Source organism: Talpa occidentalis, unplaced genomic scaffold (genome assembly GCF_014898055.3).
Source record: "Talpa occidentalis isolate TD23 unplaced genomic scaffold, MPIMG_talOcc4v2.1 talOcc4.12, whole genome shotgun sequence".
In the NCBI taxonomy this organism is placed as follows: Eukaryota; Metazoa; Chordata; class Mammalia; order Eulipotyphla; family Talpidae; genus Talpa; species Talpa occidentalis.
The window spans coordinates 81,668,640-81,739,734 of record NW_023601212.1 but is presented as its reverse complement, the minus strand read 5'-3'; the positions used below and the strand labels follow the sequence as shown (position 1 = coordinate 81,739,734).

The following is a 71,095-nucleotide window of genomic DNA, read 5'->3' as shown; positions in this document are numbered from 1 at the left end:
TGGACTTACACAGCTTCCAAGTCACTGCAGGGCCCAGAATCAGGTAAGACTCCAGTTGGCCATTGTTTATGGAGCTTGGACAGGGCACTAGGGGTAGAGGGGTGAATGCAACAGATGTGGTCCCTGATATCAAGAAACATTCAGGATGGCAATTAACAATATCTTGCAAGCACACACCTTCTGGTGCTTAATAAGTACTTTGAGCTACCTTGCCATGTCCACTGTCTACCTCCAACATCCAACATCACCATCATCCCTTGCCTTCAAAGTTGTCCCCCAGAGTCTGTGCTGCATGTCACCCTCAGACCAAAAACTTTCCAGCAGCTTCTCTTCCATGCCCAGGACCCTCCACTCTTTATGATGTCATGTCATGGCCCTTCTCTCCCAGTCCCATCCAACACTCTCGCCCCACTTGACTGACCTGGAGTCCAGTCCTGCACCTGCACGGAGGCCCCTCTCTGATATGGCTATCAAGCTCTGAAAGGTGGCAAGTCCAGAGATGTGTCTACCTGTAAAATACACACAGGTTTTAAAGAATTAAAATGAAGAAGAAAGAATATACATTTTCTTGACAGTTTTTATATTGGTCACATGTCAAAAGTATATTCTGAGTAGAGTAGGTGAAATACAATACATTATTAAAATTAACATTTACCTATTTCTTTTGATGTTCTTTAATGTGGCTGCTAGACAATTTAGGAATGCATCTGTGACCCACCTTTCTGGCCAACACCTCTCCATTAAACAGCACTGTCCTGGATAATCTCCAGCCTTGCCTTCCTCATCTTTGTGTTTGCTGCTCTCTCTGCCAGGATCCATGGCCCCCTGATGCTTCATTCAGTTGGTGCTTTGTACCATTTGGGCCTTGGATTAAGACTGAGATGGGCTTCCCTGACTGCCCATCCAGAACCCTCTCCTCTGTGCAAACTGCACTGTCTCTACCAGCACGAGTTCCTTCCCTGCCATTAGTCACACAGTGTAATACCCTTTATCTCTCGACTCTGTTCTCCAACAGTACTTACTCTGTGCCAAACACCATCATAGTCTTTCACATGTATTCAATTCCTAAAACCTCACTGTTACCCTAGGAGGTAGATGTCTCCCCACTTTACAGATGGGAAAACTAGCAATTCCAACCCAAGGGTCTGGCCTCAGAGCCAACTTTTCTGACCCTATGAGTGCAGGGACCATGTTTACCTTGTGTTCCCACTTGGCATGTGTCAGTGCCAAACAAGTATTTGTTAATAGTCCACATGTCCATCAATAGATAAATGGATAAGCAACTCCTGCAGTGGAATACTATTCAGCCATAACAAGGAATAAAGTACTGACACATGCTAAGTAAAAGAATCCAGACACAAGAGGCCACATATTAGGGGACTCACTGATAAGAAATCTTTGACTAGGAGACACAGACAGAGCAGATTAATGGTTGTCAGGAGCTATGGGAGATAGGGAATGGGGAGTGACTGCTAATTGGTAGAGGTTTCTTTGAGGGGGGTAATGAAAATGTTCTGAAATTAGGTAGTGGTGAGGGTTACAGAACCTCTTAAACATACTAAAATGAACTGAAATTGTATACTTTGAAATAGTAATTTTTGTGGTATGTGAATTATCTCAAATTTGTGTGTGTGTTGATTGAATGAATCAGCACAGAGGTGAACATGAAAACTCAGGATTCACCACCTGTCTCAAGGAGCCCTCCAGAAATGCTTAACACAGTTGCAGCATAAAGTTGCTCCTGAGTCATTCATTCATCAAATATTTCTCTTGCATCTGCAAGTATGTGGGGCATTTTGCCAGGTGTCATGTTGCCACAATGAATAAGACAGATGGGGTCCCTGACCTCTGGGGTCCTGCAGGGAAGACAGGCAGTTCTGCAGTTGCTTCCCAGCAACTGGAGGAGTGTGACCTGGGCAGGGCTTCTTAACCTGGAGCCCACAGGCCCCACAAGGATCCGTGGATAGAATTCAGGTGGCCCATGAACCGAATGTAAGAAAATACATCTTTGTATTAACTGTCATCAAAGTTTAGCATTTCCTTCAATTATGAATGCAGTGAGGAGTCACTGTAGTATTAACATCACTTTTAACTATGTCACCAACAGAAATCACCAATATTTTCATATCTCCTGGCAGTTTTTACAGAAAACTCAAAATTATGTCAAAATCAGGGTAGTTGTTAGACTCCAGTGCTGGATATTATTTGATGCATTAATAAAGAGGTGCACATATCAGAATATTGCATTTTTTTAATTATTTGAGAAAATTAAGAAGTGCTGCTCCCCAGAGAAGGGCTTCTTATACTGGGGAAGACATCACAAGTGGTTCTTACAAAGGAGAGAGGAGGTAGAGGACTGACAAATGAAGGCTCACGTGGCCACCAGAGACCAGAAGTGATTCTCCCTCTCTTGGAATGGCCATGGGGCAGGATGAAGTCCGTTGTGTCCAGACCTCATTGGACCCCAAAGAAAATGAGTTGTCATGTGTTGGATGGAAGGCAAGATAATCAGAGTGTTCTGGGGTCCTGGGAAAGGACAGCTTCTTCAAAAGGAAATGATTCTTCCGACCAGCTTTGGCTTGTAGGGTTGGCCTTAAGATGGAGAAGCTCAAAGTAACTTTCTGAAATATATAGTCGGGCTCGGTGAGCCATTCTCAACTCACTCCAGTGGAAGAGGGGAGCACACCGTGTCAGGAGAATGATGAAGTGGATCTTCATTTCTGTTGCAGAAACAGGCAAAGGAAGGCACATTAAGAATGGCATGTCAGCCGTAACTGTGAGTTTCCTGGTTTTATTGGTCTGTGTCATAACCTTAACGTTACTTAAATGTAGCTTGGTGGTGTTTTTTATTACGGTTTCTCCCTCTTTTCCCCATGGCTGCTAATATTTTGTGTCACAGCTCCCCTCTCTCTCGTCACCCATTATCCATTACTGTCACTGCCCTGCCAGGATGTCCTTGGAGGGGACTTTTAATGGAGCTGTCCTGGTTAAAGAAATTCAATGTGATTGAACTGCAGCAAAGAATCAAAATCCAAATATCTAAAAAGGATGAATAATAACTAGGTATTAAAGCATATTGGTTATTTATTACTGGCAGAAGGCAGGAAAACATTAGCATGTAAAAAGCTGTAAATTAATCACGGCTGGTGATAGGAAACCTGAAAAAGTCACCTCTGTCTTTGTTAACTCTGTTTTGTTATTCTTGGTGTGTTCCCGAGTCCCCAGTTGTGTCCTTTCATGATAGATTTTCTTCCCAGCTGGCTATCTACAGGCATGAAGGAGGAGAGATTAGAACAAAAAATGGTTAATCTCACATCACCTGGTGTTTTAAAGAAGGTAGCAGGGGATGAGTGTCTGTGAACTGACCTAGATTCAAATCTGGCCATTCTACTCAGACTGTGACCTGAGACAAGCCACTTGACCTCTTCCGAAGCTGGATCTCCAGTCTGCCAGTGCAGATGATTCTCAGACCTTCCACACAGAGTTGTAAGAATTCACTGAGATACCACCTTTTTGTGAATCTCATTGCTAATCCCATGGCTAACGGCAGCTGTTGGTGCCTGTCAAAGGAGCAAAAGGCCTCATTACCCAAAATGCTATCTCTAGGCCAACATCTCATTAAAATGCAGATGCCCAGGCCCCACTGTGATCTCCTGCATTGGAGCCTGCATTCAACCAGACCCCCAGGAGAAACATATCGATGTTAATGTTTGAAAAGCGCCGACACAAAGTGTTCTTGCACATATAGGGAGTTTATTTCATGAATTGGAGAAAGGATGTTCTGTGTTACGATAAAACCAGGGAGCAAATTCATTCACATCAAAAGAATTTATTGAATATTTGAACTGAAAGGGACCCTGCAAGTCCGTGAATCCTACTCTCTTTATAGAGGAGAAAATTGAGATCCTGGGAGGTTAAACTTTTGCCAGAAGTCACAGCATTGCTATTCTGGTTAAGTGTTGTTGCATAAAAATCACCCCAAAACATAGTGACTTAAAATAAGAATGATAATCACGTCGCCTGTGAATCCACAATTTGGGCAGAGCTTGGATGGAAAAGCGCATCTCTGCTCCATGAGACATCAGCTAGGGGCTCCCTGAGGCTGCGGGACCCACAGTAAGATGGCACGCGCATATTGCTGTCGGCTGGGGTTCCTTTCCGTGTGGCCTCTGCAGGGTTCCATGTTCATGGCCATGTGACCAGAGAGTGTCTCAGACAAAGGCAATGGAAGCTGCTGGTTTCCTAAGGCCTGGATCTGACACTGACATGGTGTCCTCCACCTTCCTGTGTAAACCAAGTAGTTGCAGAGCCCAGATTCAGTGGGGTGGAGGGGGGAACATAGGCCCCACCTATCTGTGGGGAAAGGGACAGAGTTTGGGGAGGGGGTGGGATCACGTTGTGAAACTACCACAGTAGCCTTTAAGAGAAGTGAAATTTAAACATGAATTTTCTAGCACAGAACTCTTTCTACAATTCCAAGTGTTAACTTCCTTCCTGATCTTCCCTCAGAGAAAATTAGGCCCTGTCAGCTTGATCCCCAAAGAAATTTTTTTAAACCCTCTCTTTCACTTTATGGTGTGAACTGAGAGCTCAGGGCCTAAGCCATCATCCTCATCCTGGAGAGAGACCCTAGAGGCTTTTGTGCAGATGTCTCAGCTCTGGGAAGCTTGCTCCTCACAGCACAGAGTGTGGCACAGCTGTCCCCCCACATGCCCCCAGGCCTAATTGTCTCAAGCCTGCCCCTCAGTTAGCATAGCCTGCAGGAGAAGTGGCCCCAGGCTTCACTCACCTGCTCACCCCAGCAGGTGAGCAGAGGTGGCTCTGCTCACCTGTAACACCAGCCTCCCACGTGCACTGGGATGCTCAGGGCTTCCTGACTTTCTTCTCCCTGAGAAATGGCTGTGTCCATCCTCTGAGACTCTAGGATTTGGGGAGTGGAACTTTCTATTTGTTTGGTCTGAAGCCAGCTCGTTACAACAACTGTGTGTCTGAAATGGGGCTGGAAATCTGAGTCACCTTTCCAGAGCTCTGGCCACCATTCCAGAGTGTTGGCTTCATTTGGGTTCCCCCAAAAGCAGTCTGTGATATGAGGATTTGAATGAGGATCACTCCCTAGGGAAGTGGAACAGGGAGGGAGGCAGCTAATCAATGCAGGGTGTGTGGTTTCATCAGTCCCCACTGTGGACAGTGGGGACTCAAGGCGGTAGCAAAGTCCTGGGAAGTGACAGCCAAAGTCTAGCCTTTTGCTCTGGGTCAGAACTGCCTTTGCCCTTTCGCCATGATGGAGTTAGTCATTTGCTTTCTCCATAGAGGAATTAACCTTTAGCAGGATGAATAATTGAACCTCAGCCAGGGGAACCTCCTGCAGGTGTAGCAGCACAGGTGGTTCTCAATAAATCTATCCCTTAACCACTATACCAGCCGGCCTCCTCCCTGTTCTCCATACTGGTGACCTCTCCATGCTACCCCACCTAATGCTCAGAGTCCTGATGTCTCTTTAATCTTATCCAAATACGGGAGTCTAAGGCCCCAAGGAGCCCCATGCCCCCACTGTATCATGGAGATGATCAGCCTGTGCAGATAACTTTCCCATCACCCTTGAATTCTTCAGGTGCTTTTGTCAAAAGCTAGCGGCTATATTGCAGTAGGTCTGTTTCTAGACTCCATAGTCTGTTAATCTGCATGCCACAAATTTTGACATTTTTATTTTATTTCTATGCAATTCAAAATGTTTTCAAATTTTCCTTTTAGTGTTTTCTTTAATCAGTGGGTCATACAGGATTGTGTCATTTAATTTCTAAATATCTAGGACTTTTTCGGGTACTTTTAATGATTGATTTCTAATTTAATTCCCTTTTGTCAAAGAACACATTTTATATAATTTTAATCCATTATACCCAACATAAGTTCTTGATGGATGCTCCATGCACACTTGAAAAGCAGCTGTATTCTACAGGAATCTGTAGTTGTTGGCTGTGATGTTTTGTAGTATCCATTAGCTAAAGTTGGATGACAGTGTTCTTCAAATTTTTATATTCTTGATTTTTATCTATTAGTTCTAACAATTGCTGAGAAAGGAGTGCTGAAATCTACAACTATAATTGGGGATTTGGCTAATCCATGTTTTGGTTTTATCAGTCTTTGCCTCCTGTGTTTTGAAGCCCTATAATTAAAGCATACATATTTAGGATTATTATATCTTCTTTATGAATTGACTCTATTATCATTATAAAACATCCCTCTTTATCTCTGAAAATACTCCTTTTCTTGAAGTCGACACTTCTATTATTAGTATAGCCATTCCAGATTTTATGAATAGAGTTTCCACATTTTTACATTTGCTTTATCTGTCTCTTTATATTTAAAGTGTGTGTCTTAAAAGCAGCGTAGTATTTAATCACTTTTAATTCACTCTGATAATTTCTGTCTTTTAATTGTTTAATCCATTTACTTTTACCATGTAAGTGTCTGTTCTTTGTTTCATTTTCCCTCCTTTCCTGCCTTTCTTTGGATTTGTGTGGGTCTTTTTTATTCTTCCATTTAGCTCCTCTGGTGACATGTTCCCCTACTTCTGTGATTTCTTTGTGTATGTGCAGGTGTTCTATGGTTTATAAAACACACCTTTAACTTCCCGTGGCCTACCTTGTCTTTACATTCTGTCATTCCACATACAGCATATAGCCCTTACAGTGGTCTTCCTGCATCGAACCCTCACTCATTCTTGGTTGTTGTCATATATTTTATTTCTACATTGATATAAGCTGTATAGTAGGTTGTTATTTTCACTTTAAGCCATTAATGATCTTTTAAAGAAATTACAAATAAAAAATTAATATTTATTCAAATATTTACCACATTTGGCATTCTTCAGTCCTTCATAAAGATCCAGGTTTCCATCTTCAGACTGAAGAAAACCCTTTAGTATTTTTTATACTCCAGATCTGCTGGTGAGTCCTTTCAGTTTTTAGTTTATCAAAAAAGAGACTTTTGAAGGTATTTCACTGGCTAAAGAACCCAAGTTGACTTTTAGTTTAAGTACTTAAAAGGTATAGTTCTGTTATCTCTTTTCTTGCATTTGTTTTCATGAGGAATGAACAGGGATTCTTATCACCATTCTATTGTATGTAATGTAACTTTTTTCTCTCTACTTTTAAGATTTCTCTTTATATTTAATTTTCAGTTATTGAAGGTATGCCTATGTATAATTTTGTGTTTGTTTTGCAAGCATTCATTGAGTCTTGCATCTGTGGGTTGATATTTTTCATCAAAATTTTTAAGTAATTTCTCTTGCAGAATTTCTCTTTTTCCTCTACTTCTGGGGCTCTGTTTATACTTGGTATTCCACAATTCACCAGTTCCCTGCTTATCCTTCAGCCTTTGTCCCTCTCTGTACTCAGCTGTCTCACTTCTGTTGCCCCATGTCAAGTTCACTGATTTCTTCTTCAGTGTCCAAATGGTTATTAAACCCATCTATTGAATTTGAGTTAATATATTCTATTTTTTAGTTTTAGAACTCCCATCTGATTATTAATATTTTTCCTTATTATGCATATGTTTTCTTTAAATCATTGACATGTTTATAATTGCTGTTTTTAAATCTTTATGTACAAATTCCCATACTCCTGTAATTGCTGGCTCTGTCTCTCTCTTTTTTTTTTTTTTTCAGAATGTTAAGGACTTTATTTTTTTAATATAATTTTTTTTATATTCCCCATACAATTGCAATCCCCTTATTTTGACCCCAATCCCTCCCCTCCCCAACCCCCACCCCACATCAAGTGTCTCTGGTTCATAGTTGTTTGTCAATTTTGATATTTTCTTTCTTATAGTTATTCTTTTTCCTGGTCCCTTATTCAAGTTTTCTAGATTCCTGCTATGAGTGAGACCATCCGGTATTTTTCTTTTTCTTTCTGGCTTATTTCACTGAGCATGATCCCTTCCAGCGCCATCCATGTTGCTGCAAATTGCATGTGTTTATCTTTTTTGAATGCCGAGTAATATTCCATGGTGTATATGTACCACATCTTCTTGATCCAGTCATCTATTTTTGGGCATTTGGGTTGTTTCCAAAGCTTAGCTATTGTAAACAGTGCTGCTATAAACATAGGCGTGCAGGTGCTCTTTGGAATTGATGTTTCTGTGTCCTTTGGGTAAATACCTAGGAGTGGAATTGCTGGATCATATGGAAGCTCTATGTTTAGTAGATCAAGAAATCTCCACACAGCTCTCCATAGTGGTTCTGTCTCTCTTGATTATGAGTCAAGTTTCTGGCTTACATACTGTCAAGTAAAAAAATTTTATTGAATTCTGGTTATCGTGGATGCCAAGTTTCTGGATTTTGTCATCTGTAAATTGTGATAAATTTTGATCTGGATTATAGTTAATTTATGTGTGAATAGGATGGATTCTTTTGCAACTTATTTTTAAGCTTTGTTAGGTACTTCTAAAGTGATCCTTATTCTGGAGTTAGAGCAGCCTTGCTCCCCAGGGATGGACTTCCTGGGTGTCTGAGCTCCCAGGAAACACAGAGTGAGATCATCTGGCTAGTCAGAACAGTGACATTTCTCAGTCCTGTGTGTCATCTGAAATTGCAGTTCACAGCCCCAGTAGTTGTTTTATGGTGAGTCCAGCATTCTAGAAATCCCAACTGTGACCCACAGAGAATTCCCTGTAGTGCCATGAGGAGCCAAAACATGTGTTCCTACTGTTCAAAAGCCAAGATGCCAGCAGAATGGCAATATGCTTCATTTTTTTTAAAGGCAAAAAAAAACCCTCAAAAACTCATCATGCCTTCTGCATAAACTTTTTTCTAGAATATAACCTTGCCTTGACTGTAGACTAAGTCTAAAGTTTTATGTGTGGCGCTCACTCACATGGCAAGTAGCCATGTGGGACTCCATGTACCTGCTACCATGTCCATGTACCTGTGTACATGTGCACAGCATGACCTCTGCAAGTGCAAAGGACTCATCCTCATGCCATCCACTCATGCTTGGATTTTAGACTCTGCACTGCAACAATACTTCTTGGGGTGCTGTTAGGACTGACCATATGGATCGGGTTTTTCCTGGCATGGAAATGAACAATCGTATTTTAACTTCAGTTTCTTAGGTAATGTTTGTAATAGCCCATTTCTTCTCAATCTAACATCAGGTCCTAGTGAGTTCTGGACATTGGAATTAACTAATGAGCTCATGCAAGGATAATGATGAATGCTCCCACTTACTGACCAGCTACCATATTCCAGACACATGCTTTAGAAATGTATTTAGTCATCACTAAATTTCTGCCTTCTGTGGGTGTTACTCCCTTTTTACAGATAAACTAGATTATTCATAGATTCCTATTTTACAGAGAAACCAAGGCCAAGGATAGTTTGAGGGACAGGGTGGGTGTGGATTTTGTGTTTCATGAATTGTGACTACCAGGAACTCCCCACTGATTCCCTTGCCTCCAGGCCAGAGCCTGCCTCTCTATCTCAAGTCTTTGGGGGGACCTAGCAACGGGCAAGGGGTGGCAAGGGTTAACAGGGCAGCGGGTTCTGTTTTATGTGGCACTTCTCTGCCCCTCTGCGTCTCCAGGCTGGCTTCCACGGCAGCTTCATTAGCAGCAAGCTGCTAATTAAATTTCATATTTATGATCAGAAAATAAAATCATTGGACCTTTTTGAAATAGGATTTTATGAGTTTTGGCTCTGGCAGCTGAGTCAGCAGGCAAGGGCCTGCGCTGATTAGAACTATGGTTTCAAGGCAGAGATAAATAAAACAAGTAACACCAAGTGGGAGGCTCAACCTGAAATCTTTGGGCAGGCCTGGTCCTGAGTGGCTGGCTGGGGCCTTGGGAGTACAGACCTTGGTCTGCTCTGGCGTGGCCTGAGGAGTCGCCTCCACCCCGGTCTGGACACGGGGCTTCTGCACCAAAGCCTCTGGCCCAAGTCAGTGTGCTCATCTCTGGGGTCAAATGGGGCTGTTTTTATTACAGAACCAGCTGTTCTGTGTTCTGTTTTCTTCTTTCCATGCTAGAAAAATCACTCTTCTAGAGGCCGAGGCGGGAGAAATGACATTACTCCATACCCAGTAGAGATGAGGGGACCAAGATCATGTGAGTGTTGAAATGAGCAGCTGTGATTTGAGAATGAGTGCAGCCCTACCCTGTGCCTCCATCAGGTGGGCACACGGGGCGGGGGGCCGGGGCATGGGGAGCCATGAACTGGCCCCTGTCCTCGAAGGGCAGACAAATGGGGGAGGCAAGCATGTGACCCAGGGCTTCACTGGAGAAGCAGCAGGATGAGGGTCCTAGGGAGGTGTATGACTCCAAGCCTAGGCTCTCTGGTCACAGTGGTGGTTGCCACGCAGGTCTGCTGGCGAATCTAAGGGAGATGTGATGCAGCAGGGCTTCCCCTGCACTTCCAGACAGGCTGAGAACAAGAAAGGAGAAAGCTCTCCAAAGTCCCTCCCCGGCCCAGAGTAGGCACTGCCTTTCCTCCTCAGAGCAACTCAGCAATTGTGCTCTAAACCCTGGAAGATGGGAGTATGACCCAGAGATGCCACAGACTCTTCTGTCCTCAGGAAGGAGACCTTCATGCTGGGCAGAGCAAGACAGAAGCCACCCCTGCGGGAGGATACACAGCCCCCAGGCCTGAGCACTCACCCTGAGCAGGCACTGGGCTCCTGTCCTCCCCAAGGCTGGCACTGTTGCTGCCCCCACCCAACCAGAGGCACCCCAAAAGACCTCCCTATGTCCTGCAGACCCACCCCTGCCTGCTGTACCCAGAGGCTCACCTGAATAACCCTGCCCGGGGCTCCCTGACCTTTGGTTCCTGATTGGATTTAGCTGATGGGAGTGCAAAGGGAGAGCAGAGGGCAGAGGTCAGCTGTTTAGTCCCATAGATGTTGGGGTGGCCTGACCCCTCTCCTGGAGGCCGAGCTTCTGTCCGACTGCCCTCTCCAAATGATAGAGGCTGCAATGCCCTCTCTCCAGCCCTTCCTTCCTGAGGGACTCCAGGGTTGCAACCCCAGGGAAGTACTGTCCCCTGCTGGCTTCCGGCCATCCTGTGCCAATTGTCCCTTCATTAAACTCTCCCCAGACCCAACTTCGCATCTGCTTGCTTCAGCCCCTGCATGAAACAGACTCACATCGTGCCCAAGGTCCCAACCTAGCTAGTCTGTGTGGCTGCTGTGTCCTGCCCTCTGCTGCCAGGTGTCTAGGGAAGAGGAGAACGCCTGGGTGAGGCAGGCAGGGAAAGCGTCACATGGGAAGAGGCAGTGATGAGCGTGGACCTTGAGGCTGAACAGGCGTTTAACAGTTGAAGAGGTTTCAGAGCGTGTTTGTTTCCTGAAGCTGCCATTACAAAGCACCACAAACTGCATGACCTAAAGCAACAGAAATGTACTCTCTCATAATTGTGAGGCCAGAAGTCTCTGATCACAGTGTCGAAAGCCCGTGCTCCCTCCCAAAGTTCTCAGGAGAGTCCCTCTTACCTCATCCAGCTTTGGGTGGTTCCTGGTGTTCTTGGCTTGTCTCACTCTATCTCTGCCTCCGTCGACACGTGGCCATCTTTGTAGTCACTGGAGTTAGGGCCCACCCTATGCTGTATGACCTCATCTTCAGTATATCTAGAAGGACCCTATTTCCAAATAAGGTCAATAAGCCTGAAGTCCTGGGGGTACCTGGTCCTGGTGATGTAAGAAGGGGGTTAACTGCGTGGCAGTAGAAGACCTGACATTTCACAATCTAAGGCCCCAAGTGTAGTCAAGACACTCGTGACATTACTCCAAAGGGAACAGAGAGGCGTGTGGCATGCAGTCCCCTCCTAGGCGTGTGCTCAGAAACACTGCTGACCCATGTCCACACGCAGACCTGTGCTAGGATATCCCAATTAAAAAGTTCAAGAACTCCCATCTGGGGTGAACAGATAGGCTGTGGGCCAGCCTCAGTGGCTCAGTAATAAAAGAAACAACTAGACAGTGAACAAAGAGCCTCGCAAAACAAGCCAGACCCTAACACTTAACTTTCTGTGCTGCTCCATTTTTCCAAGGGCAAAACTGACAGAAATCAGAATGGTGGTTGCCTCTGGGGATGAGGGACAGGATGGAAAGGACAATGAAGGAATTTTCCAGGGTGTTGGGTCTTCGTTACAGGGGGATCTTTTCAAATTCATCTAACAGTGTACCTGAAATGCGTACGGTTTACTGATCATGCTGCAGGGTTTTTTTAGAAAAGAAAAAAGAACAGAAATTCCTATCGATACAGGTTGGAAATAGAATCAGGCTGAAATGGTAGATTTGGACTCTGATGCATAGGGCCCTGAAACATGGGCTGAAGAAACTGTGTCCTGCTGTGCAGAAACAGCAGGGATGCCACAGCCCCTAAGAGAGGGAGGATAACCTTTTCAAACAGATGCAGGTAACTTAACCCGTCACCTTGACATTCACCCTTGACTCCCATCGCCTCCGTTTGCCTGTGAGGACACTGACCTCTGTAAGCCGAGTGAGCCTGTGCAGTCCCTGGCATCTATACTGCAGGGTCCCTCAGGAGACTGGGGGGAGCATCTTCCCTGGAATGTTCTAGGCCCCACACTTCCCACTGGCCAGCCTTGCTCCTTGGTATACTTCAGTCAAGAGGCCCATGGTCCCCTTGGATGAGTCTACACCTCCTCCTTGCCTCCCAGTGGCAAGCACATCCCAGTTCTCTGCAGCACCCCACCTCTCAGAGAGAGCACCCGTCTCTCCCAGCCTCCTCTTTCATGAAAAGTCACCCACAGGCTCTGCTCAGAACAAAAAAAAAAAAAAAAGGAAGTATAGCAGCCCACCCCAGCCGCCACCTCTGCCCTGCTAAAAATAGAGACAGCTTCTGAGTGGGGTGTCATGTGGGCTTCCGGGAAGGCCACCACTCTCTACAGCATCAGCGTTTTCTGGGGCCTGGCTGGCGGCACGCTGGAAGACAGGGAATTTGAGAGGACCCTGGAGAGACCCCCTAGACTGACCCAGGACAGAGCTAGTTTGCAAATATGTGAGTATGTTTTCCATCTAGCTGGTCCTTTTACTCCACAGCATGGGTGTACCAACTAGAAAGCAAGATCTTTATTTAGGGAGAATCTTCTGTGCAGGTTGGGGGCTGCTGCATTTACCACCATCCCCAGCATCCCTCTTGCTCCTCAGAGTTTCATGCATATTCCTTTCTTAATTTCTAAAAAAATCCCAGTGGAATCCCAAACAGTTGGTGTTGGAGCAATTACTTTGTGCTGTAGCTTTGATTGTGTGGAGCCTAGAATTGAGCCAGAGAAGACTTAGTAAAGGTCTAATGGTCAAATGTGAACCAGACCGCTCTCACTTTCCTGTGCTGGTTTTTTCAACTTTCTTCCGGCAGACTGTGGTGCAAAGGGCTGTGTGGGGTGAGTGCACAGAATGTGTTCTTGTTGCAGGACTGAGACAGCCATGGCCCAAGCTGGGTGGAGAGGAAGTGTGTGCAGGGTCTGTTTGCAGAAGCCAGGGTCCCTGCCTTTATCTGAAGCTCACAGCCCTGTAGACGTGGTCTCTGGAGTATCCGTGCCCCCATGGGGAGCATCTTTCATCAGTTCCTCCGAGGTCTGTTAAGATTCCAAGGATTCTGTTGCTGGAGTCCAGCAACTTACCCAAGGTCCAGCCCATGCCCACAAGCAAAATGGAACAAGAAACAGACACTGGAGAGCAGAAGAGGTGGGAGACCCTTCATCCAGAATCCAGTGCAGCCCCACATGGTGACAGGCTTGCCAAGGAAGCCCACCCCCTTCCCGGATCTCTTGAAGGCATCTGAGAAGGTTCCTCATTCCCTAATGAGATGCTGCAGGAAGTCGTTAAGTCCTGTGGGGTTTAAGAAACCTTGCAGCCCCCAGGGAACTTTTGCTTATTAGAGACTATAGTTTACTTTTAGGAGGTTAAACTGACATCATTGGCTTACAGATATAAGCTCGGTCTTAGAGACATCCTTGAAAATGAGACACAGTGATTAATCTGTGATGTCTCAGAGTCACCCCAGCAGGTAACATCCCTGGATGCAGAAATTATGAGTGGTCCCTGCTCCCACCGCCTGGGTCTGAACCCCTGGCTGCCCGGCCACGTGTTTGGATGAGGCTGAGCAGCCAGCCTCCCGCAACCTCAAGTCCATACTGATCGAAGGTGTCTGGGTGCGGTTTTGATGGGGCCTGATTTAATTATTGGTGATTGTCTCCTTTGCGCGTGCATTAAAAGGCCGATCTGGTTGACATCTGATTTATAAGTTTTTACTTATGCGGCACGTGCTGGCAATGATCTCTGAGCATAAAGATTCCCAAATTCCTTTCACTGTGACTGTCAGAGGCCCGGGAAAGTCTTTCCATCACATCTGTGTGGGAAGCACAAACAGCAGAAAACAAGGGTCGGGTTGCCGCGCCGGGGAGTAGAGAAAGTGAAAAGAAGCGCCCACAGCCTCCAACGCGGCAAATTCATGCAAAGACACTTTACACAACAAGCCATTAAAAGAGAGAGGGGCGCTGCAGAACCCTCGCTCCTGAAAGGAAAATCAGTGTCTTCTGAGATGTTTTGTGACATTCTGTCCCTGACTCCCCTTATCTCTCAGATACGTGGAAACTGTGAGTCTCATCTTCTAAGTTTCAAACTCGCTCATGGCTTTCAAACAGGCTGGCAGGTCAGCGGGAAATTACTCAGGCTCATGTGCCAATGGCTCAGGGTCTCAGGAGCGAGCGGGGAGGGTGAGGTGCTGGGACTCAAAGTCACAGCCCTCCCAGCCAGGCTGCTCTCTCTCACACCCTGCACCCAGTGTTTCCTGCACCCAGTGTTTCCCGCACCCGCGCCTCCCTTGACTGTCCTGCTTCATTTCTCTTTCCTTTTCTCAGCTGCGCACCTGTGGGCACCAAATAAGGCTCTTTGTTCTTGTTCCCTTTTCTCTGTCCGCATCCTCTCTGCAACCCTCACCCACTTCATCAGCTCCAACCCCTCCCCCCACTGCAACCTTAAGCTGGCCTTCCTGATCCCCAGGCTTCCAGAACCTCCTGTCAGAAAGGCACCAGAGGGTGTGAGTGGCCTCAAATCCCTCATCCACACTCACACACACCCAATTCCTCTCCCTGGGCCTCAATTTTCTAATCTCTTCATCAGGAGTTGATGACTTTCCCACAGCACTGTTGTGGGTTGTGGTAATGTTGTTTCAGGACCCAGCACCTCTCGGCTCAAGAAATTGTAGCTGTCTTTATTTATATGTATTTTATAAATTAAGGTGAAATTCATGTGACATTAAATTCACTATTTTAAAGTAAGTAATCCAATGGCATTCAGTGTATTCACAGCATTATGCAACCACCAGCTGTGTCTAGTTCTAAAGCATTTTCAACACCCCCAAATAAACCTCAGCTACATTAGTGGTCACCCTCGCCATGCTCTCCCCCACCCCACCCAGACCTAAGAGACCACGAACATGCTTTCTGTCTCCTGGGATTTACCTATTCTGGACATTTCCTATAAATGGAGTCATAGCCTCTTCTCTCACTGTGTACTGGTTTTTAAATTGTATTATCTTTTATTGAGGTTACCAGTTCACAACATGGTACATGACTCAGAGATCTAGTCCATCCCTCTTCCGCTGTCTTCAGTGTACTGTTTTCAGGCTCATCCACATTGTGGCATCACCAGGACCTCATCCTTTTCACAGCTGAACAGTAGTCCATGGTGTGTGTGAGATGTCTCTATCTCAGGGGTCACTGGGTTGAGAGGTCAGGCTGCCAGGGGTGAGAAGGGATGCTGGCAGAGCACAGTGGGAGAAGCGGAAACCATGCTCAGTGCCATAAGTGAACCCGAGAGTCCCGGCCTCTTGCCCACCCCCAGGGCATTTCCCTCTGTCCTGGAGACTGAACTCCCAGCTGCCCCATTGGGGGGCATGTTGGAGAAACAGTTCTGACCAGCCTTCCCGAGCTGTGTTTGGCTCTGCTCCTGAGTACATTATAACAATTAATTACAGCCAGCCTTGATTATCTCAAGTAATAGGGACCAGAATAACAGAGAGCTAATTGAAACGAGGGGCTGCGGGGGTGGTAAAAAGGAGGGGCCGTTCCATGAGAGCACTGTTTATTTTGTAGTTAATGATGAGTAAAGGGACCCTTTCTGGGCCTCACTCTTTTTCCGCCTCTCTCTCGCTCGCTCTCAGATGCCTACCATTTAATTGGACACACAAAACCTATTTTGCTCCCAACATAGTGACTGCTCAATTAATGCATTATAACGAACTTACTCCCTTGCCATCTCTTTGGCAGAGCGTTCCAGGATAGAAAATCCAACTGGTTTGAATTTCACTTCTGCGCCTGCCTAATCTCACATGGAAACGCTCATTGTTATAATAATAGTTACGGCTACTTACAATAGTTACGTCTATCATTAGAACAATAAGCACCGGATGTAGGCATCATGCTTTATTCTTCTAAAAATGCCTCCGATAAATGGTAATGTCACCACAAGATACATAGAAAAAGGGGAATGAGGCAAATCAGACATCTGGAACCTCTGCGAAACCAGGTCATCGGCTCCACAGGATCGGGAGTCGCTGTCACTATTCTAGCTTCCCTGTGAGTCCTTTCTTGAAGGAGCGGGTGTACTAACTAAATAGTGACACAGCGCCCTTATTTTCCTGCCCAGTTAAAAACTAAAACCACTGTTGTGTCCTGATGCTTTCCATCAGCGGCTGCGTGATTGTTCCTTTTCTCCTGGGAAGTATAGTCAAGGGCTAGAGTAATCCGTGATTTGGTAACAGATGACCTAAGCATGACCAGAGTGTGTGTGTGTGTGTGTGTGTGTGCGTGCGTGCGTGCGTGTGTGTGTCATGCTTTCCAGATCCTCTGCACTATAGCAATCTTCTCTCATTCTCATCTGCCTCCGCCTCACCGTCTGCTGTGGGTTTAGTTCCTGAGTCATTCTGTCCTTCTCTGATATTGGATGAGTGCCCGCTGCATGTCAGACACCGCAGCACATCAGGCACTGCGCCCCGGGTGTCCAGGAATGCACCTTCTGAAGGTCAGCTGGCGAAGTGACTGTATACTTCCTTTTACTTACACGATGAGGGAAGGGCATGTTAGACTTACTCCCAAAAGATGCTACCTGTCTTGGGTTATCCATTTTCAGAGGATTATGATTCCACATGCTGAACTGAACCCCAGCCCACCCATGGAGAGTGTGGGTGCTCCTTTATCATGCAGGAGGCCCTTCAGATTCTGGTAGTGCCCAGGGAAGGAGCACCTTGCAAAAACCGGTTGTTGCCCTTACACTGATTGTGAAGTTTGGGAGCACCAGCCCTCAAAGTCTCCCGACAGAATGGAGTAGCAGCTGGCTTCTCTGCATTTCACCCTGTTATGATGGTTTGTGATGACTCTGTCCCTGCAGGTCAGAAATTGGAGAGCTGTGTATCCTAGACTTCTAATCCATGACTGAATGAGAGCGCAAGATAGATTGGTGCTTGGATCTGAATTGCAAGCGCAGCAAAACAAGCTGGGTACAAATGAAGGGCATCCCATCCCGTCAGCAGACTGTCATGGTGAAAACCCTCCCAGCACACACAGAGATAAAGGTCTTACCCACTGAAGGGAGGAGACTATAACAAGGAAAAGAGCCAGCATTTATCCATTGGAAATCAATCAGTTTATAAATATTAAACACCTACCTAAGTAGGATACATGCTGGGCCACAGGGCTTCCAAGGAAATAGGAGGTGGGTCTCTGCCCAGAGAGGCATGAGCACGGGGGCTGACACAAGTAAACATTAACTACACCAGGTACGAGAGTTTCAAATCAGAAGCGCTGACAAAAGGTTAAGAGCAAATCTAAGCTTTTCTCTACATACTGTTTGGTGCAGAGTAATTATACAGGACACCTAGGTAGGGACTGCTTGTTGCAGTCTGGAGTTAGACGCTGGCTTCTGAAGGAGTGAACTAAGTGATATTGACTGGCACGCAGGTTGTTGCATGTGTGCAGCACCTACCATGTGTGCTGCAGCACCCCCAAGATGAGTGTGCTACTTGTCTGATTTTACAGAGCAATAAAAGGGGCTCAAAGAGGTCTAGCAAGTGGCAGAACTAGAGTCCAGATTCAACTCTTCAGGACCACCATGTTCCTGCCCCCTAGAACACAAGGAAGCTTCAGGTTTATCTCTTCATGCAAAAATGTTTCAGTTTGCTTTTCTTTTTGCTTGACTAGAGTAGAATTCCTAGGCTGCATTCCCTCTCCTTCCTCTCTTTCTGGGAGGGTGGGTGCAACGATGTCTCTTCCTACCAACCAGCACAACCTATGGTAACTTCTCAAGAAGAGGAACTACATTCCTCTTCTGTGTATACCCTGCAAGTGGAATTCCAGTCTCCCACCTTCTAAGGCTCCTACAGAAGGAATCTTCTGAGACTGTCTATTTTAACAGAGTCATTCTAACCCAGCCCTTTAAAACCACATCCCTTTTCCTTTCTTCTGCAGCTGGAAATTTGCCCAGTGAACTGATGTCTGAGAAAGTACAATTTTGACCTCAAGCCTTGAACACTTCAGGGTAAAATAAGGAAGTCTGAGGTCTAAATAAAACCCAGGTCTGCTGTTTCCTGCACTAGGGTTTCGAACAGAGCTTAAGGCCTTTCGAGAAAGAGGCACTGGGGCCCTGTGCACTCTGGGGCAGGTCAGGACAATGACCCTGGGAGAACTAGAAAGTTGGAGACAAAAACTCCCCTCCCTTCAACGCCACCCCTCTGCCCTGTTCCCATATAAGAAAACCTGAAGTCTGAGTTTTTCTAGATACCAACTTTCTGGTTGATTGAAATAGTTGGCAGAATTATTTTCAAACATGAGGAAATATGTTTAGAAGTGTTAACTGCATTTACCTGTTCCCGTGACGTTTCATAAAGCAGACAACCCCACAACTAGAAATGCATTTTAAATTGATCGCTATTATCGATTCTAAGTATATTTTTGATGTCTTTTGAATGCAGAGTGGAGAGGCCAGTGCTTCTGTAAGGGGCTGGTTTTGAGGCCTCAAAGGCAGCCCGTGACACAGCGGGGGGGGGGGGGGGCCTTTGGTCCCTAGAGATAACTTCATCTGAGCTGCAGAGGCCACCCTAAGACCCACTCTGGACACCCTTGTCAGCACTGTGCTGTGCCTCTGGTTTGCATTCTCTGAGCTCTGCTCACCTTGAGACTGTGGACCAGACCCTGCTGCTGCCCAGGCTTCCTTTCCTTCCTCTCTTCTTCGTCAGGCACCTGGCTCCACCTCTCACCTCCTTTTTCTTCTTCCTATGAGCCTGCAAGCTTTTCTTACCGTTGCTCCTTCAAGTTTCTCTTTCCTTGCCTCATTAACTCTGCTCTGAACATCCCTTGTGGCTTATCCTTGTCCTCATTTTGCCCTTTTTCTTCCCTTTTTCTTTTCTATCTTCCACATATAGTGATGCTTGTTGAATCAAATGAGTGAATGAATGTCTTTAAGTCTCTCTGAAGCACTCTCATTACCAAATTTGGCAGCCATTCCCCCATAGATGCCCAAAGGCCTCGGGCCTCTGCCTGGTTTGCCACTTTAACCTCGGCTCACGCTCCCTCTGGGTTCCAGTGCCAGCCAAGTAAAATGAGAAGATAAAAGGGCAAGATTTAAGGTCTGAATGTGGCTCCCATAGAACCTTCCAGTGCTTGTTCTTGGCTGCTGTCCGAGTGGAGCTCTTATTTGATGTCGCTCATGACCTTTTCTCTGAAATGCAAGGGCCCAGCCTTTTCACGAAGAAGATTCTCGGGAATGCTTGGTTCATTCCACACACACTCATCCACAGCCCCAAGACTCCCAGGAGCAGGATTCTGCTGCTTAATGCTCAAGTTCAGGGTCATGTCTTTCCCGTATCCAATTTCGTCTCTTCCAAACTGTCTCCTCAGTTCCCAAAATCAGAAAGTAACTCATGGTTTCCTCCCACCCTTTTCTGTGCTACAATTTAATTCCCCTATGATTTATGCACCAAAATGCATGTTCCATTTAAGGGTTGCTTTTGCACAGTGGTAACCCCAAGCCTCCAGGCCAGACCCTGGAAGGAGATGTGGTTTTTCACTCTGCAGATGTGTGGAGAGCAACCTGCAGGAAGTATGCTAGAGAGTCACAGATGGCAGCCTCACAGGTCCACTCTGGAGGCAGACATAGCAGGCGTGGAAATAAGTCATGACAATCAGGGCGAAAAGCACACAAATGCTGGTCTATGCACAGCATCCTGGTGGCAGGAGGAGGGCGTCAGCGCCCCACCTGGAGGGGAGGAGGGGAACAGAGCAACCAGCGAGGGCTGATCACATCACTCCCTCTCCCTAAGTTCTTCTAGGTTACTGATCCTGAATACAGTCCTGGGACAAGGTGATAAGGGACAGTTTCTATCATCAAACCTTTGGTTACTGGAGCATTCAATTCAACACTTCACTGAAAACCCCGTACATACTATATAGCTGGTGTGATTACAAACAGAGACTTGAAACTCCAAAATGTCTCCCAACTCATGAAACCAATAGCCAAGACATGGAAGACTTTGCCAAAGGAAAAGAATTTCAGCTGGTCCACAGCTGAAGCAAAGGGTTTATCTTTGAAATCGCAGAACATTCCTGAATAGGAACCAGCTGGTAGTCCTGGGTACTTAACTGTCCCTGTGGCAAAAAGCCTTTTGTTGACCAGGCTGTGAAGGCACCAGCAGGAGAGAAAAGTACTTCATTATTGGCAAGGCCAGTCCCGTAGCGAGCTGCCCTTCACAGTGACCCGAGAGGCTGACCTCACTCTGGGGTTTGGGTTTGGCAAAGCGGCCCAGCCATGGCTCACAGTGCTCATCGGAGCTGTCAGTTTGCTGTATGCACAGCTCTGGAATCCAGACGGAGCAAATGCTCATAAAGAGCCAGTGTGATAAATTGATACACATTTCAGAACAATTTAAACCTGTCATTCCTAATTGTGCTTTTTTTTCAAAAGCGTCTCTGCAGTGGTAGTAGAAAAATGAGAGCTGGGAGAAAAGCAGTATCTTTGGTAATGCAAGAGGTGTGTGCCCTTCCAAACTTCCTCACTGTGGTTCAAGTTGGAGGCCACTACAGTACAAGTTTGAACACAGGGGCGGGCAGAGGGGTTAGTGTTTGTCATGGCCATGGTCTCCGGCTTGCATAAGTGTGCCATTCCACCCCTGCCTGACTTTTTACTCATGCTTCCTCCTTTCCTGACAGACACCAGGTTGGGACATTTGTATTCACAGAAACCACTGACCTTTGGGCTGGTGTCGCTGGGGGGAGCAACTCAAGGCACTCCAATGTCCCCAGGAGGTGGTGGTGCCCCTGGCTGAGGGGCAGGGCATGCCGGGAATGATGGCGGAGGTTATGGGTGTCACGTGGATTGGGATAGGTTGTGCATGTGGAATAACAAGGCTAAATTAGGTTACAGCATGTCTGACACATGCTGGCGAAGTGACTAGGAATTGACTGAAAACCCAGAGGTCCAGCACAGGATTTGAGGCAGGACCAGAGTAGGCAAGTAAGATAAATCATCTTGCCTCTGCATTGTAAGCCAGGAAAGGCTAAGCAAACGGACATTGGTGTAGTCTGTTAGTTACCACTTCCTGGCAATGCCTTATCTCCTCGTGGCATTGCTAACCCCCCAGAGTCCCACTATTTGTTTCTGTCCCCTGCAGCACTTTATATGTGGCCAGTACTTAGTCTTTATTGATTGCTTGCTTACTCTGGTTTTGTAACTAGAAAAAAAAAAGAAACAGGAATGAACAGTTAGTTAAGACAGCTGCCCAGATTGCAGGACTCAGAAACATGTTGCTGGGATCATATGACTTTCTTGGAAGGCTTAGATTTTATTTGTCACGTGTACCTGTTAGGATGCATTTCAGCTACAATTAGTGGAAACAAAATCAGTTTTATACATGCTAAGGATTTTATTATTCTCATGAACCCAGAACCCAAATGTTAGCCATCCAGGGCTGCCACCAATGACCTAAGATTCTATAGTAGCCTATGCAGCCAAACTCAGAATTTGGCCTTTATCTTCATGCTGCTCTGCTCTGCAAGATAGCTGCTCTGCCTCTGAGCAGTGCATCCCCACTCCAGAGAAGAAGATAGAGACAAACAAAAGGCTATTCTCATCTGATTCTGCCCACTCTAAAGAGCCTCCCTCAATGACTTTCCCTTTCTACTTAGATCTCATTGGCTGAATTGTGTCACACAGCCACCGCTAGCTGCAAGGGATGCTGAAAATTAAGCTTTTATGTGGACACAGTAATGCTCCAAGCAAATTCGGAACTCTGTTAATAAGTGAGAGAGAATGGATATTGGGTTGGCAGCTGGCAGTGTCTGCCACTCCACTGTGAATTTAAAACGATAATTGCTGCTTTCAAAATATGTATCTGTGAAGCTCTACTGATTGCTGTACACATGTTAATTGATGGGAAATATTATCATCTCAATATTTCAGTTGAATGAGCTAAGACAGAGGTTAAAAAGTTAACTGGGATGCCAGGGAAGAATCTTGCAGGGAGAATTTTCTAGATGTTTCCCTAACTGCCCTTTTTTTAGGAATAAATGGGATGGGGTGGGAGGAGAGAGACACACATGAAGGGATGATTCTGGCTCTTTCTGTAAAGTTTTTAGTTCAGGGCTATAAGCACTGTAGATGGCTGGAGGGTGGGTGTATACGAGTGTCTCTTACAGGCAGTAGATCATCCTTTTAAATCATTTCCCCTTTTTTTTGCCAGAAGTCCTTTCAATTAAGTGGAGGTTTCATTGGAATAATTAAACCCTCCATCTCAAGCAGGCTAATCAATTAACTAGAGATGCATTTATCTCATGGACGGTTGGCCCTTCTAGTTCCAGAGGTTTTGCACTGGGAGAGCTGTTGGAGAGGAGATGTCTGTCCTGCAAAGACAGCTCATTCTAAAGACCATGGTACTCTGGATTTGAAGTCTTCTTCTTGACTTCATTCAAGATTTAGTTTTTAGTTATTCAGCCAACAAATATATGTTGAACATCTTCTAAGAGGAAAGCCCCATGCTGAGTTCTCAAGGGGTGGGGAAGGGGTGCAGAGATGAGACAGGCATGTGGCAAGTGACTGAACTTCTGTGATCCAGTGTCCTCATCTGTGGAATGGGACTGTAAGGGTGTCTGCCCCATGGGGTTGTTGCATTAAATGAGATTGCCCTCATGGAGAATGTAGCACAGTTTCTGCATTTAGCAGTGACCATGTACCTTTCCATAGGCAGCTATTGAAGGATCTGTGCCAGCAAAGTAAGGGAATAACACAAGAAAGAGGAAGCTATGGAGTCAAGGAAACAAGGAATTGAGTTGTTTAGATTAGATGCTTTGCTTAATAAATGTTAGTTGTCATCATTGCTAGTTTAATTAAGATCACATGACATGCTGAATTGGAGTCTGCTGCTCAGTGACTGGGGGACCCCACCCCATTATTGTACTCTCTGGTCCAACCTCCTCCTCATAAAATAGAACCGATGTTATTAAAAGCAGCTGTGCATATTAAGCAAGGTGACATCTGTGAAGTGAACTGTCTGCAATCATTGTGAAGGACAGACTAGGGAAAGTGCACAGAGAATGGGGATAAATGATTCTTTATCCTTAAATCTATTCTCTGTATTTCCAACTATTGACATTTTTTTCTTTCTCACATGTTACTCTGTTTTGTTTTATACAGATCATACATATGTAGTCTGATCATACATGTGGAGTCTGAAAAGTACAGCAGGCTTGTGGGGAAAAACATCAGTTCCCAACCTGGTCATCACCATCCCCAGTCCTGATCCCCAGAGGCCACCGCTTCTAACTCTTCTTCACTTATTTTCTCCGGTTATTTACCTTCTTATTTCTCAATGATATGTTCTCATTGCTCCATCATTTTGCTGCAGCATCTCTCCACTAGTTTCCAAAAATAGAGTACATATGTTTAGAGCCCATGCCTTTCTGAAAATATTATTATTTAATTTCACATTTAAGAGTTCACATAAAAATCTAGGTTAAAAACTATTTCTGCCAAAAATGGGAAGGCATTGCCTCATCATCTCCCAGCTTCAAGTGTTGTTAGTGAAAGATTTGGCTCCAAACTTACTTCCAGTTTTTTGCCTGTAACTTGGAAACTTTGAGGGTTTTTCTCTTTTCCCTAATGGCCTGAAATTTCAGAGTCATATTCTGAGAAGGTTATTTTCCATTGGTTGTACTGAGCACACGAAGGGCCCTTTAAATCTGAAGACTCACGTTCTTACTGTCATCTAATATTGTTTCTCTAAGAAGCTCACCCCTTGATTTCTATTATAACCCCAAAAGATATACAAGAAAGGGAACATAACCTTTGTAACCTCTATAATTTCTAGTTGTTGGATACTAGACTTTCCATATCCATCTTGCCCACCCCCCTGCCTTCATATATTCCTTCTCTAACTTTTTATTAACTTTTTAACTTTTGGGGAGAATTCCTCAACTTTATCTTCCAAACCTCTATTGATTATAAAACTCTGCTACCTTATTTTAATTGCCAAGGACATTTCTTGTTCTTTGAGTGTTCTGTTTTATGTCTGTTCTTTGATTGCACTGTTTTATTGCACTGTTTTGTGGATGTAGTGTCTTATCTCTTAATGGATTTTAATTATCAAATTGTTTTGGCAAATTTTCTGTTATTCTCAGCATTGTCTGCTTCCTGCAGGGTCCTTATATCAGTTTGTCTTTTCTGATATCTTCTTTCACATGAATACTTTCCTCAAACATCAAGTGATCCTTGGTTCTCTGTTTATCTTAAGTGAAAAATAGTACATACAAGTGCTGCCCGTCCATTGAGGGGCTTCACTGCATGGTGAACAGGCACTGACAGAGCTTGACTAGCCCTAGGGACGGGCACCTGCAGTGTTCAGACCTGTCATTCCTTTTTGGAGAGAGAAGCAACAGCTGTTCTTCTTCAGACTGAGCCAATATTTGTTACCTTAGAACTTTTTAGTTCTGAATTAAGCTTGTATGTTGAAATGATATTTCAGAGAGCTTTCACATGTACACTTTCTGGTTAGAGCCCTTTAGATAGCAAACTTTTAAAAAGAACAAGTCCAGTAGCTGTGTAGCAGTGAGTATGAGGGGGTGAGAATGTTGGTCCAGACCCTGCCTTCCACGCTGCTAGTTATATGAGCTTGGACCTCACCCAGGCAGAAGTTTCTTGAAGCAGTGTTGAAGGTGGAGGTGATGTTTCAACCAGTTGACTGTTACACCTGTAAGTCATCCTCTTAGGGTGCATATCCTGTACATTCTCCCTGACCTTGGGACCTATTTCTCCAGGCTGTAATCACTTTCTAAGGGCAGAAAGAGAAAGTGGAGCCTCGTTCCTCGTTGTCTTGTGCCTCTGTTTTCCCAGCCTATGTTGACTTGCTGCATAGTTATACAAATCTGTACTAACCTTTTTGCCTTTCCTATAATTATATCTTTCTTATGGTTAATTTTTGAAAAGGCTTTCCTTCTGATCATTAAAGAACACAGGTTCTCTCTCTTTTTTTAATGCTCCCCCAACCCAGCCCCCAGTGCTGGCAGTCCCCTCCCAGCTGCAGAGCAGGGGGTCCATGGGGAGGCCAAGGAGAGGGTGTCCTCCAGAGAAGCGTTCCGCTGCTACCTCCCCAGGGCCAGAGGCACTGACAGTTCACTCCGATCAGAGCTGACAGGGGCAGCTTTTGTCAGCCCTGGGAGATCTGGTGTCATCTGTGATTAATCCTCAAAACCAAAACCAAGCAAGTTCCTGATTAAACAGTGGCATCCTGAGTGGAGCAATTGGTCATGAGGCAGCTGCCTGAGCACCCACCAGAGGGGGCCCAATCTATGTCAATTCCCTGACCTTCCCCCATCTACCCTGTTCCCCTAAAACCCACAGCTACAGCTGGGCTCCTGGATTGGCTGCACCAGGCAGCCAATGGCCTTGTCAGTCACCGTAAGGAATGCCACCTTGGGGAAATTACAGAGTGTGTGCCCTGGCGTGTCCCAGCCCAAACTGGTGGCTGAGGACATAACTCACAGTGAAGGGTATTCTACTGGGCTCCGGAATGTGGTTGGGTGCTTTTGACCTAGTGAATGAGTAGTTGATTAGACTGTCTCCACTCTGCAAATGCTTCTATCAAAGACATCAACATCTTCCACGCTGGCCCAAGTACACCCCAAGGCCAGCACTGCCCTTCTGTCCATTCCCAGAGCTCTCAGGACCTGCAGTCATGACCGTCCAGGATGACCACAGTCTTAACCAAAAGCCCTTCTCCCCCAGCAACTCCTGACCACCGCATGCACCTGGAGACTTGCACGCCACAGGATTTGCAGCCCTTTTCTTCCAAGGCAGAGCATCACGTTGATGCTATAAATGTTCTTTCTCTTTCTGACCTTCACCCATCCACAAAGTCATGTCGTCTTCCTTTTACAGACCCCAGCCACTGCTGCTCCAGGTCCAGAGGAAGACCTGCTCCGGGCAACACCAGCCCCAGCCAGGAGGAGTAGAAGGCAGACCTCAATATCCGGAGAGCAGTTCCCCCAAGCACCAGCCACATGCCAGGTACCTCACACGTATCACTTCCTCCATATCAAGAAATATATAAAGGGCCTCCCCAGTGGCACAGCAGTTGAGCACTGGGTTGCAAAGCCGCCCGCAGCCTCTGCAGCGCCAGTTCGATCCCTGGCCACCGGGCGAGGGTCCCACATGACACGCAGACCTCTCCTGCCACCCACTGCTCCCCTCAGCAGTGTACTTCGGTCCTTCTGCCTGCTCTGCTCCCCGCTCTGGCTCTGGTGAATTCTCTCACCCTCCCGCGCTTCTGACTGTACCCAGTGCTTGTATAAATAAGTAAATTAAAATATTATTAAAAAAAAGAAATATATAAAGTGAGACCACAGACTCACTGGGGGAGTGGCGAGGGGAGAGGGAGGTGCAGGAAACAGCCCCAAAGGGAGCAGGAGTTTGTAGAGTCTGAGAGAAGCCAGCTCTGGGGATGCAGGGGTGCTGGGCCTTGGGGCCAGCAGTAGGCAGCCACCAGGGGTCAGAACAAAGATTTTGAAGCACAAGAGGGCCGCGTGACAGATGTTTCGAATGAGTGAAGGGAAGTGTGGCCGGCAGGCCCTCGGAGTTTGTCTGTGAGTGGGTGGGTGATCCCGGCTCTTTTGGAAGCTTGAACCTGCTTCTCCCACTGTTTGTAGGAAACCTGATGTGGTCCAGGGTTTGAGACGGGGAGCCAGGGCCTGCTGAGGGCTGGGTCAGCACTGACACAGGTCGAGCTGAGGTTGAGAGGAGGGAGGGCCCGGTGAGGGAGGCTATGAAAAGGCAGAGTGTCAGCATCTCAGGGGGTTTTCTTGGCAGATTATTTTCAAAGAAAATGCTTCCTCCCTCTGCCCAGCTCTTGACACCAGCACCGGCTTTGTCCCCAGTGTTGGGCCTGAGTCAGGACGACTTACAGTGCAGTGGTTGAGAAGGGAAATACACCCAAAATGGTGTCTGAGAGGGTCTTTTTCCTTCAAAGCTTATTACACTCTTCATAGTTTTTTTTCCCATGAAATTTTCAGACGTAAAAGTATATGTGTGTGCGTTTATGTGTGCATAGATGTGTTTATGAGACAATGAACATGTCCACAGCTGAGTGGTGACACAACTCCCAGCGCCACTGACATCTCCTGGGTGTCCCCCCAAGTCACAGCTGTCTGGCTTCCCTCCTGGGAGGGGACACCATGGGGACATTCATCATCCTTTGTCCCTCAGAGTCATTCCACTATGAATCCATAACAGTGCGTGCTTTGGACATGGTGCATATATTCATCTGTGACTTGCCTTTTCCGCGCACCATCACATCCCTGAAGTTGGGTGGTTGCATGTATTTCCTTTCATTTCCCCTGCCGGAGGGTGTGCCTTTCTTGAATATACAAATGAGCCGTCCTCGCTGCTGCATCAGGACAACTGTGTGGTCACCAGGTTTTGGGATACATGATGCCATTGGTGAACATTCTTGCCCGTGTCTCCCGGCACACCGGGTATAATCTCTGGGGCTCTGAAGAGGGAAGGCTGGGTCGGGTGGCAACTAGCTGAATCCATTGAAGTTTATTTCCACCACTAACACATGCCTGTAGGTGAGTCACTGCTCACCTTACCCTTCGACTCTCAAAGGAACAGATGGGCCAGGGTCATGGATCCTCACCACTCAGGTCTTGTTGCCATGTCAATGCTAATCCGTCACTCGATTGCTTGTGTTTACCTCCTCGTCTGCACAGCAAACAATTTATTGAATCAAATTCTTAAAATGTTGACTCTAAAAATAGTAAAGGCAAGTACATTTTCCCATCTGAAAGGGAGAGGCTGTGCTGACATGCTGCTAGCATGGGCACACAGCAGCGGGGGCACGTATGCTGCTCTGAGCCACTAATTCACCGAGGCCCAGGGCTGGTGGAAGTCAGGACATCAGTCCGTGAAGCAGCAGGTGCTCTGTGCAAAGACTGTTGTGTGGAATGGGACAGACTTCCCATTTTTAGTCACTTAAATCAGTGGTTGCTCTTATTAGCAAATTGATATTTTTTTTTATTCAAGCTTCTTTACATGTAGTAAATGCCCTCTTAAAATAGCTCAGATTAATGGGGAGCATTCTGAAGGCCTATAGCAAGGACCTGCGAGCACATGTCACCAAGCCTTATAGGATGGGAACTGAAGTTATGTACCCCAAAAGCTGACTCCCGCCACTTCTCACCACCCTTGGGTCTCCACTTTCTCCCTTGCCTGCATCCTCTGTGTCCTTCCACCTTCTCCGCCTCCATAATTACCACTACCTGTGTCTCTGCTTTTCCACAGCTGCTCCAGCCTCCAGGCTGCCCTCTAGCTGATTCCCTACAATCCATGGAGCCAGCCAGCTATCTCCAGACCCCATATGAAATCTCGGGGTGAAGGAATTTGATGGCTGCAGCTCAACCTGTGGATTGGCCCTCCTTGAGCAGGGTTTATTAGGTATAAACAAGATATCAAGGCTGGGGCATTTCTGACAGTCAAATGTTGGGTACTGGTGTATCTATGGCCCCAGACCTAGCTTTCATCTTTGTTAATTTTTCTCTTTTTTCCAACTATGCAAGTAATACATTGACACATGCTTATTATAAGTTCTCCTTGACCACTAACCTCTGAATTCATTCTTCTTCCTAGATAAAACTGTTGTAATCAAATACTTTCAAATCTCTGCCCTCCTGCCTCTCCCTTTCCTACCTTCTCTCTCCCTCATATCAGCCTCATATTTACTGGTGAAAATCTGGATGTTTTTCCTCCAAGATCAGAACAAGACACTAATATCCACTCTTGCCATTCTATCTAACATAATGCTGGAGGTTCTAGCCAGGGCAATTAAACTAGAAAAAGAAATAAAAAGCATCCATAAGGAAAAGATAGAAGTAAAACTAGCTCTAATCATAAATGACATTCTTACGTGTAGAAAATCATAAGGCATTCACTAACAAACTATTAGGATGAATAAATTACTTCAGTAACATTTTAGAATGAAAAATCAACATGCAAAAATCAATTGTATGTCTATATGCTAACAATGAACATTCCACAAATGAAATTAAGAAAAAGATTAATATTTACAGTGTTACCAAAAAGAATAAAATGTCAGGAATAAGTTTAGCAAAAGAGGTTTGAGATTTGCACATCAAAAACTGTAAAACATCGCTAAAAGAAATTAAAGATTAAATAAGCTGAGAGACCCATACTCGTGGTTTATGACACTTAATATTGTTCAATACTACTGTGTTCCAAATTGTTCTACATATTCAATGGATTCACTATTAAAATCTCAGCTACTTCTTTTCATGAAGATGCTGACATGTTGATCCTTAAATTCATATGGCATTGCAAAGAAACCCTGAGTAGCTGAAACAATTTCTAAAAGAAAGGGCAAGGCTGGAGGACTCATACCAGAATTTTCTACAAATCTACAATAATGAAGACAGTGTGGTGCTGGTATAAGGATGGACAGATGCATCAATGGAATAGAATTGAGAGTCCAGAAATAAGCACTTACTTTATGGTCAACTGATTTTTGACAAAGGTGTAAAGGCCATTCAATGAGGGAGGAATTATCTCTTCAATAAATTGTGTTGAGACAACTGAATGTTCACAAAGAACGTAGTTGGACCCTTATCTCACATTACACACAAAAAATTAACTTGAGATGCATCACAGGCCTAATGTAAGAGCCTAATGTATAAAACTTTTAGAAACAAAATAGAAGTAAACCTAGATAACCTTGAGGTAGGCAATGGTGCTTTAGTTACATATCAAAAAGCACAAGTGAAAAAATTTTTAAAAATTGGACTACCAGGGCCTCCCCGTTGGCGCAGCGGTTGAGCACTGGCCTGCAAAGCTGCCTGCAGCCTCTGCGGCGCTGGTTCGATCCCCGGCTGCTCCCTGGCCACTGGAGGAGGGTCCCGCATGGCGCGCAGACCTCTCCTGCCGCCCGCTGCTCCACTCAGCAGTGTACTTCGGTCCTTCTGCCTGCTCTGCTCCCCGCTCTGGCTCTGGTGAATTCTCTCACCCTCCCGCGCTTCTGACTGTACCCAGTGCTTGTATAAACAAATAAATAAATAAATAAATCTTTAAAAAAAAAATTGGACTACCAAAATTTGAAATTTTTGTGCTACAAATAATACCTTCAGTGAAGTGAAACATAACCAACAGAGTGGAATAAAATATTTTCAAATCATATCCCTTATCAGGGACTTGTATCCAGAACACATAAAGAATTACTACAAGTCAATAATAAAGACAAGCAGCCCAGTGTAAAAATGGTCAAAGGATTTTTTTATCTATTTATTATTTTATGTAATTCTTATATCATTTTTCATTTTTGCACAATGTATGCATTTTCATTTTGGTTGTATTCCCCATACAATTCCACCCCCCTTATTTTGACCCTAATCCCTCCTCTCTCCTCCCCCCCTCCCATAGTGTGTCTCTGGCTTATAGTTGCTCGTTGATTTTGATTTTTTCTTTATTATGGTTAGTCTTTTTCCTGGTCCATTATTTAAGTTTTCTAAATTCCTGCTATGAGTGAGATCATCCAGTATTTTTCTTTTTCTTTCTGGCTTATTTCGCTGAGTATGATCCCTTCCAGCTCCATCCATGTTGCTGCAAATTGCATGAGTTTGTCTTTTTTGATTGCTGGGTAATATTCCATTGTGTATATGTACCACATCTTCTTGATCCAGTCATCTAAAATGGTCAAAAGATTTGAATAGACATTTCTCAGTATACAATAACCAATATGCACATGAAAAGGTACCCAACATCATTAGTCACTTGGGAAATACCATCACAAGGTACCACTTCCCCCCCGACTCCTGGCACTCAGATGACTATAATGAAAAAAAAAAATGGACAATCACAAGTATCGGCAAGGACATGGATTCATCAAAACCCTTATACATAGCTGTAATGTAAAATAGTACGACCACTTTGGGAAATTGTCTGGCACTACCTCAAAATGTTCAGAGTTATGACAGGGCTCAGCAATTCCACTCCTCTATCTGTCCCTAACAGGTATCTCCAGTTTACCCATATCTACATACAGAAAACTTATACATGAATCTTTGTAGCATGGTTCATATTAATCTCAAAATAGAAACAACCCCAATATCCACCAGTAGACGGATAAACAAGATGTGGTTTATCCATACAAGGAAAAATTATTCACCATTAAAAAGAAATGATGTACTAATACATGCTACAACATGGATGAACATGAAGACATGCTAAGTGAAAGAAACCAGTCAAAAGACCACACGTTGTATGATTCTGTTTTTAGGAAATATCCAGAATAGACACATCAATAGAGGCAGAAAGCAGATTAGGATTTGCTTACAGCTGGAGGGGCAGGTATTGGAGGGAAATGGGGAGTGACAAATTAAAGGGTATGTAGAGGCTTTTGGGAGGTGATGAAAATATGATCAGATTAATTGTGGTGATAGTTGCACAATTTTGTGAACCTACTAAAAACCATTGAATTATATACATTTAGAAAGTAAATGATATGGTATATGCATATTTTAAAAATGAATCCAATCTATATGTATCAACCTAGATGAATCTCAGAAAATTAGAGAGTAAAAAACAGGTTGAAATAGGAAATGAGGACGCATACAGTATAATATGCGAAATTATAAAATAAAAAATTATAGTACATAGTTTTTTAGAAAGACAAATTCTTAGTAAGATATAAAAAGTTGGATGAAAAGGATATACTAAGACTGCAAAACTTTTCCCTCCTATAAATATTTATTTAAAGACTTATTTATTTATACACACAAGAACTGAGGTATAGGCCCGAGGTGCAGGGAGGTGGGTGAGAGGATTCACCAGAGACAGTGGGGAGCAGAACAGGCAGATCTACTGAAATACACTGCCGAGGGGAGCAGCGGGGAGTCAGGAGAGGTCTGCTGCGCTATGTGGGTCAGCTGCCTGGCCGGGGATCAAACTCATGCTGCAGTGCTGGTGATAGCTTGTTAGTGCTGTCTTTAACCCCTGCACCACAAGGCAGTCCGTAAATATTTTTTTTAATGTTTATGGCTTATCTGTCCATTGTTTAGTATGTAAGGAAATATATGTCTATATTCAAATACCTTAAATATAAGGTAAAATGCATATATACTTTTCTCTACCTTTTTATCACTAAACAATATATTCTAGAGCTCATTCCAAGGCAGTTTCCAGAGCATTCCAGTGAGGCCCTTTTATTAACCTGGCTGGGATTTATGTCTAAAAGGAGGCGGGCCAGAGATGGAGGACTACATGGAGACGCTGAAGGACGAAGAGGATGCCTTGTGGGAAAACGTGGAGTGCAACCGGCACATGCTGAGCCGCTACATCAACCCAGCCAAGCTCACCCCCTACCTGCGCCAGTGCAAGGTGATTGATGAACAGGACGAGGATGAAGTGCTCAACGCGCCCATGCTGCCCTCCAAGATCAACCGCGCAGGTGACCTGGGAGTCTCTGGGCGGGAGGGGAAGTGCTGCCTCTAGTGGCCGCTCTCGGGAATGCCCTTCAATGAACTGGACCCAAAGGAGTTTGAGTCCGAAATTTTTATACTGGGGTCCTCTCCTCTGCTCACCCCCTGGACCCCTTCACGTTGTCCATGTATAGAACTGAGGTGGTCCATGAACTTGAACAGGGAGGAAACTGCCTCTTTAATTTTAACCTAAACTGAGATTTAGCATTTCCTTCCATTGTGGATGTGGCTAGGCAACAACTCATAACATAGATTAGTAACACCCATCACTTTGTCAACAATGAAACTTGCAGGTTTCTTTATATCATTATGGTTGTTACAGAGCTCTCAAAAGAGCATTTGCAGTCATCTCTCCCATGAAATCACTACTAGACCCAATTGTCAAATGCATTGATAAAGAAGTACATTTATTACTGCATCACAAATTTAATATTTGATATTAAATTAATTTCATTTATTTAACATAATATATATGTTTTATTAATTTATTTAATATAAATATATTTTATTGATTTATTTAATACAATAAATGTATTTTATTATAATTTATTCCCATTGTAATCTGATGAATTTTATCTGTATACAACTATTATTCTGAGAAGGCATCCACAGGCTCCCAGGCTGCCTAGGGATCCATGACACTGTCACATACATGACAAGTAACAAGTGTGATTTGTGAGACTTGTTTTGCTTTTGCATGTGTATGCATGTATACAAACATACATGTGTTTTTGTATATTTGCCTTTGGATGTGGACATGAGGTCACAACATAAAAATACATTTCTTTCTGTGGCTCACAGTTTAAAAGGCTCAAAAATCACCATCCCACAGTGTGGCTGGTGATAAGTAGCACCTGTGCTGTGACTGTCCTTTGCATGCGTGTCAGAGATCACTAATCACAGCGGGCTTTCCTCCTGAGCTCAGATGTAACTCTAGACTCTTTCTCGACACTGTGCTCCTGGCAACTTTGCCAAACAAGCCGTAGACACAAGATGAAGCTCATTATTGTGTGTATCCTGGGGTAAAGGTAGTGCTTCAGCACCTCAAGGGAAGAAATATCTGAAAACAAAATGTCTAAGGAAGGACCAAGATATGTAACCATAAAAACTGAAAACTGTGGGAGATGTGGAGTGTAACAAGCACAAGCTGAGGGGCTACATCAGCCCAGCCAAGCACACCCCTTGATCACTTTAGATTGACCTTAATCATTTTAGGTTAAAGTTTTTTCCAGAGCAGATGATAATCCCAAAGGCGAACATGGAGCTATGCATCCTTTTATGACTGTTCCTTGCTTCCCACCCAAATATGTGCCTTCTGGCTTTAAATCCCAGAAAAACATATACTTTTCCATAACTGAAAGTGTACTACTAACCTCCTTCAAACGTAGGAGAGCTGATGCCTGTCTGGTTAATTTTAACCCTGGTCAGTTGGGAGGCTCTTTGAAACTGTTGGTTACCTGTGGCTGCAATACTACTTATCCTGGCTCCACCAGTTTCTTAGAGAAAGGAAACTAACACCACTGAATCCCTGCTGAGGGCCTGGCACTTTGGTTTACATTATCTCAACTCCAAGAGCCAACTCAGGAGTGACAGGATGTGGTGAGACTGTCTTCTTAGAGGTTATTGAAGGATATGAGTTCAGGATAAGATTGGGCATTCAGGCTGGCATCCAATCAAACAGGTATGCTTCTTCTCACTGATTGGTATGCTTCTTCTCACTGAGTGATTGGGCCCTTCTCTTAGGTCGGCTGTTGGACATTCTGCACACTAAGGGGCAGAGGGGTTATGTGGTCTTCTTGGAGAGCCTGGAATTTTACTATCCAGAACTGTACAAACTGGTGACTGGAAAGGAACCCACCCGGAGATTCTCCACCATTGTGGGTAAGTGGCTTTGCCAGCAGAGCATTCAGACTCTGGAAGGACGGTGTGTGGGCATGTGTGTGTCCAGTAGTGAGGCAGCGCTAAAGCTATCAATCTGTGGTGTTTGAGTGCCCTCTTTCTGCCTGATGATCAAAGTTAGGTGACAAAATGGAGAGGTTTATAGACTCTCCCTGTGAGCACTGAAGGGGTGGAACAGAAATTAATCCCCCCATGGAGCCTGTCCTTGCTTCGCCTGCTCTTGCCAGTATCCCATGAATCAGAGCCCTGGTCATCTTGTCTTCTTAATTTTCCTTCCTAATATTCTTCAGTCTTTTCTTCATCTGCACCCCTACCCCAGTCCAGACTCCTACAGCCCATCACCGCTCTGCATCCATTCCTGCTCTGTTCCAGTGTTTTCGCCTGCTTTCAGTGGCTTTTCATTGCTTCCATCTGAACACTCAAGTCCGTAGTGTACCCACAAAGACCTTACCTGGCCCGGCCCCTGCTGTCCCTCCAGCCTCACCTTTCTGCCTCTCCCTCTCTCGGGCCCCAGCCACTTTGGTCTTTCTTTGGTCCCTGAAATGTGCCAGGCTCCTCCCTCCTCTCTACAGAGTCTTGGCAATGTTGTTCCACCTTCCAAGAATGTGTTTTCTTGCTTCAATTTAATATTTCAGCTCAAGTATCTGGACCATCTCTGACCTCACCTCCTCCTCCCCACCCTGCTGCATCTGGTCCCCTGCTATACACTCTCATAGCTCCCAGACCTTTGCTTGTGAAATCTCTGCATCTGCTGTTTTATTCATGTGTGATCATTTGCTTTTTTTAATGTCTATCTCCCTTACCAGACCTTAAGCTCTGCCAGAACCAAGGCTGTTTTGCTCACCCTGAATCCCCAGTGCCTAACGGGTAGTAAGAGCTCAGTAAAATGTTGGCGAGTGAATGGGTGAAAGAATGACACCCAACCTTTGCCTGGAACCCCCTCAGCCCCCTCCCAGTTATCAGGCCTGACTGGGCTCCCCTCTCCACAGTGGAGGAGGGCCACGAGGGCCTCACTCACTTCCTGATGAACGAGGTCATCAAGCTGCAGCAGCAGATGAAGGCCAAGGACCTGCAGCGGTGCGAGCTGCTAGCCAAGTCCCGACAACTAGAAGATGAAAAGAAGCAGCTGACACTGACCAGGGTGGAGCTGCTGACCTTCCAGGAACGGTACTACAAGATGAAGGAGGAACGGGACAGCTACAACGACGAGCTGGTCAAGGTGAAGGACGACAACTATAACCTGGCCATGCGCTATGCCCAGCTCAGCGAGGAGAAGAACATGGCGGTCATGCGGAGCCGGGACCTACAGCTCGAGGTAAGGGGCCCACAGTGGGGCTACAGCCAGGTGGGGCAAAGGGAAGCCAGGGTCACTAGAGCTCCAGACCACCCACAGGCTCTTGCAGACACAAGCCACCAGAGTTTCACCCGTAGCGGGGGTGCAGAGGTCTAGATTCACCATACACATGTGCTCAGCTTTCGTGGGCTGTCCCACCACTGGCTCCAAGTCTACCATGCATATGTGCACACAGGTGTACATGGACCCAGCGACGCTTCTCTCTGCTCAGGAGCCAGGATCCACCTACCGTGTGCATGCATGTGTAGACATGTGCACACAGGCCCTGCCCCATGCAAGGAGGGGAGGATAATCATTGAGGAGACAGCACCAGGACACAACACCTGAGGTCCTCGAAACCAGGGCTCTGCCCTTCGTAGCCGTATCCACAAAGTCAGCGTGAACTCACCAGTGAACGATCCACCAGCTGATGTTTGACATCGTTAATGAGTTTATCTCCAACATGAAGAAAAGGCAGGGGATTTGCTGAGCTAATGTATTCCTTTTATTTACTGAGTGCCGCCATGCACCAGGCTCTTTTCCAGGGATACATAACTCACAACCTAGGTCCTGCTGGCATGGAGCTCACGTTCCAATCAGAAAGCAAACACATAAATAGCTGATAGTCATAAGTGCTATTAAGTGGGGGAAAGTTTGAGGATAGTGAGTGAGGGGTGTTATTTTAAATAAGATAATCAGGGGAAGGTCCCTGAGAATTGGACGCTTGATCAGAGACCTGCTGAAAGGGGAGGAGCCAGCCGTGTAGGCCTGAGGGGAGAGCAAAGAGCAAATGGAGAGGCCCCAAGCACGAGGCATGCTTAGTGTTTTGAGAAACAGCATGAGAGGCAGTGGGGCTGGCATGAAATGAGCAAGTGGCAAGGAAAGAAGTGGGAGAGATGGCTAGGGTCCAGATCATGGGGACACAGCAAGAACTTTGGAATTTATTCCAGTTGTGATGGGAAGCCACTAAAGGAGTGAGAGCTGAAGAGTGACAGCTGATTTATATCTAGAAGGATCACTCTGGCTGCTGGGTGGAAAATAAACTCTTGGAATATTTATTAAGCACCTGCCATGTATAAGGCACTGTGCTAAGCACTCTGGGGGACACAGGGATAAATAACCTGATTTCTGCTCAGGTCACTTGCTCTTAGTTGAAGCAGCCAGATCGGTAAACAGTTCACTAGTATCCAGGCAGATTGAGTCAGTGGCTTAGTGGAGAGTAGAGCATTTTTGTAACGTGCAGGTGCTTTTAAGTCCTGTATCTCTGAGTTCAAACCCCGGTTGTTGGCTTTACCACTTAGTTGGCTCTTGGTCTTGATTTCTTCATAAATGGTAATAATGAAAACAAGACCTACACCACAGGGTTGCTGAGATACTGCACAAGAAATCTTGGGCCTAGTGGCCATCCCAGTGAGCACCCCACAGGCTAGCACCCCATGGCCATGTGCCTGGGACTAGGGGTCTGAACCCAGCACTGGACACTGGCATTGCTTGTCCAAGATACTGAATTTTTTCTTTTTTTTTTTGCATGACCAAGAGAGGTTTCTGTGCTGTTTTATCTAGGATTTGAGAGTGTTAATTTGTGCTGCAGGGACTTATAACTTTCTCTCCTAGAATTTTATTCTGTATTATGTCTCCCTGGAGATGTATCAGCAGTAAGAAAGTGTGTCTAGAACTTGAAAGAGCATCTGGCCAGCTGAGTCCTTGGGTCGTTTCTCATCCCCAGGATGCTTCCGTGCTTGCCTCTTTCCTCCCTCCTTTAGGCCATAGGTATGCAGGCCTCTCCCTATCTCTGCCCCCTACCTGCCAGACCTCCTGAGACCAGCCTCCCCACAGGCCTAGAATTGAAAGAGGACACCCACCTATTTGGTGCCTCCCTCTCCTGCTGCCCTTGAAATGCCTCTTGTTTGGGGTATTTTACCAAGACCAGCCAGGCTTGGGAAGCAAAAGGCTTAATAACAAATCAGATCCCTGACTTCTCAGCCATCCCTTTGCTCCCTGCAATAACTGCCTGCAATAACAGTAGGGATCTCCCAGGGGATCCTCGAGTTCTGAGGATGAGTTTGAAACCCATTACAAAAGGGTATTGAAATGGATCACCTGCCTTGGGGAAATGCCAGTTTAGGAGTCTTATCTTAATCTATAGCTTTGTCCACCCCACAAGTTTCCTGAGGGAACTTTCTAAGGCACACTCAGCCTTTAGATCTATCCTAAACTGAGGAAGGAGGAACTCTTCATCAACAAGGAGGTGGTGGTTTGTTTAACTGGAGAAGGTTTCTTTGAGCCGCTCTCTGTCACCCATTGGAAGAAGGAGAGGGTGCAACAGGTGATGCTGGAAAATCAGCAGGCTCAGGCGAGGCTGTATGTTTCTGAGTGTGCCCTCCAACAATATCCTCCCTTTGGCGCTCTTGGGGTGTTTTAGATCGATCAGCTAAAGCATCGGTTGAATAAGATGGAAGAGGAGTGCAAGCTGGAGAGGAACCAGTCGCTGAAACTGAAGAACGACATCGAGAATCGGCCCAAGAAGGAACAAGTTCTGGAACTGGAGCGGGAGAATGAGATGCTGAAGACCAAAATCCAGGAGCTGCAGTCCATCATACAGGTGAGGGCCTGGGAGAGCGCGGGGAAGAAGAGGGATGAGGCTTCAGCCTGATGCCCAGGGCCCCCACTTTCTGACTGCCGAACCGCGGCATTTCATGCCATCCTAGGATACCTTAGTTTCTTCCTGTCCAAAGTGGGGACAACCACACCACCCGCTTCTCAGAGAAGGGACATTGTGTGAGATAATACTGCTGTCCACACAGATGTCAGTGTCCCAGGCACTGCGAGAAAAGTGCACTCAGGAAACCTACTTGCTTTTAAAGATTCCTGGAAAGTCGCCCCTCAACGCCATGTGATTTGTTAAAACTTCTGAGTGCCTCCCCGCATTTGTCAACACGGAAGCACCTGTGGGTATGGAGGAGAAAGTCGCTGAGGAAGAACATCCCAAAGTACATGGGCAGGAAAAGATAAAAAGGCACCCCTCCCCTTCCTCCGAGTTACCCCCTCTCCCAGGGCTGGCAGCCTGGTGTTGGGCTCTGATTTGGAGCAGAGGGTAAATCCCTGTCTAATCGGAGCAGATGAACTGATATTTCAGGGGCAGTGTCTGGAAGGCAGATCAGGCCTCTTTGTTGTTACCAGTGAAGTGTTTGGAGGAGCAGCAACTGTTTCTCTCAGTTCCGATAAGAGCTAGGACAGAACAATAGGCACCGGATGTTCCTGAGTAGAAGTGGGTTTTATGCTTCTTTCCAGGTGATAAAATTCTTAAATAATAAGCTGCTTAAAGACCCCAAGAGGCAGTGATTCCTGCCTCTGCCTTCCTGGCATAAATCAGTCTGTTGCCAGCTCTTTTGTCCCCCATCTTCCAAAACCACCTTGCTCCCTGCCCCTCCCCGACCCCTGCTCGGTTAAACCTGCCCATCTGCCCCATAGGCTGGGAAGCGCAGCCTACCGGACTCAGACAAGGCCATCCTGGACATCCTGGAACATGACCGCAAGGAGGCCCTGGAGGACCGGCAGGAGCTCGTCAACAAGATCTACAACCTGCAGGAGGAGGTCCGCCAGGCAGAGGAGCTACGGGACAAGGTGAGAGCCCCCAGGTGAAGGAGCAGCTTCCACACCAGGGAGGCCCTGTGGGCTGAGCTGCATTAGTGGGACCAACCCCACACTCTCTTCCAGGGAATAGGTCTACCCCTGGTATGAATCCACTAGGCATGCCAACATCAGCACCCATGTAGGTATTTATGAATCACTGAGTGTCGGCATAGCACCTGTCTTCCCTTGGGGCTCAAGGCCACGGGAGGACATGCCTGCACCATCCCCCATCACACTCCCTGGCTCAGAGTAGCCTCGCAGCCAATCTCAGTTGATTAACTCCCCTACTATTGTGATTCTTCCAGTCCGAAGGCTGCCCCCAAGAGGCACAGGTAATGTAGGGAGGGACAGGCCAGTTCCAGCCAGTCAGCCGTGCCATGCTGCCAGCCTGGCGCATATTGATCTCTGCCTGTCACTTACAGTACCTGGAGGAGAAGGAGGACCTGGAGCTGAAGTGCTCGACACTGGGGAAGGACTGTGAAATGTATAAGCACCGCATGAACACGGTCATGCTGCAGCTGGAGGAGGTGGAGCATGAGCGGGACCAGGTACGGGCCCCTGGGGCAGCTGGCCCTGTGAGACCCCGCATTGTACCACAGGGCCCACCCCCAAGCCATTTGGTTCAATCAGGATGTTGCAGCCAGTGCAGTGTCATTAGCTCTGCAGGAATTACTCAGGGGTCCATCTTTCCTATTTCCATTCCAAAGTTAAAATCCATCCCCAAAAGAATTTCAGAATTGTGAATTTCAGAATTCACAGGCATTTGAATATCATGGGGGCCTGAGCTGAACTCCAACAGCTCCTACAACACAGCATGGTCCTTCAGTGCCTGCTCTCCAGAGTAAGATGGCCACTTCAGGCCCTGTCACTCATTAGACATGTGACTACCACCTAGCTGCCACCCGTGGGAGCCCCAGGGCCCTCACCTGTAAGTGGGAATAATAATGACAAGGCCGCCTCACAGGTGCAGGGAGTAGGTTCCCAGAGATTCTGCACCAGTGCTCTTAGCACAGGGCCTGGCACCTCTCAAGGGCTGCGGCATGTGTTGTTGAGGAAGGCAGTGAGTGTCATAGCCCAGAGCTGGGGAGACACTGTGGCTGACACCCAGCTGGAGCCCACACTTGTCCCTGGATGCAGTTTGGTTTGGTCAGGTGAAGAACCAGGATCCTCTCTGTCCCCGGCAGGCCTTCCACTCCCGAGACGAAGCGCAGACCCAGTACTCACAATGCCTCATCGAAAAGGACAAGTACCGTAAACAGATCCGCGAGCTGGAGGAGAAGAATGATGAGATGAGAATCGAGAAGGTCCGGCGGGAAGCCTGCATTGTCAACTTGGAAAGCAAGCTCAGGCGCCTCTCCAAGGACAGCAGCAGCCTGGACCAGGTGAGTGTGGGCTGTACCCCCACTCTGGCAGCCAGGTGCCTCCCACCCCACTGAGCAGGCTCACCACTCTCCCTTGCGGCGAGTCTCCAGCCAGAAGCACACCATTTCTTACCACTTCCAGAATAACCCAGGTCCTGGAACTTTCTGTGCATCTGTGTCATAATGAGTACAAGCCACTCATCTTGAAGCTGGAAGATGCAGGCTAGATGCCTGACTTGGCCACTCACCAGTGAAGCCAACTCAGGGGGTCACTTCACCAAGCAGCTTCAGCTCCCTTTCATGGCTGGTCACTAGCCTCCCCCAGGTTCCTTTACACCCCCCTGGTGGTCACTGGGTTTAAGATGCCCTACTTCCTCTGTAGTCGCTAGTGCCTACAAGGAAACTCACTCATGGGCAGTGTCAAGTTCAGGTTACATGTCACAGCAGGGCCCAGCTCTCAGAAATGAATGGGCTCTGCCATTGTGTGTGTGGCTGAGGGGTTGAGTGCCTCAAGTGCAGGTCTGAGGACTGTAAATCCAGGAGCATGAGCTTCCAGCCCAGTGTTGTAAATTATAAGTACAAGGGGTGCTGTGGTTGCCCAGGACCGCTGTACCATCTGTCGGGTTTCTGGAAAGACTTCCTACAGGAGCGGTTCTTAATGCCTCGGGACTGCCACTTGGAATACTGCCCCCTGACTTCACCTGGCCAAATTCTGTCCACTGTCTGGTCCTGGCCAATGTGTCACTTACTGGGCTAGGCTTCCACTAGTCCCCATAATAAAAACCCCATGTGATGCCCTTCTTTCAACAGATTTTACTACAGTTGTCATTATGCAGAAACTCCATGAGGGCCCCTCAATTTGTCCAAGGTCCTTAGCAGGGTGTCAGGCTCAGGGTAGCACCTCAGGGTGCAGCTACCAAATATGTGAAGGGAAACTGTGATAGACCCTTGTTAGGTGAGGATTCTGATATTCCAGGCTGGGGGGCAGTGGCAAAGGCCTGGATGACCATTGCATGGCATGCTATTGGCAGACTGTAGAGTAGGAGGTGGGCACAGGCCGGACATGTGGCCAGAGAGGGTGGCAGGCTGTGGGTTTATAGGCTAAGGAGCTTGGTTGTTATTCTGGGACCTCCAAGGATTTTGTTTAGGTAAATAAGGAAGTAGATTTGGGTTTAAGGTAATGTAGCACACAGGTGTTGTATGGCTCAGGCACAGTCAACCGGAAATTACTTAATGCTCCTGCAACTCAGCTTCTGACAGTATTATATTCAGACAATATAAAGCAATTAGAACACTACCTGGCAGTGCTTTTGTCCTTGTTCAGTGACTCAGCATTTTTTATTTTATATGTGCAGCTAAGGCATGGGCTGGGCTGGAAACTGGGAGTGTGATGGTGTACATCAGATCTAAGGCTGAGACCAGCTAAGGCCAACCCCTTTGTTATTTATTGTGGAAGAAAACTAGTGTTTGCTCCAGTTCCCAGCAGGAGGGAGATGGGGGTGCAGGAGGCTGCAAGGAGCAGAGTTCAGCTAGGATATAAGCCTTGGGATCTGGGTGCACGCCAGTTGTGAAAGAAAATGGGTCATCCAGAGCTTCAGGCACGGTGGCCAAGAGATCGCTAACATCATGAGCTGAGCCTTTGGTGACTGGTGTCCTGTACTTCTCTTTGTCTCCAGAGTCTACCCAGGAACCTGCCAATAACCATCATCTCTCAGAATTTTGGAGATGCCAGCCCCAGGACCAACGGTCAGGAGGCTGATGATTCATCCACCTCAGAGGAGTCGCCGGAAGACAACAGATACTTTCTGTCCTACAACCCGCCCAAGCGCAGGATGAATCTGAAGGGCATCCAGGTACTTGGTTTGGTCAGGTGAAGAACCAGGGTCCTCTCTGTCCCCGGCAGGCCTTCCACTCCCGAGACCCAGTACTCACAGTGCCTCATCGAAAGGGGTGGAGGTGAGGAGCCCCCTGCAGGCAGATGAAGATGCAGCACAGACACACGTGGTCCTGGCACATTCCTTGACTTCTTTCAGCTCTATGAACAGAGATCCTGCCAGCTCATGCTTTTTATGTGTGTGTTTTTACCAGTTCTCTCATCTCTTATAAATGTAATAAAAGTGTAAAGTAGAGAGCGAGAGTGAATGAAATAAGCATAATTTCCAAATTCATTTGTGTATTCAACATATTAAGTATGGAGTACCTATCACATGTTTATTAATATTAATTGCTTGGGGTAGGCACCATTTGGGGAACTGGAGTTTCAGCAGGAATCTCATCTGCTTTGCTCAGTAGCTGGTGTAATCCATGGCACACGGCTAATGCTCAGTGAGGAATGAATGAATGAATGGAGCCATCTTAAATGAGAAGGGCATGACCACCAAGGCCTGACCATCCACTCCCCTCTGCCCTGCCTCTGTATGTGGAGCTAGAAGGCCCAGGGCAGCAAATCCCAGGCCCTTGGGAAACCTCTAGCAGCTCGTGATGAGGGCAGCTACTCCGTCCTTTGCTGAAAATGCCCCTGCTTCACATCCCGGGTTGTGCTCAGCCTCATATACTCCTCCACACACACTCCTTCCCACTGGGTTCTTGTACCATCTGAGCCACACTGCGCCGCCCCCCAGGGGAAGCTAGTCTGCACAGCAGTGCCCTAGCTGGGCCAAGGGGAGATGGACGTCCTGTGCTTTCCGATTCCAGAGACTCCGACTCAGGCAGCCGCGTGACGAGGGGCAGCCTGGGCACACCTCAATTTATTTTTTTCCTTAGCTCCAGTGACATGTGTCTGGGGCCTTGTTTGATTTGTGTCCTCTGTCTCCTTTCTCCCTCCCTCTCTTTCAGCTGCAGAGAGCCAAATCCCCCATCAGCCTGAAGCGAACATCAGATTTTCAAGGTTAGTGAGACGCCCGGATCCCTCTCCTGTCTGTCACTCTGACTCTCTGGGTCCATCTGTTTCTCCCATTGCAGCCATCAATCCTACGAGGTAAACCTGGGACAGACCTGGGGGGCCCCATGGTGGTGGGGTGTCCAGATAGTAATTAATGTTCATTGTCATGTCCAACCTCGGGAGCGTCACATCTGTGGTTTCCCTACCCCTGCTCCTCCCTGTGGATCTGATGGGGCTGCTGCTGTCTCAGCTGAACTTTGCATTTCTGCTCATGGCCTCTCTGCTGGAGGGCTGTGCCACCCACCTCCCACACTCATGGTCAGGCTGTCCCTGGGGTAGACGGCTGCTAGTTCACCCAGAAGTCCCTGGCTCCCCGAGACATACTGTCTTCAGAATTGCTGTCATTTGTCCTTGCCTCAACTCTGGGAGTAATAATTGACTAGCAAGGGTTTGCCCACGTGAATCAAGTGCCAGGTGCCACCGGTCCACTTGCAGAGCCCAGGCCGTGAGTAAAAAAAGTGGCTTTGGAAACCCAGGAGAGAGGTCAGAGGAAGGTCGTGGAAGGATCTGCCAAGAAAGGAGTGTTTAGGCTGGACTTGGGAAGGGGGGGAATTGGGCCAAGGTACATGATCTCCACGAGGGCACCTGGGGCAGAGCCGGGAGCAGAGCCGGGGTCAGGAGCCCACACTCTGCCATTCTGAGGCTGACAGGGTTGAGGACGTGGGCAACTTCACCCCTCCAAGGGGACAGGAGTGGGGATCAGGAGGTCCAGATCTGGGCTGTGGGCACTCCCTTTGAATCTGGTAGAGGGCAGAGAAGGGAACCAGAGAAGATGACGAGGTGTCGCTCCCGACAGAGGTACCCTCCCAACTCCCCATACCCAGAGAGAGTGGGGGCCCCTAGCCAAGTCTCAGAGACACATGACATTGACCTGCCTGGAGCCCTGGCCCTGGCTCAAGCAGGAATATGCTGGGGAGTAAGACCAGGTTCTCCCCACCTTTTAGGAGAATTGCAGGATGTCACCCAGAAAGGACAGCCCCCAAGTGCTCATAGCCACAGGGGCTCTCAATTCCCTTCTCCTTCTCTCTTTTCTACCTCACCACCATCCCCCCACCCTCTCTGCCTCTCCTGCCCCTTTCTTGTGGACAGCAAAGGGACATGAGGAAGACGGCATGGGCGGCAGCCCCAGCTCCTGCAGATCCCTGCCCATCACCAACTCATTCTCCAAGATGGTAAGCCATGGTCCTCCGCACCCCCCCCCCTTCTAGCTCAGAACCTGATTCCCAGGCCCCCAGCTTTGTCTGCCCCAGCACCCCCTGTACTCCCTAAGTGGGACCTATGAACAGTCACTGTTCGGGGCGGGGGTTGCAGCCCAGGTCCTGCTTATGTTTATTTAAAGATGTTTCCACGGCTTCATGATGTATTTACACCTTCTTGCCGCCTCCTTTCCCAATTTAACACTTGGTGGGAGGAAGAGATGGGCCTCCAAGGGGCTGTAGCGAATTGCACAGGCGGCTGAAAATTCTGCCGCAGCTTCTCAGCCCCTGGCAACTCCGGCAGCTTGGGGAGGCAGCGGCAGGCAGATGCAGCCTGTGAGCAGCTAAAGTCTCAAATGCCCCAGAGCAAAAGCTCAGCGATCCCTCCCCTAGCCCAGTGTCCCCCACACTTCAGCTCCAGCCCACCTGGGCCAAGCCTGGCAGAGTCCCAACCACAGACCTAGTGCCACTCCCCCCACCAAGCAGCAGAAGGCCTAGGATTAAAAATTCTAACCCCAGGGGATGCTCTGGGAAGCTTGTCAGCTCTGCTTCCAAAATCAGGCCCTCGGGGAGGCAGAAATTTGATAATGAATGATTTCTGTCTGAGTGAGGCTGGGGGTGGGTTGTGAAATCCAAGGTTCTTCTTTAAGGCAGCCCTTGCCAGGAGCCAGCAGGGCTCATTTTAAAGGGTCACCCTCCAGCAGCCATGCTATCTGGGGGAAAGCATCCATTGCCACCATCACCACCAGGTCCCTAGGACCACATGGCATCCAGGTGCTCAACCTTGATGGCCTGGATCAGCTCTGGGGCCACTGAACTCAGCCTGTGCAGGGTAAGGGACTGCTCCAGCTCCCAAGCCTCCATCATTCCTGCCTGCACCCTCCCTGCCTCTCCAGAGGCAGCGAGCAGATGTTCAAGCAGATGTGCACCAGGCTCTATGGCTGCAGCCGCCCCAGGCTGAGCACAAGCCTTCTCTGGCCAAGGTCGCCTCTGAACACCAGCTTGCTGCACCCACATTGCCTATGTCAGAGGCAGGAATGCATCTGGGTTAAATTTAGTTCCTGTATATATAATATTTATGCCCTTGGAGGCACAGGCAGGTAGACATCCAGCTCCTGTAACACCTCTGGGTGTGTGCTTGCAGCAGCCCCATCGGAGCCGCTCCAGCATTATGTCCATCACTGCTGAGCCCCCAGGAAACGACTCCATTGTCAGACGCTACAAGGAAGATGCCCCTCATCGCAGGTGAGTGACAGGTGACAGGCGGAAGGGGATGGCACCTCCACCTAGTACCTGTGTGGACCTCTGCAGCCCTGAAGCAAACTTGATAGGATGAAGGTGCCCAGTTTACAGGTAGGAGGCTGAGGCTTAGGGAAAGGATGTGACTTTCCCAGGGTCACCCAAGTAGGTACCAAATGATGAAAACTTTGCTGCCTCCAAATCAGTTCCCTCCATCCCCTGGGCACAAGGCTTAGCTTTTCCTGTCAGAGAGGGAGAGAGCCCATGAATGGTCTCCCCAAAACTGCTCCCCCTCCCCCTTCCTCACCTCTTGGAAATCATCAGTGTCCCCAACAAAGAAAATGCCTGGGCATCTAGATCTTTCCAATCAGCCAGATATTTGGCACATCACATTCAAAGTCAAGATGACTAGGTGGTTTCCACAAGGACCAAGAGTGAGGAGCTGGCTGGCAGGGCTAGATCCTCACCTCTGGTCCTGCCACGGACCTGAGCCATGCAGCATCACACTCACCAACTTGGGGAAGTGTCCCAGGCAGCTTTCTGAAGCCATACGTGGCAGCTGCACGGAGACTGCCTCCACCTCATTGCTCTGGTGAGGACCATACGTGGACAACTTAGAACTCTTGGAACACAGTGGTGCTGCACCCCCATCCAGTCCTCTGAAGGGGCACTGAGCTGTTTTCGGCACATTGCACATTTTAGTACCCATCCAAGTAGAAATGGACATTAAGTATCTGTCAAAGAAGAAGAGTAAGTGGGAAGTAGCAGGTGGAGCTGTCAGGGACCCTTCTCCTCATGTCCGCTCACATGGCTAATGCAGCCTCTCAAGTCTGCCAGGTCACTCCACCCTCCCAGCAGAGGGCCCAGCCCTCCTTCAGCCCCTTGTCCTTGACCTACCTGCTGAATTTCCTGTCAGCACCCACCCTACCCTCTCAGAACCAAGATGCCCAAGAAACTAGAACATTCCAGAAGCTTCCCCCTCCCTTGACCACCTGCACACACTCATGAGAGCTCCTATGCACACGTGCGCTCCCTCTGTTCCTCCCTTGTGTCTTGCAGCACAGTTGAAGAAGACAATGACAGCGGTGGGTTTGATGCCTTAGACCTCGATGGTAGGTACCCTGAAGATCTGAGAGGTGTTACAGGTGTGGCAGCTGCCTGCCAGTCAGCAATAACAAGGCCACTTCTCACACATCCCAGACACCCTGCCCCCAGGCAGATGGAGGCTTGCACATAGAGGTCCTCAGGAAACTTAAGGAATGGATTTTGAAAGTGCTGTCTGTGCACATGGAAGTTAGGTCTCCATCTCAGTGCACTGTCTGCAACCCGAAGGCACGCTGAGGAGCTTGTCCTTTGCAGGCAGGAGGGGCCATCCAGCTGCTAAGCAGGGAGTCAGACTCAGGTCTGAGTTTTTAAGAAAGAATGGCTCTCGTGATCTTAGTCCAGTGCCGTGGAAGTACTTGCTTGTGTCCCTGATCCAATTTAATCAACTCTCAAAACTCCTTTCAGAAATGCTATTGCTGTTCTCATTTTGCAGATGAAGACCGAGAGTCTTAGTGAGATTAAGGAATGGTAGGCTGGAGCAGGGACTAGAAGCAAGGACACATCTTAAGAAATTCATGGATTAAGCTGTTAACCAACCTGAACATCACTTGACTAGTGCTGGGAATGAGAGGGGAGACTGGGCTGAGGGGGGTGGCGATTAATGTTGTTCTTCATGCCCTGAAGTTAGAGGTGTGGACAGGCCTGCACTGGGGAGCCAGGATGTAGTACTTGGAGCGGGGATTATGGAGGAGGATATTCCCTTGGCCCAGAACATTCTGTGCAGAGAGCCAGCCTTGAATGCTCAGCTCCAGGGCAAGAGCATGTGTGGATGCCAGCCACTGCCCCTCACAGCCCAAAAGTTGGGTTCAGCCTAACACATGGCAAAGTCCCACAAATGTCAGGCCCGGTACTGGCTATGCAGGACACGAAGATCCATGTCGCCAGATCCTGTCTTGGCAGAGACTGTGGGTCAGTGGTGAAGACAGATAGGGATGTACAGGCCTGGGGAGCATCTGACTGGGTGGACAGAAGAGGGAGAAGGAAGGGTTTGAGTTTCGCTCCTGAAATGTCTCAGTGCCTTGGGATAATGTCCTACAGAGCCAGCAGCATGGAAACTGATTCAGAATCCCCTGGGTGGGGCTGCCAGCCCTCTCGTTCCAGGGTTCTCCCAGTCCTGCCTCCACCCCTGGCCAGCTCAGACTGCCAGTGGAGAAAATGAAAGATTAGTGACTCTCCTTAATTGGGGACCATCAGAAGCTATCAAGTGTTAAAGAGAGGTTAGCACCTAATAGAGGTTGGGTAATGAGAAGAATTGAAAGAGTTTTGGAAAGGGGAGAGCTGGGAAGAGAATTCTGGGCAGCAGTCCAAAGCATTTTGCAGTGTCGGGATAAATTCCCTTTGCAGAGCAGCCTTTGTTATCAGCCTGGAGCAGGGTTTGCAGATCCTGCATCCCAGCTGCCCGAGCCATGTGGAGTGAGTGGGCATCTCCCCCAGGGCCTCTGGGGTCCCACCAAGTTGGGGTGAGAGAGGGCATCTGTGTCATCCAGATTCTGCTCTTCCTGCCTGTTTCTGCTGATGACCAAGAAGGTCATGGGACCACTGGTGGTCTGAGACCTAAGGTGGCCCCAGGATGAAAACAGAACTAGCGACCAATCCCAAAACAGAACTAACGACTACTGATGGAGCCCCTCTACCTTAGCCTGTTCCCAACACACACACACACAAAAGGGGATTTTTCAAAACCAGTTTGCTGGCCAAGCCTGCTACTAAGAGGGGACCCACAGAGGGAAATTGCAAAAGCTGCCCCCTTCCCCTGGGGCCCCAGTAGATCAGTGACTGAGGCAGACACACTGTTAACTGGCCCTTCCCCAAGCTTTCACCCAAGGGGAGCACTTCTGGGGGGGCAGACAGGAGAAACAGGGGTCAGAGGGCTGATCTGCTTCCCTTGGTATCCAGGAGGTGCAGGGGCCGCTGCTGATGGGCCCCTTTCCTTTGCAGATGACAGTCACGAGCGCTACTCCTTCGGACCCCCCTCCATCCACTCCTCCTCCTCCTCCCACCAGTCTGAGGGCCTGGATGCCTATGACCTGGAGCAGGTCAACCTCATGTTTAGGAAGTTCTCGCTAGAAAGGTACCATGGTCATGTGGGAGGGGGAAGAGGGAGTGGAGGGCAGGGACAGGGTAAAAATCATTCGGCCCCAAAAGTCCCCAGAGGGGACAATCCATGACACCCCACAGGCTCCGAAAATCAGAGTTCTGGAATCCTAGCATCCCAGAGTCAGCAATCACTTCCCCTGACCTCAAAACAGGTCCAAAAGAGAAGGGGCTTACCTGGGGCTACACAGTATGGTGGAAACAAGGAAGCAGGACCCCCAGGTCCACCTGTGACACACTGAAACCCAGTGGGCTGTGCAATAGGGGTCTTCCTGGAGTTAGGCGAGAGCAGAGTAACTGACCTGGGTGCGGGTGGTCGGGTTTGAGTGGTCAGTCTGGGTGGCACAGCCTCCTGTCTGTTTCACAGCAAGAGCCATTTGCAAAGTGTCACCTAAGGTGGCAGCTAATGCAGCTCCCTCGGCATCTGATGACTCCAGGAGGCTATGCCCCCCAGATCCCTGCCCTCTGGCGTGTCCTGGTAGACCTGTCCTGTTGCAGCTGCCTAACTCCTGCTTTATTCCCCAACCCAGACCCTTCCGTCCATCTGTCACCTCTGGGGGGCACGTGCGGGGTCCCGGGCCCTCGGTGCAGCACATCACGCTGAGCGGCGACAGCCTCATCTCCCAGCTCACCCTTCTGGGAGGCAACGCACGCGGGAGTTTCGTCCACTCGGTCAAGCCAGGCTCCCTGGCCGAGAAGGCCGGCCTCCACGAGGGCCACCAGCTGCTGCTGGTGAGAGGCTGGGCTGGGGGAGGCGGCAGCACAGCCAAGTGGTCCAAGACTTTTCCTCTTTCCTCTGCACATCTGCTGACAGGATGACCCTGCACCTTGCATTAGGCTTCTGCCTCGCAGCCAGGAGGAGGGAGCTGGATGGTGGCTGGGCAGTCAGCGCACTCGCCACCAGTCCCTCCCTGGCCTTCCCCTCACCTCCTCGCTGTGTTTCCAGAGCCTGCGTGTGCACACACATGTGCACATACGCCAGCTCCAGGGGGTAGGCGGAGGCGAGCGCACCCGTTGAAGTGGGATGCTTTCTTCCCCTCGGCAGCGCTGAGCGGCCGTTGTTGGGGGAAAGATGCTTTTATCCCCTAGTGGAGCAGGCTCACCCCTGCAGCTCTGCCGGCCTGTGGAGTCTGAGAAGAACAATGTGTCTTTGATATCCAGCTAGAAGGCTGCATCAAAGGCGAGAGGCAGAGCGTCCCCTTGGATACGTGCACAAAGGAGGAGGCCCACTGGACCATCCAGAGGTGCAGCGGCCCCATCACACTGCACTACAAGGTCAATCAAGAAGGTGAGACCGCCAGACTCACCTGCCCTCGGCCAAGGCCAGCAGGGCAGCGGCCAGGGTAGGGCCCAGGGCTGCTGTTCTCTGCTGTTCTCCACTGTTCCGTGGGAGGAATAAGCCAGTCCTGGCCCTGTCGGGTGGATCTGATGTCAGATATGGGGCAGCAGCAGGGAAAGGCAAAGAAATATGCGCCCTCCCGGGGCTTGCCCAGCCGCAAGTGGACTGCTGGGTCCAGCAGGAGGAGGCAGGGCCCCAGCCAATGCCCACAGCCCTACCTGGCCCGCTCGCCCTTCTCCCTGCCAGATGGAAGTTTGCTGCTTCCCTCGGGCTTCCCGGACCCAGCAGCATGACTGTGGCTTTGGGGTGGCCACTCTGACACGGTAAGTTCCACCGAGCCAGGTCACAGGCCTTTCCAATGTAGGCTCAGCCTGTCCTCACCCTCCCTGCCTATCTGGCCCCCAGCAAATGGTCATCCTGCCTCCTCTTTCTGGGCCAGAACTCCTGGGCAGTGAGACCGAGCTTTCGCTTCCATGTCCTAAAGTCTGACTCCTCATTCTCACCCCTGGGTTTCTTCCTGCCTGTTCCTCTCCGCAGCTGGATCTTATTTTTAACCACCAGGGCTCATGAATGTTTCAACAGAGCATAAATAGCCACTTTCTCTCTAGTCGTTCCCCACTGCCGCCTGCTCGCCCGCACTCCTTCCGGCGGAGCTTGGTCGGTGCAGATGATAATGATGCTCTGTCCCTAAACACAGGACCCAGCCTCCTGCTCGCGGGCAGGCCCCTCCTCTCGCCCAGGCCTGGCTTTCCAGCCCAGCAGAAAACCTGTGGGCAGCGCCCCGCCCGCCTGCCAGCAGCATGACAGAACACAGCGTGCACATGACCCCCACACACCCCAGGTTGCGGGGCTGCATACCTGCAGATGGAACTCATGAAATTAAGGCTCCCTCTCCCAGGATGTGGCTAGTAGGGCCTCTCCTCTGAAGTGGCAGAGTGTGCAGAGAGCAGTCAGTGCTGTCTCCCACCAGACACACAAGACACACACAGATGTGGGACCATCCATGGCCCCAAGGACAGGAAGCAAGGCTGGAGGACAGGACAGCAGTTACCCTTTACGGTAGCCAGAGGGGCCAGGGCAGGATCCCCAGATGGTGGTTACCGGGCATATACCTTTGTGAAAATTTGTCAAGACAAATACTTAGGAAGGTATGTTGTTTCTTGGATGTGTGAACTAGGCCTCAATTAAAGAAAGAAAATTCAAGCACCGTGTAGTAGTGGGAAGATGGACATGATAGCAGAGCTCCAAGATTTGTTGCAACTGGGCACAGAATTAGCTCTAGTTTCTTAGCAGCCAAGACAAAAAGGGAAACCTCCTAAATGACACCGCTCTGCATTCATCCTGGAGGACCAAGGTTCCCCTAGGCAGAAATGCTAAGGGGAACGTGTCCCAGGGCTGCGGTACTGAGGGTGCCCCTCCAGAGCCGTCTCTGCAGAGGAGTCTGCTCACAGATCGGGGCTTCTGTTCCTCCCCACTCCACAGGGTACCGGAAGCTGCTGAAGGACATGGAGGAGGGCCTGATCACCTCGGGGGATTCATTCTACATCCGGCTCAACCTGAACATCTCCAGCCAGCTGGATGCCTGCTCCATGTCCCTGAAGTGTGACGATGTCGTGCACGTACGAGACACCATGTACCAGGACAGACATGAGTGGCTGTGTGCACGGGTCGACCCCTTCACGGACCATGACCTAGACATGGGCACCATACCCAGCTACAGCCGGTGAGGCGGGCGCCTGAGCAGGCCGAGGGGCCACTGGGGCACCGAGAAAGAACACCTGTCCTGTTGAATAGTCAGGTCCCCCCATTTCCTCCTCCTCCTTGAAGGCTTCCTTGCCTCCCAGGAATGTCCCTCTCTAAAACCCCATTGCTTCATTAAATCCCAGAGCACCCTCTCAGCTATCTCAAGACAGCTTGGGACTTGATTTTATGCTCTCTTGTCTTTAGCTGGTTCTTCCTTTTCTAAAACCTCCTCCCCGACATCATTACTAATTATTTAGCAGTAGCTGCCAAGAGTCGATCACACGCGGTAGACGCCCAGAGCTCTATAAAGGCTCCGCAGGCTCTGGTGCTGTCAGAGGCCAGCCGTGCAGGCATCAGTTGGTCCAGTTTATAGACAAGGAAACAGGCTCAGAGAAGCTAAAAGGGACTGCGCCACAGCATCACCGAGGGTCAGCACCAGAGGAAGACAAGAAGGGTGCCCCTGAGGCCCATTGCTCACACCTGCACAGGGTCCCTCGTGCACTCCCTTGTACCCCACAGACCTGAAACCCCATCCCTTCTCCCCTCCCCAGAGCCCAGCAGCTCCTGCTGGTCAAGCTGCAGCGCCTGATGCACAGGGGCAACCGGGAAGAGACCGACACTGGCCACCACACCCTGCGGGCACTCCGGGTGAGTCACCGGTGGTCAACTCCAAAGCGCCACCTGGGGTCTTTTTGGAGGGTAACAGGTGGAAACCACTTATGGGATGGTGGGTTAGAGAGAGCTTACTTCCTCAGGAAGGGGACGCCTCTCCAGAAGAGCCCCGCCCTCTGTGCCTTCCCCTCCTCTGGCTTCGATCCTGGGTTGCAGGCTTCCCCGCTGCTATCTCTCGTCCTCTGTTGGAACAAGTTCTTTCCCCAAGTCTCGGGGCTCCTCTTCCCTCCCAAGCTTGCCCCTCATCTGGAAGGATTTGATTCCACCACTGGCACTTAGGCCCCTTTCGCACAGAGGGTCTCGACCACACATCCCTACTTCTATGGCTTTGTTGCACTCACATGTCCTGCCATGCTAGCCTGGTCTGACTGATTGATAAACTGATTTCAGAACACTCTGCAGCCCGAAGAGCCACTTTCTACCAGTGACCCCCGGGTCAGTCCCCGCCTCTCTCGAGCAAGTTTCCTTTTTGGCCAGCTCCTTCAGGTAAAGCTCTCCGGAGTGCCTACTGACTTTTCAATCACATGTTACTGCAGCTCTGCCCTCTGCCTACTGAGAAGAGAAGGCTGTGTCAAAATAACACTGCTTTGTGTTTGTGTACCACTTGCAACTTTTCACAGTGCCTCTCATCTCCTGTCCCATTTTATCCTCACAGTGACAGGTCGGTAGACAGTCTCTGCACCTGTTGGAAGCAAATCCTGCTTTCGTAAAAGATTTGAGGAAACTTATGACTAGAAGAAATTTAAACAACTTGCTGTTAAAATATTAATAGAAAAATCAGAAACAGTGTATCAGCAGAGATAAACAAACATTGCAGATATCCAGGTCAGTTTGACCCCTCAGATTGAGCACTAAATTTATCTCTGAGCATCCCAGCAGCCAAGGAAAAAAGGGAAGCCCAGTAGAGTCTTTAAACCTTATCTGACCACAGAAACCTTTTAGCTATTTGGAACTAGAAAGAATTTTATCTTTGTACTTAATTCTAAAAGGATAGGGTTTTTTTGGCATGAATCATTATACAAGGAACATTAAATAGCACAGTGGGTAATATCTTGAGAAGTGATTTCACATAAATGCAAAAGCATTGTGTGTGGTCATGATCTCTCACCAGTTGACAAAAGGTAAGGAAGTAATACTGGCATGTAGCCTTATGAGCATGTCCCAGTGTAGGCGCTGTGCTGATTAGTCCCCCGCGGGAATAGTATGTCATTCCATTGCTCTGTCCTGATGTTGGAACTCAGGAAACCCAGGGAAATGGCTCAATGGTATGACCCTGAAACCCAGAACAGGTTGCAGAAAGACATTTACACGGGGGAAGGGATTCCTAGCGAAGACTAAGTTACTCCTGAAGGTGGGGTCTTGTGTGACTAGACGTCCCTGTTCAAGAGTCTAACACCTTGAGCATCTGGGAGACCCAGAGGCTGGTTGGCCACAGAGTCAGGCTGAAATCATGGATTTTCTCCCCTATGGAAGGAGGGCAGGCGAGACTCAAAGTAGTCCAGGGAATACAGTGGGAACCTGGGTTCTCGGCCCATCATTTGACATCCCCGGCTTGCAGAAGGGAACGCGAATGCCCCCTGCCCACCCCCCCAGGAGACTCAGGGAAGCCAAGACAGGTGGTATGGAGAGCAGAGTGGCTCAGGTGGACAACTGGGGACTGGACTTCAGCAGCTAGGCACTTTAGATTCTCAAGCATCAGCAGAGGCTGCTCCCCTGACCCCGCAAGTAGCAGGGGGGTTGCTGAAGGGAGAGCTCCTAACCAGCCTCCCAGTAGACTTCACACCCTCTTGGAGAAGAGAGAGCAGTTGATCATTCACTTACCTACTAATGACATTTCCCAAACAACTCAAGGCCTCACGTGACCTGCTAGGCACCTCCAGTTTTAACAGGGGACATGACTGAGCCAGACCCCCAGGAAAGAGCTGGGATTGAACAAGTCTTCAGCCCACCCAGTCTGGGTCAAGGTCTGGTTGGGAGCGAAGCAGGGAGAGCAGCCCCCTCCACCTGTTCGTTCCTCTAGTTCGTCAGCAGGTCTGAGAACAAGTACAAGCGGATGAACAGCAGTGAGCGTGTCCGCATTGTCTCGGGGAGCCCGCTGGGGAGCCTGGCCCGGTCCTCGCTGGACGCCACGAAGCTCCTGACTGAGAAGCAGGAAGGTACGGCTCTGAGTGCCACCCACAGGCCCGGTGGCCTCAGAGGTCTGGGAAGCTATGAGGTTCTGGAGAAGGGGCATGGGGATGTCTGCTCCCTCAAAAAGGAGGGTGCCACCTGAGGACAGCCTCCAGGGGGGGTCCAGCCTCATCTGGGAGGACCAGACAGCCTCCTGGGGTGGCATCCCCGCCAAACTTACCTATAACGAATACTCACGCTAGCTACTTTGAGCCCAGATGCCTTAGTTAATTGGAGCTGTTTGCTGTGAAGCGTTTACTTATTGATTCTCTCCCCACTGAGTGCCTCTAGCCATTTATCAAGCAGGCAAGAGGCTTATCCCCATGGAAGGGAGAGGAGTAACTATGGGCTACCCACTCTCCTCAAGTCCACCCTTCCCTCGGCCTAGTCTGCTCTTGTCCAGCTCTCCCTTCTGGGCTCCTCCTCCAAGCAGCCCTCCCTGACTACCCTGCTGCATGCCCCTTTCCTTGAGGACTCAACAGCATCTGAAGTAATTAGTCTGCTTCTTACCTGTGGCGTGTCTGCCTCCTCCCACCACGCCCTCCCTGCCATGGGAGCTCCAGGAGGCAGGGCCATGTCCTGCTTGTCTGCCATCACCCCTCACCCACGGTTATTTGGCGAATGCTCCTAGATGGCTGGCATGCTGCCTGGGCCCTGCGGCTTGCAGCCCACAGTTGTCTTCAAGAGCTAGCCCCCCAGAAAAGTTTTCAAGGCTGTGTGGGGTCAAAGAAGCTCAAGGTCAACCAGGGCCCTGGTGTTTCTCACCCCAGTGGGGCAGCTGGTGGTCTCACAGCCAGCCCTTTGCTGTCCCCTCCCAGAGCTGGACCCCGAGAATGAGCTTGGCAAGAACCTCAGCCTGATCCCCTATAGCCTGGTGCGCGCCTTCTACTGCGAGCGCCGCCGACCTGTTCTCTTCACGCCCACCATGCTGGCCAAGGCGCTGGTTCAGAAACTGCTCAACTCAGGGGGCGCCATGGAGTTCACCATGTGTAAGCCAGGTGAGTGCCCACAAGCTGCTCCAGGGAACCCACCCACTGCCCTGCCTCTATCCAGGAGGGAATGGCAGCACATCCTCCTGGCCTGCTGTGGACAGGAAGGGGGTTTGCCATTCACATTTCTATGGAACAGTGGCCCCCAGGAGACTTGCCAGGAGGCAGGGATAACAGGCCTTCCTTTCCTCATTTACTCTGAGAGTGACCTTGAAGGTTACAGGTAGACTCAAGTTGGGATCCTTCCTCCGAACCTTTATGTGGAAAGCAATCCACCCCATCTCTGGGGGCCTCTGCATCCTCTTTGGGGAGAAGCTAGGGGACAATGATAATACCACCATCCCAGAGTTCTGAGCCCAGGCCTGGCTGTGCACTAGAATCAGCCTTAGCATCGTTTGAATTTATGCTGAATGTCCAAGTCCACCCTGACCAACGGACTGTCCAGTGACCAGGAGTAATGTAATATAAAAGTTACCATTGTAACTAGTTAAGTGTACACTTCCGCGGCATTATGTACATTCACGTGTAACCATCACCATGTCCACCTTCAGGAACTTTCATCTAACAAAAACTGCATTTATTACACACTAGCCCGCCCCTCCTCCACAGCCCCTCCCCACCCCAGGTAACCACTATTCTACTTTCTGTCTCTATAAACTTGACTCTAGGAACCATAGCATGGGCTCCTGCAGAGCTTGCCCTTTGTGCCTGGCTTATTTCGCTTAGCATGATGTCCTCAAGATTCACCACATTGAAGTGTATTGCAGAATGTCCTTTTTATGACTGAATAGTATTCCATTGTGTGAATGGGCCACATTCTGGTTACCCATTTATCCACTGGTGGACATTTTTACCTGTTTCCACCTATTGGCAAGGGTGACTAATGCTGCTGTGAACCTGGGTGTGCACCTATCTGTGTCAGTCCCTGCTTCCACTTCTTTTGGGTGTAGACTCAGAAGTGGAATTGCTAGATCATAGGGTTATTCTGTGTTTTTTGTTGTTGTTTATTTTAAGCTGCTACCCCCTTTCCATAGCAGCTGTACCATTTTATGTTCCCACCAAGAGGACATCCACATTTCCCACATCCCACATCCCATTTCCCACATCCTCACCAACAGTTTCTGTATTGATCTTTTTCAATAATAGCCATCCTGAGAGAGTGTATGAAGGAGCAGTGTCAAGATTTTAAATCTACTTTTTTGCAGCACAATTACATACGGTGACAGGCCCCCAGTGCAGTCCAGTGAGTTGGGACAAAGCTTATACCCAGCGACCACAACTACAGCCAAGACACAACTCTGCATCCCTCCAAGTTACCCTGTGTCCCTCCCTCCACCCCTGCCCCAGGCATGTGTTTATCTGCTTTCCATCACACATTAGTTTGCATTTTCTCCAGTTTTCTATAAATGGAATCATGTGGCATGGCATCTTCTGTATCTGTCTCCTTTCCCCCAGCGTAATGTTTTTGAGCTCCTTCCACCCTGTGGCTCCTGATGCTAAGCAGGGTGCTGTTGGCGACGTGTCTATCAGAAATGGTTTACTCAGAGCTCCCTGGTGGCTATTCTGTGGGGCCACATCTGCACACCAGCTGTGCAAAGTATTCCCTACAGTCCGGGTCCCAGATCAGAGCCCCGTAAGCATGAGCCGCTGCTGCCGTAGCTTGCCTTTATCACAGGTGTGCTTGCTCACACTGTGATTCCTTGGTTGGCCAGTTCTGTCAGCAGCTGAGATTTCCAGGGATGCCCGACTGCACCCACCATGCCCACCTTCTGCAGTTTAGGCCCCTACAGCCCCACCCAGGAGGGCTGCAGTGGACAGCACGGCTGGTTGGAAGGATTAGTCATGTTCTCTGAGGTGGTCTACAGTTTAGGCCTTGCCCTGCCCCTCACCCCTCTGCTGTATCCTTTGGGACAAGTAAACCCTTGTGTCTCTTCACTTGCAAAACCAAGATAATGACAGCAACTTCCACAGAGGCCAGGGGCTCATGGAAGGGCAGAGAATGGCTTAGGGCTGCGCCCAGCATGGGCTTAGGATTCTCTTCTCCCTCCCCCCAGGTAAAGCAGACAGGGTGCAGGGGCCAACACCTCTCTGAGCACCCATCTCTTTTCTTGACATGGCTCTCCCAACCCTCCCAAGTCCAGCTGTTGGACTTAGAAACCTTTGGAGCTTGTGCAACTCTATGGCCTTCTACCAACTGACCCCTGGGAAGCAACACCCCTTCCAGGGAGGCTCCAGGAGAAGGGCTTCACCTCTGCCTCAGGTGCCAAGCACTTTCCGTCAGTCAGTAACTATAAGAAAGTGAAAATCAAAATCAACAAAAAACTATGAACCAGAGACACTCTATGGGAAGTAGGGGGTGGGAGGGGAGGGATTGGGGTCAAAATAAGGGGGTTGCAATTGTATGGGGAATATAAAAATAAAATTTATTTAAAAAATAAATAAATAAAATAAAAAATTTAAAAAATAAAAGGCTTAAAAAAAAAAAAAAGCTTGATTTGGGAATCCCATTTACCTCTGAATTGACATGCTCCCCCTGAGTGCACTCACAGCCAAGTGGCCCTGGTGCTGTCAGGACAGGCCTTCCAGGCTTTTCCCTTCCCCCAGGCCACCAGAGCTGCTCCCCTGCTAGCTCTCCCCCAGGTTCCTTCCAACTCACTTCCTCATGTACTCTTTTGAACCAGGGGGCTAGTGTGGGCTCCTCCAGGCCAGCCTGGACCTAAGCAGGTAATTCCAGTCATGCTTTTACTCTGTCTTCCTCTTTGGTAGAGAATCTGAGGCCCAGAGAGGTTCAAGACTTGTTCAGGGTCACCCAGCCAGCAGATGGGGCATCTGATACACACCTCCTCCAGGAAGCCTGCCTGCTTCCCTCCCTCCCCACACTTTGTTAATGCTGCCACAATCAGGAGCTCATCACTGTACTTCCTACATTGTTTTATAATTATCTGGCTCCCACATTCTTCTCCCAGCTAGGTCATAGTTTCTCAAGTACAACAGATATGTTTTTGTCTTGTTTTTTTTTTTTTTTTTTATTTTTAATACCTGACCCTTAGTGGGTTTCTGGTAATTGTTGAATTAAGTCAGCGGATAGGAGGATGGATAATGGCTAGATGGATGGGTGGATGGGCAGGTGGATGGGTGGAGGATGGATAGATGGATGGGTGGAGGATGGATGGATGGATAAACCGATCAATGGATGGCTGGGTTTGTGGATGAGTGGAGCGGGAAATTCTTCACGATGGGTGATTATGATGGGTATTGCACCACAGTGCCTGAGCTACTTTGTCCAAGGAAATGACTTACTGAAAGCCAAACCACAAGTTATTACTTGCCAGCTATTTTGTGGGCTGCCATGGGAGTAAGAAGTGTGACGTTTATCCTGACCTTTGGAAGACTCAGTCTAGTGGCGGAGACGAGATTCATTTACATGTGGCCAGAACCGGACCAGACACTGAGTTCTTCCCAGCCCAGAAGGGGGCAGGCAGGGCTTCAGTGGGACGATCCACCCAAGGCCACTCTGTACCACCCTCACAGCCTACCTCTCTCGGCAGATGTTGTCACGAGAGATGAGTTTCTCAGAAAGCAGAAGACAGAGGCCATCATCTACTCCCGAGAGAAGAACCCCAATACCTTTGAATGCATCGTTCCCGCCAACATCGAAGCTGTGGCAGCCAAGGTGAGGGAGGCTCCAGGAGCCTGAACAGGCCCTGACACCCAGCCCATTATCTCTGCGAGCCCACCTCAGCCATGGACAATGAAGGGTCTCACTTCCTGGTGGCCAAACCTTTTCCCTTTCTCTCTGCGTCTCCGCCTTACGCTTCTCCCCTCTCCATGCCCTCATTCTCTTGCTGTGATGTGCGTTTATAATGTGAGACCGCCTTCTATTTCTGATGGCTTCACGGTGCTGGTGTTCTAGTTCACATTGTTTAGGGATATGTGTGTGTCTGGCTGTGATAACAAGGGCCAGAGATAGCGAGCAAGCGTGTCAGACAGAGAGACAAGTGGGTGACAGGTACCGTGCTGTCCAAATGAGGGAAGTGGGGCACCATCAGAGGGCTATTGGCAGCCATGCAGGGAAGGCGTCTGCATACAATTTAGACTCTTGTGGAGCCAGGCATCCTCCCTAAGCACTGAGTTCTTTCTCATTCTAGGACTTTATGAAAGCAGAGTTCTCAGCCTGTGGCAGATGGGTGCTGCCCCAGAGGCTAAGTGGCCAGTTCACAGGGGGCAGTGTCCTTAGGGATGGCAGGATCAGGTGCCCAGCCAGGAACTCCTGCTGACGGTCACTCCTGCCCCCTCCCCACCTTGTCGCTTCCGCAGATAAAAGCATGGACAGAGTTATCAGTCTTGAACGGTGTGCTTGTTTTCAAAGCCGGAGACATAGCAGTTTAGAGAATCCTGACAGCTGGAATGGATAGAAAATGAGTGGGCAGGGTTGGAGCTGAGGTACTTTAGCTGAAAAGATGCCATCAATGAATCTGTGCTGTTAGAAGTCTGGGTCGTGCCTACCCCGGCAGGGAGGGGGTGCAGTGACCGGAAGGCTCAGGAGCTCATCATTTCTACCTCTGAACCCGGGTTGATTCCACCAGTAGGTTGGGTTAGTGGTGAAAATTCGCTGAGCTGCGTACTTAGGAGCTCATGCACCTCCACATTCTACATGTTCTATTTCAGTGCAAAGGTGGTGTCAGGCAGTACCCCAGGCTCAGGACGGACACACAGGTTCATTGTGGATTTGGGCAAATGGATAAAGGAATCTTGGAGCCCTTGGTATAGTTGACAGGGCTTTAATGCTGAAGCAGAGAACCAGGTACAGGCAGACCAGTGAGCAGGGAGGCATGAGGGAGGCAGGAGACCTGGGGGGTCGGCAGCAAGCAAGCCGCCTAGAGCCCACAATCTCCAAGCTTGTTCTCTCTCTGTCTCAGTCTCTGTCTCTGTCTCTCTCTCTCTCTCTCCCTCCCATAACCCTCCCCGAATAATGATCTTTGTGATGATCTCCTTACTTATAGGTACGTGTGCCCCATGCTCTCGTCTTCTTGGCCCCCGGTGTCTGTGCGTGCCTGGCGCTCACGCTCCCAAGCACTTTTTGCATTAACACATATCACATGCGGGTAACACACCTGGAAGGGAAGCAAGGCTACAGGTGGCGGCCATAGAATCTAGTGGCCGGAGGGCAAAAAAGAGCCCAAGCCCCTCTATTTTCCCTACAATGGTTAGTTTTTTTGTTTGTTTGATTGTTTGTTTTTAAAAAGCAAGACCAGAATTGCTCTTCAGAAACAACGCGCTCACAGTGCAGGGACTCGTGCTTGTAATGCGTGCAGGACACGCAGCCGCCTGGCTTGCCCCTGACCAAGCTCGCCTCCATAGGCCAAATAGAGGAGCAGGTGTTCTTGATTCCGACTTTGATTTTTATTAAAACTCATTTACAGCACCTGACTCACCTCAGGCTGGGTGCCTGGCCCCTGCCAGCACCCATCGCTGCACCCAGCACAGTGGAGCCAAGAGTCCAGATGGATAGGTGGGGGCCCAGCTGTCTCTTGGATCCAGGGTTCCCTTGGGTCATTCATACCCCGGCTCAATGAATCTGTGCTGTTAGGAGTCTAGGTCATGCCTGCCCCAGCAGGGAGGGGGTGCAGTGACCAGAAGACTGGAGCAGGCCGTTTCTACCTCTGGACTCGGGTGCTAATTTCACCAGTAGGTTCAGTTTGGGAACTGGTTGCACAAGAGACCCTTGCCCTCATCTCTGTGACAAGGATCCTGACCCTGAATCTGGAGCCACCCCAGGCACCCACATGGGCTGGAGGGGGCCTGCTGCTGACCACTGGCCCCTGTGCTTACAGAACAAGCATTGTCTGCTAGAGGCGGGAATCAACTGCACGAGAGACTTGATCAAGTCCAGGATCTACCCCATCGTGCTCTTCATCCGGGTGTCGGAGAAGAACATCAAGAGGTTCAGGTAGGGCTCCGAGATCCATCCTTTCCTTCCTGCCCTGACAGCCTCTGGGTTCTGGCCAACAAAGGCCTTGGTCGGCTTCTCCTCATCCCCCATTCACTGCAGTGAATCTTTCTTGTATGTCAGACTCTAAATACAGGGCCCGTTTCTGGTGGGGACAAGTACTGAGAGGGACAGTGGGGTGCTGAAGGATGTAAGCTGTCAGGGGAGCTGAAGTTGGAGCATGGGGGTGCGGTGGCAGGTGCTAGGGGAGAGGTGCTCTGGGTAGAGGGCCAGCTGGTACAGGCAGTGAGAAGGGCAGAGCCATGAGAGGTGACCTTGCAGTTTAGGGGAGTCCAGATCGCGTGGGGCCGTGTGGGCCACAGGAAGAGTGTGGTGGTTTATTCTGAGATGGGAGCCACTGGAGCTTTTGAGTGAAGGAGTGACCTAATCTAACGTGGGGGTGAGTGGCTCCCTCTGGCTGCTGTGCTGAGACGGTTGCTCTGATAACCTGGCAAGAGATAATGATTCTGGGACCCTGGTCCTGCCTAGAGGGTGATGAGGAGAGATTCAATTCTGGGCTCATGTCCAAGGTCGAGACTGTGTGATTTGTTGAAAGGTTGTCTATGGCGTTTGATAGAGAGGAAACCAGGTGCCACTGAATTTGGAGTCTGGCTCTGACATACGCTGACTCCTGCCTTCCTCGCACATGATAGCATGTGGGACTAGGAGAAATTGTGCTCCTCTTTTCTTTCACCAAATATTTACTGAGCATCTATTGAATGTCAGCCCTGGGGAACCTGTGAATGAGCAAATGAGACAGAAACACCCACCTCACCCCACATTTATTCTAACAGTTGCTGCCCAAAAAACAAATGCTGGTGAGGATGGGGAGAAACGACCCCTGATGCACTGCAAGTGGGAATGTAAATGGTGCAGGTGCTATGAAGATGGTATAGAGGTTCCCCCAAATATTAAACAGACCAAATGATGCAGCACCCCTCTTCTGGGTATATGCCCCAAAGAATTGAAAGAGATACTTGCAGATTCTTGTTTTCAGTGCACTATTCTGAGTAGCCAAAAAGAAAAAACAGCCCAAGGATCCACAGATAAACAAAATGCGGGCTCTATATCCAATGGAATATTACTCACCCTTTTAAAAGGAAGGAAATTCTGTCACATGCTACAGCATAGATAAACCTGGAGGATATACTGCTAAGTGAAATAAGTCAGTCACGGAGGGACGAGTATGTATTCTTGTGTGAGGTTCCTAGAGGAGTCAGATCCATTGAGACAGAAAATAGGATGGTGTGTGCTCGGGTCTAGGCAAGGAATAAGGAATTCATGTTCGTGGGCATAGAATTTTCAGTTTTGCAAGAAGAAAAAGTCCTGGAGATTGATTCCATGGTGATGTGATGTTCAACATTACTGAATGGTACACTTAAAATTGGTGAAGATGATAAATTTTATTTTATGTGTACTTTACCATAACTAAAAAATTTTAAAGACTTTTGTAAATCCGCACCTCCGAGGAATTCCATAGTGAGCAGAATTAAAAGGGACACTATACTTAATGTGCTAGAAAGCAAGAGACGCTATGGAGAAACAAAGCAGGGGTGGTCCAAGGAGAACTGTGGATCCTCTATAGGGTGCCCTAGGCTCTCTCAGGGGGTGGGCAGACCAGCATCTGGGCTTTGTCCCGCACCATGAGGTCTAGCCCAGCCCCTCACTCCTGCCTGCAGGAAGATGCTGCCTCGACCTGAGACAGAGGAGGAGTTCCTGCGGCTGTGCCGGCTAAAGGAGAAGGAGCTGGAGGCCCTGCCGTGCCTGTACGCCACGGTGGAGGCCGACATGTGGAGCAGCGTGGAAGAGCTGCTCCGTGTCATCAAGGACAAGATCGCAGAGGAGCAGCGCAAGACCGTCTGGGTGGACGAGGACCAGCTGTGAGGCAGGGCACCCCTGAGTCCAAGTGGGACTCGGGATGGATGTCAGGGCCCCACTGGTTGATGCCATGGGGAGGAGGGGGCAACCTGCTGCCCCCAGAGCTGCCCCAGCCTGGGGGGTTCATCCTACCCAGTTGTGGAGCTGCTCCAAAGGAGCACCCAGGGGCAGAGCAGCTGTGGGGGTGCTCAGACGGAGCAGGGAGTATTTCCACCCAGGGCTCCCCTGGGGTTAGCAGGGAGGCAGGGCCAAGGACACAAAGCCAGGGCAAGGCCAGCTGGCCCCCAAAAGCCAGAGCAGCAGTTGGATGTAACTCATGGAATAGGGGTATGATCTACTGGGCAGGGGCCCTGAAAGCCAGGCAGCCACCAGCCCGCAGACACTTGAAAGGCACGTTCCCAGGCAGGACAGATCGGGAAGGAAGGAGACATATGTCATGCTATTATTTTTCTTGCATTAAAAGTTCCCCATTTCCTTGTTTTAAGTGTTTTTTTTTTTAATGTAATCATTTACAGAGGTTTTCAGCTCTTGCCACCTTCCTAACCTGCAGACTGCTCCCAGAAAGCCTAGTTCATCTGTGCGATGAAGCTAGGGTGACATACATCCCAACTTCCCAGGGCAGGCCTGATTACACCTGGGTTTGGGGCATAATTACCTATGACACCCCTTTGACTAAGATACCTCGTGATTTGGGTAATTGCCTAGCAGCCCCAGAAAGCACCTGTCCTTCCTCAGGCAGCATGGGAGTTCTTGCTGTTTATGCACCTGCATCCCCCAACCCAGTCCTAGGCCAGGCCCCCTACAAGCTCTCCCCTCACATAGTTGTCTTTCAGTATGCAGTGTTCCACATGCAGCCTTGCTTCATCCTGGCTCAGGAGGGACCACATGGGATAGGGCCCTCTGGTGGGTTTGCTCCCACTGCCCAGGGGCCGGGAACTGCAGAAAGCTACACTTCCCTCCACAGCAGATAGCAAAGTCCCTAGGGATCCTAGAACCTTCTCCTTGACTTCCTTGATGCACTCTTTCCAGGTCTGCACCCAATAGGGCACAGCTAAGCCAGGCCCGGCCCAGCCTTACACCATGCTGGCGATCCAGCAGTTGGTAGGCGGCAAGCAGGAGTTCAAACTTAAGTCTGTGTGTGTCAACTGCTAGTTGACAATCCAATATCCACATCCCCCTCTTTAATACCAGAATCTAGATTCTATTCTGGGAAACTGCACAGTTTCCCAACCTCCTTTGCAGCTAGAGTAGTCAAAGAAATGTACGGAAAAGTTTAGGAGAGAGACAAAGCAGACAGACCGTCCTTCCTCCAGTTTTGTGCGTGGAATGCAATGTGATAGATGGAGCTCCAGCAATCATAATGGATCTTGAGATGGCCTTGAGAATGGAAACCCTATGCCAAGGATGGTGGAGAGAAAAAATAGAAGGAACCAGTCACTGATGACACTTTGGAGACCAGGACTGCTGCTTGGGTTTTTTGCACATGATACCAAAATAAATTTTTATCATGTTAAAGGGCCACATTTCAGTTCTCAGTTATTGGCAGCCTAGAACAGTTCCTAGCAGATATAGGAACAACCCTTTCCTGTATAATATTAGGAGCAGGGCATGAGTTAATTATCTCGAAGATACTTGCCACTTATTCGAGGTATGAATTACTAATAAAAGATCTCAATAAATATCAAAAAAAAAAAAAAAAACCATTAGTATACACCTATTGTCATTTTCTGGCATTTCAACCCTTGGAGGTCAAATTAGCACCACAAAGACCAGGAGGTGTAAGTGGGGACCTGAGGCCCTAGGAGGGCCTACTCCTGTCCTTCCTCCATGACTGTCCATCTCTACATCATCAAGATCTGAGTTTGCCAGGGAGGGCAAGCCCTTTAAAAATAAGCAACATGGGCCTCCCCGGTGGTGCAGCGGTGGAGCGCTGGGTTGCGAAGCTGCCCACAGCCTCTGCAGCGCCGGTTCGATCCCCGGCTGCTCCCCGGACACCGGAGGAGGGTCCCACATGGCGCACAGACCTCTCCTGCCGCCCGCTGCTCCCCTCAGCAGTGTACTTCGGTCCTTCTGCCTGTTCTGCTCCCCGCTCTGGCTCTGGTGAATTCTCTCACCCTCCCGCGCTTCTGACTGTACCCAGTGCATGTATAAACAAAACAAACAAACAAACAAACAAATAAATAAAACATGCCTCTATAAAAAATAAATAAATAAATAAAAATAAGCAACATTCCTCCAAGGACCAGTTAGCAATGCTTCCTTCTTCAAAACAGCCCCCAGAAGCAAGTTGGATGCACTGGGTCTGAAGAGCCCTTGATTGCAGAGGTCCAACTGCAGTTATTTAGGAACCAGAGAAGCCACCATGGGAGGCGATGTGGCACTGGGAAGGTCTTCTGCTTCCATCTTGTTAGAGTTTTAAATTAAACAGTAAATTTTCCCCAAGCAGAGGCATTCGTGTTTCTACTCAGAAACTGTGCTTCCTTGTAAAGTACTTAGAGCCAAGGGGACAGACATGACTAGAAAAGAGGCCCGGAGTAAAGGCCTGCTGGTTTATTTATACTTATTTATTTAACTTAAGAATTCTCAGGTTGATGTGCAGAATAACCAAACTCATGACTTGCATATAATTTATGGGGGACAAAGGGAAAATGGGCACAAGGAAGGGTGGAATGGGCCATAGGTGAGGAACGATATCTGTAAAGAATTTGTGGGGAGAGGATTCCCCCCAAGTAATTTTACCCAGGCTTCAGAATGCAGACAGTGGATTGTACATATGTTAATAAGATGGGGTGGGAGGAGAGAGGTCAGAAATGTGGGTCTGTGTTCCCTTGCTCCCTGGATGAAATGGTGAAGTCAGCAGGAGGCTGGGGCTTGGCACAGGGGGATCCATCCACATGAGCATTTCAAAGGAGACCCCTGGCACCATCTGCTCTCGCTCTGGGCTTCTATTTGTCAGCCGCCAGAAATGGGAAGCCCTGTGGCTGCCTAGAACTGAGAGTGGAGCTGAGCAGAGCTGGGCAGCGAGTGGGGAGACTGAACTAAGCTCTCTGCAAGGCCCAGCTGTAGTCGAATTAGCACACCAGGGTCTACAGACTGAATTTTTCCTTTGGAGCCAGACCAGGGCTCAGGCAGCCTGCCCCAAGATGCACAGTGGGATTGCAGCCTGCACAGAAAGCCCGGGCCCCAGGCTCTGGAAGGCAGCCTGTGCCAAGCTGATAACACCAGTGACCTGGGCTTGGTCTACCTCGAAGGACACCAGCCATGCAGCCCAGCGCCCTGGAAATCATGTTGTATGTGTAGCCCTACACTTTACTAGAGAGAAAATCCTGACTTTCTCAGATTCCCTGAGGGTTCTGAATCCCCAAAAGATTAAATACTGCAGCTCTTGGGCTAGGCAAATATTAATATTTTTTTAGCTCCTATTCTGTGCCAAGCACTTTGTAAATGTTATTTTATTTACTGTCCCCAAAACTCTTCTCCATCTCACATTCTCATATATGAGAGAATAGAGGCTCAGAGAGGTAGAGTAATTTCACCAATGTCACACAGGCGGTAAGCTGGAACTCTGCCCAGGTCTGATGGATTTGCCAACTAAGGTCTGCATTGGATCTTCTGTCAGAGGTGCTACCTAGGGTCTTGGTGACATCTGTCCTCCCTTGGCTCTTCCAGTGGTGTCTGCATCGGTGACTAGTTTGGGGCCAGCTCACAGGATGATTAGATAGAGAGGATGTGGATTTCCTCTCTGAGCACTGCCTGAGCAGACCTTGAGTTTCTACCAAATCAGGTCACAATCTGGGAAACTGGTTTCTTGTTCAATTCAGAAAAGGGGCTACTTTTCTGGCAGGAGGGGGATAAAATTAAGGGTGGGGGAAACATCTTTGAATCTTGGCATCATGCCATCATACTGCCCTCAAAACCCTCCGCATCTGCTGGCCTCATTTTCCTGTGTGTGTCTATCCGGGTGGGTGTTCTCATCTAGCCTGCTTTGCTCCCTCTCCTAGATTTTTCTTTGGCACTCTTGCCAAGGTTCACCCAGATGCTATGGGTACTTGATGGGAGACTGTTTCCCAGAGCCTGTTTCCATGCCTTTTAGCCCCCCAAATGTTTTACAAGGATCCTGTCTGCATTGCAACAATAGCAGCTCTAGTGCTGGCCTCAAGATCCCCACCCCTTTCAATTCCTGAGGGCTTCAGGGGAGACCTAGATTGAGCCCCAAGAGAAATGAGGTTATGTACCTTGGCCCTCATCCCCATCCCCATTTCTTGGACATCTACCTGTGATGAGCCACAGCGGACAGGACACAATGGCCCAGGTGGGCACTGTCCCTAATACAAGACTCACCTCCTGCCCTCACCCCTGAGAAAGACCTCATAAGGTTGCAACAGATAAAGGAGGCCACAAAGTCTTTGACTCCACCTTCCAGTTGGGGTCTATTTACCTTCCCCTCGACTCTCAGATATCCTTTGAGAAGGCTGGCAACTACTGCATCGCCATTGTCCCTGAAAGCCCTAAACGGCCCTGTTAGAAGCAGGGGAAACCACATGGGGAGGTCCCAAAACAACAAAGAGAGTGAAGGAGTGAGCTGGGCCAGCCCTCCACAGTTCCCTCAGGCACCCAGCAGGTGATGGAGACCAGCTCGATGCTCCAGACCCATCTCACCATCTGGGTGACCCCAAATGATATCAAGTAGGGCAAAAGGTAAGTCCTGCCCACAGAGCTGAGATGCAATAAAGCTCAAGACTTGTCTTAAGCCTCTAAATTTTAGGGTCATTTATTACATATCAATAGACCCCTGGAATAGGGACATAATGGTAAAAGCACCAAACTCCAAGCCATCCAAGTCTGGGTCCCAATCCTGGACAAGCCATGTGCCTGCTATGTGAGCCAAACAAGTAGCTTGACCTCTCTGAGTCTTCGCTGCCTCATCTGTTTAGTAGAGGTGGTTGCCTAAGAGTTAACCCAGGAGAGGGCACCTCCAAGTCTGAGTGCCATCTGCTGTGTCCCCAACAACTTGAGAGAATGGTGAGGCTGCTGCAGATCAGGAGACTGAAACCTGCGGCGTGAGGGGGTAAATCCAGCTCTTCCCACTCCAAGTCTAATAACTCCTCTCCAATCTCTGCTGGAAATCTAGGGTCTCTGTTTTCCATATCCCTGTCCCACTTTCCCCAATTTTTTCAAGTTAAGGTGCCTTTGGGTGTTCTTCCCAGAGTGTATTCTCACCACTTCTTGTGAGCTTTGCCTCTGAGTCTGACAGCCTAGGACCACAGAAGTCTCCAGAAAGGGAGGGGGCTGCTCCAACTGAGGTTGAACCCTAACTTTCAGTTTCAATTTCAAACCCCAGCAACCCAAACTGAAAGCAACAGGAAGTGCCTCCCACCTCTAGCTGTCCTGACTCCCCCCCTACCCCCTCACCCAGGCCAGCTTGCTGTCCACAAGCCCAGATGTTCCCTCTCGGGTCACGGGCTATGAGTCACTGGAGAAAAAGGAGAAGAAAGGCCCTGAGAACAGTTCCAACCTCACGGGGCTGCCACCAGTTGGAGGAAGCTGCAAACTCAGATCACCTGCCCAGGCGTATCCGCCAGCGACTGTGCAACCTGGGGGGCCCCCACCTCTCAGGCCAGCCGCATAGAACTGGGAGCCACAGACAAAAGAGAGGCTCCCAAAAGTGGAGAGGCTCACACAGGCTTTTAAGCTGGAATTTTGTTCCATTTGCAATGGCTAAAACATTCATAGTTCAAAAGTCACACATGATAAAAGGTCCTCCATTTAAAACTCCCTCCTCTGCCCAGCCCCAGCCCCAGCCTCCCGCTACAGACTGAAACCACTTGCAGCGGCTCATGTGCCCCGCGAGTCCTGCATGGGTGTTCTCACTCCCCTGCCTGCTCACACCACTCTGTGCAGTGTTGTTTCCAGGAGCATGTCCCGGCCTCCCTGATCTGTACCGGTGCTGTCCTCCCCACGGTCGCCTAGTGTGCCCTGTCTGGTGAGCCCGTACCCCCCTCAGCCAGCCCCTGGTGGAAGGTGAGCTGAGAGGTGTTCGAGGAACAATGCCCCTCCGAGTCATTCTATCCAGCCTCTGCAGGAGGGACGCACGTCCAGAGGGTTATGATGTGTCAGCAGGTTGAACCCTGAGGGCCCCCCACAGGGGCAGCGTCCTTTCACGGGGCCTGGGTTTCCATGGCTTGTGGCCAGAGCAGCCTGGCGCTCTGGTCTGGGACTTCTCTATCTGGCCCATCTGATCTGTGAGGGCTGTTGGCATATGACGAATAGCTGATGCAGCCTCAGCTGCACTTGGCAGTTCTAAGACCCTGACCTTGGGGTTGCTCGCTGCTGCAAAGCTGTGTGCAAGGTTTAAGAGCTGGGGCTCCTCCAGGGGAGTCGGGGCAGGGGGCTTGCGCTGGGACCCCACTCCACCTCTAAGAGATTACAGACTGACCCCTCCCACATCCTGAGGTTACTAGCGTCCTCAGTGAATGGCCTCT

General features: G+C 48.8%; 1 protein-coding gene across 1 annotated transcript; it reads left to right on the top strand.

The window, feature by feature from the left end:
- The first annotated feature begins 12,934 nt into the window (after nucleotides 1–12,934).
- CARD11 (caspase recruitment domain family member 11) lies at nucleotides 12,935–64,943 on the top strand. The gene is made up of 25 exons (XM_037504522.2): nucleotides 12,935–13,011; nucleotides 26,433–26,561; nucleotides 32,791–33,003; nucleotides 34,778–34,915; nucleotides 35,923–36,248; nucleotides 38,689–38,868; nucleotides 39,738–39,890; nucleotides 40,322–40,447; nucleotides 41,084–41,281; nucleotides 42,937–43,113; nucleotides 44,096–44,147; nucleotides 45,291–45,373; nucleotides 46,542–46,642; nucleotides 47,696–47,748; nucleotides 49,679–49,811; nucleotides 50,365–50,566; nucleotides 50,996–51,122; nucleotides 52,656–52,896; nucleotides 53,468–53,564; nucleotides 53,979–54,074; nucleotides 55,609–55,744; nucleotides 56,576–56,755; nucleotides 60,295–60,419; nucleotides 62,581–62,696; nucleotides 64,415–64,943. Exons 2-25 carry the CDS (start codon nucleotides 26,555–26,557, stop codon nucleotides 64,617–64,619), a joined length of 3,465 nt encoding a protein of 1,154 aa, XP_037360419.1. The 5' UTR covers nucleotides 12,935–13,011; nucleotides 26,433–26,554; the 3' UTR covers nucleotides 64,620–64,943.
- The last annotated feature ends 6,152 nt before the right edge of the window (nucleotides 64,944–71,095 follow it).

Excerpts from the sequence above, each read along its gene's own strand:
- CARD11 (XM_037504522.2), top strand. Across the intron at positions 38,869-39,737 it reads AGCTGCAGTCCATCATACAG|GCTGGGAAGCGCAGCCTACC; the intron begins GTGAGGGCCTGG and ends TCTGCCCCATAG. Across the intron at positions 49,812-50,364 it reads AGGAAGTTCTCGCTAGAAAG|ACCCTTCCGTCCATCTGTCA; the intron begins GTACCATGGTCA and ends TCCCCAACCCAG.